The sequence below is a fragment of the Aethalodelphis obliquidens genome, unplaced genomic scaffold, assembly GCF_003676395.1.
Source record: "Aethalodelphis obliquidens isolate GAN/ISIS:26980383/991018 unplaced genomic scaffold, ASM367639v1 scaffold100, whole genome shotgun sequence".
Taxonomy (NCBI): Eukaryota; Metazoa; Chordata; class Mammalia; order Artiodactyla; family Delphinidae; genus Aethalodelphis; species Aethalodelphis obliquidens.
The window spans coordinates 2,302,156-2,369,362 of record NW_020838044.1 but is presented as its reverse complement, the minus strand read 5'-3'; the positions used below and the strand labels follow the sequence as shown (position 1 = coordinate 2,369,362).

At 42.4% G+C, this 67,207-nt stretch overlaps 1 protein-coding gene across 3 annotated transcripts; it reads right to left on the bottom strand.

The window, feature by feature from the left end:
* Nucleotides 1–14,781: 14,781 nt before the first annotated feature.
* AHCYL1 (adenosylhomocysteinase like 1) lies at nucleotides 14,782–56,236 on the bottom strand. 3 transcript variants are annotated; one of them, XM_027096321.1, is made up of 17 exons: nucleotides 55,750–56,236; nucleotides 29,960–30,071; nucleotides 27,301–27,444; nucleotides 26,040–26,140; nucleotides 25,502–25,604; nucleotides 24,244–24,338; nucleotides 23,558–23,664; nucleotides 22,601–22,717; nucleotides 22,282–22,345; nucleotides 21,388–21,476; nucleotides 20,954–21,024; nucleotides 20,483–20,577; nucleotides 20,299–20,397; nucleotides 19,836–19,904; nucleotides 19,301–19,379; nucleotides 18,040–18,160; nucleotides 14,782–17,518 (listed from the first exon to the last, which is right to left on the bottom strand). In XM_027096321.1, exons 1-17 carry the CDS (start codon nucleotides 55,867–55,869, stop codon nucleotides 17,512–17,514), a joined length of 1,593 nt encoding a protein of 530 aa, XP_026952122.1. In that variant the 5' UTR covers nucleotides 55,870–56,236; the 3' UTR covers nucleotides 14,782–17,511. The 3 variants fall into 3 exon arrangements, with proteins under 3 accessions (XP_026952122.1, XP_026952124.1, XP_026952123.1); XM_027096323.1 differs by lacking the exon at nucleotides 55,750–56,236 and adding an exon at nucleotides 55,368–55,513; XM_027096322.1 differs by lacking the exon at nucleotides 14,782–17,518 and having other exon boundaries at nucleotides 18,036–18,160; nucleotides 55,750–56,143.
* Between the last annotated feature and the right edge of the window lie 10,971 nt (nucleotides 56,237–67,207).

Here is a 67,207-nt window from a genome sequence, read left to right as displayed (position 1 = left end):
ATGGACACGATCCCAGTCTTCACGAAGATTACATTCACGTGGGGGCGATGTGGGAAACAAATGAGTAAATCAATGAAACAATTACAGTTTTAACATTAATTAATCATTCATTCAACAAACATTTAATGAATGCCTCCTAGGCTCCAGGCAGTGCGATAGAATGGGTGACAAAATCAAGTTCCTGCACTAATGGTACATAACATAGAGCCTAGGGGGAGAGACAGACAATGCGGTCACAATTAGACAAATAAGTGCTGAGAAGAAATGAAAAGAAGTGTAAGGGACTGGAAGGTTACAGTGATGGGGGTGGGGGAGGTGCGGCAGGGCCATATTAGATAGGCTGCTCAGGGAAGGCAGGCCTGAGAGTGCGATTTTGAATGAGTTCTCAAAGAAGTCAGGGAGGGCCACACCAAGATCCATGGAAGCAACACAGGCAGAAGGACCAGCTAACTGCAGGAGCTCTGAGGTGCCGTGGCAGGAACTGAGTGAGCCAGGGGAAGAATAGTAGGAGATGAGGGCCATGTAAATGCAGGGGCCAGTTAAATACAGAGGCTTGAAAGGCATGGATCGGAGTTTGGATTTTATTCCAAGTGAAATGGAAAACCAGCAGAAGTTGTTAACCAGGCAGATGTAATGGTCTGATGTTTAAAAGACCGATCTGGCTGCTTTGGGAGAAGGGATTGGGAGAGTAGGTGCAAGAATAAGTGAGGGTAGACAGGTTAAGAGACTGTATAGGTGGAAATGATGGTGGTTTACACCGGGGCAGATCACTGGGTTGATATGGTATTTCTATATTATGTAGGTAGTTTCAACAGGATTTGCTGAAAGACTGGAATCCTATCAGCAGGATAGAAAGGAATAAAGGATGAGTCCTAGATTTTTGGCTTGAGCACTGGGTGGGTGGTTGTATTGCTTATTAAAACAGAGACGTCTGGGAGAAAGAAAAATGGGTTTAGGGGGAAGATCAAGATGTCTGTTTTGGACATGTCATGTTTGAGATGCCCATTTGACATCTTAGAGGTGATGTGTAATAATTACCTGTCACTATGTTGTGAAATCCTTAAAGGCACTTTATTCATCTTTGTCTCTCCAGAACTACATTTTGGCTGCTCCACACCCCCTGCTCAATTCTTGTAAAGTCATTGTGATGCAACTTTTGCATGATTTCTGCCAAGGTTCCACCTAGTAGGTGCTTTAAAGTCTTTGCGGCAAAATAATGAATAAGCCCAAAGCTGTTTTGCCGGCACTTCCTCCTACCTATCTTCCTATCTTTTGCCCCTGTTCCTTCTCAAATCCAATAATACACTTTATAAATAAGCATTTCATCCAAGCTGGGCTGGGTCAAGCTGATAGGAAAAACTAAGGAATTTGCAGGAAAAGGACCAATGCTGAGAGGCTTTTTAGATAATACCAGCAAATCCCACGCAGCCCAACACCTGACATCTAGTTTCAGTGACCACAGTTTGGTCAAGTTCTAAGGCTGACCAAAAGCTTAGAAGCTTTGGTCAAGTTCTAAGACTGACTACCACAAGTTCTATCACCCAACATAGCCAAAAATAAAATAAATAAATTTATTTAAAAAATAGTACAGAAATAGTATTCCATTGTTTATCCAGTTACCTGTTGATAGACACGTGGGTTGTTTCCAGTTGTTCTCACTTGTTCAAACTTATCAAGAAGTAAATGCCAGAGCTTCCCTGGTGGCGCAGTGGTTGAGAGTCCGCCTGTCGATGCAAGGGACACGGGTTCGTGCCCCGGTCCGGGAAGATCCCACATGCCGCGGAGCGGCTGGGCCCGTGGGCCATGGCCACTGAGACTGCGCGTCCGAATCCTGTGCTCCGCAACGGGAGAGGACGCAACGGTGAGAGGCTCGCGTACCGCCAAAGGAGCACAGCCCTGCCGACACCTTGATTTTGAACTTCTAGTCTCCAGAACTGAGAAGAAATAAATATCTGTTGTTTTAAGCCACCCAGCTGGTGGTACTTTGTTACAGCAGCCCTAGGAGACTAATACAAATGGCTTCAAATGTTTTAAATGTATTCGTTCGCTACTGCAATCAGCAGATGTTAAAGGAGCACTCTTTATGTGCCAGGCACTTGGCTAGGTATATCAAAGATAAATAAGACATGCTTCCTGCCTCCATTCCTAGAATGTGTCCATCAGGAAGGACAGCTATGTAAATACACGATTGCAGTACTTGGTTAGGATTGTGTATGAAGCTCAGTGGTGGCACAGTGGAGCTGGGAGAACCACGGACGGTTTTACAAGAGACCTTTATGCTTGGTTTGAAAGAAAGAGCTGAAATCAACCTCTGTGGGAATTCTGCTTGATTCTGCCACCACTAGTGCTATCACTCCTAACTAGTTCAAGGTATGTAGCGACCTGTTACTAGAATTCTCTCACCACAGACCAGTCAAAGTAATTTTTATGTTTATTTTCTTATTTCGGCTGTGCCGCACAGCTTGCGGGATCTCAGTTCTCTGCCCAGGGATTGAACCTGGGCCTCTGCAGTGAAAGCACTGAATCCTCACCACTAGACGATCAGGGACCTCCCCAAAGTAATTTTTAAAACGCAACCAGATCATGCTACTCTGCTGAAAATATCGATGGGTCCTTATCACAATGAAAATAAAATCCAAACTCCTTTTCATCATACAGCCCCATAAAATCTGATCCCTCCTAACTTCAGTCTCATCTCCTTGTACAGTGGTCTCCTTGCTGTCTGTGAACACTGTCAGGTTTGTTCCCATCTTTGACTTTGCACTTGCTCTGCCCTCAGACCCAAGACCTTCCGTGGCTCCTCTTCCTTCAAGTCTCAGCTCACCTTTTGCAGGGAGCCTTCCCTGACCACCCTATTTAAAAAGCACCCCTCCCCCATCTATCTTATTACCTTTTTTTATTTATGGCACATACCACTAATTGGATTTGTCTATTTCTGCCTGGCTTCCACCCCCACCTTACCCTCCATCCCTGACACCATAGAATGTGTGGTCAGGAATCAGGGATCTTGTTTATACTGTTTGCTGCTTATACTGTTCACTGCTGTGTCCCTGGTGTACAGCACATAGGAAGTGTTCAGTACAGAAGAATGAAGAAAAACTTACTCTTTTAGTCTCATGCTTATCATGTCAGATCATATGTCCCTATGACTCTCTTTGGGATGATTCCCAAACTGTATTCTTATAATTTCATTTTATAGTCCCAGCCTATTCCCTCCCTGCAAAATTACACCTTCATCTTTATACCCTTTCTGAGCTGCCCTCTGTAGTACTGGAGCTATCTTAATCTCTAAAATTGTGTAGTCTTATTTAAGAATGCACTGAGATTTAGAAAAGTTGCCCAAAGTAACACAGCCATAAATGGTGTTTCTAGGATTTGAACTTAGATCTCTCTCTGACTAGAGGGCCTTTCTGGCTGTGCTCCTATGGGGGCTTTAATCCAGAATTAAAATAGGAGCCCTGTCCATTTGGACTAGAACTAGCAAACACTTATTATTTGTTTCTATAAAAAGAGCTGGGTGATATTTGTTTAAAGGAATTCTAAAAAGTAACTTTAGTTTTTTTTGGACTAAAGTTAATTTGCTTGTTATAAAGAAGAAAGTAAACATCTACCACCCAGAGACAACTGCTGTTAACATAAAGAACATTTTTATCCAGTATTTTTCTGTGCAGAAAGAAAATAATGTCATGTTGTTTTCCTACACAAATCTTTCTCTGAATTTTGAAATGACTTCCTAATGTAATTATTAGATCAAAGCATATTTCCAAATTTTTTTCCAGAAAGGTGACCCCAATTTACATTTCCATGAGCAGCACGTGAGTGCCTTTTCATACCATGCCAATATTTTTGGTTTCCACTTCTTGGATTTTTCTTGATATTAAACTTGGAATATACGTTTATTAGTCACCTACTATCTTCTATGACTTGTCTATATCCATTGCCTATTTTTCTATTGGCAACTTAGTATATTTTAAATCAGTTTTTGAATTTTTATATTGATAATGAAAATTTTGTCATATTTGTGGCAAACTTCCCCTTTTTTGACTTATTTTTATTTTTAAATTTATTTATTTATTTTTGGCTGCGTTGGGTCTTCCTTACTGTGCGCAGGCTTTTACTAGTTGTGGTGAGCAGGGGCTACTCTTCGTTGCAGTGCGCGGGCTTCTCACTGCAGTGGCTTCTCTTGTTGCGGAGCACGGGTTCTACGCGCGTGGGCTTCACTAGTTGTGGCACGTAGGCTCAGTATTTGTGGCTCACGGACTCGAGAGCACAGGCTCAGTAGTTGTGGTGCATGGGCTTAGCTGCTTCGCAGCTGTGGGATTTTCCTGGACCAGGGCTCGAACCTGTGTCCCCTGCATTGGCAAGCAGATTCCTAACCACTGCGCCACCAGGGAGGTCTGTTGACTTATTTTTAATAAAATGATGTTCTACCTGTACTGCTAAGCCGTTATCCTAGTAAGTCTTATCTCTTTAAGGATGTAGTCATCAGAGTGAATTTTTGTTAATAAAAGTTTTCAGCATTTTTAATTCTTCCACACAAACTTTTTGTCTTCAGCATACTAATTTGATAAAAAAATCTTTCTCATTTTAATAAGTTGTATGGACTAATTGTCAATAACAAATTATAGCTAATTATCTCTGTGTATTTTAAATATATTGTAAGAGGAAGGTGACATAAGTACTTTTCCAGAATAGAACCAAAAATGTGAAATTGGAGGAAAAATTTTATGCTTGGAAAATATATTGAAAATGAATGACTTGAGAACTTCTGAGTGTACTTTCTAAGCATTCTCACCATTAAAGCATTTGGCATGCAACCTATCCCCCTCCTGCAAACATCTTTAATTTTGTGATAATAACTCAAATTTTGTAGTAAGAAAAATGGAAAATAGGACCCATTTTACATGGCTTTTCTAAAATCTCTAAAATTTTAGAGAGAATTTATGTCTTACAAACATTTAAGAGGATTTTTAATGGCTTATAATATTAACATAAAAGAGGACAATTTGAAGATAAAAGCAAAAACATAGGTTACCTGAAATGTGTAGAACCAACATTTTCATTTTTCTTTCATCACAGTGAAAATACTCGAAATTCATTTTCAGAGAAAAACCTTCCAGAAGTGACTTCAAGAATTATTTGTGGTTGGCCTCAGTTCATTTCCATTTGAGGTGTAGTTTTAATAACTTTTTCAAGGCTTTCCACTTTTATTGCCCCATCAGTGGTGTTTTTAAATTTCCTTTTCGTCATTTTTTTGCTTGTTTTATTAGGCTCCCTTAGAGCAGGATTCAAGTGGGCTGTGCAAGAAAAGCCAGTGAAGATGTAAAAATAAAATTTTAGAATGTTTATTTTTAATCTTATTGTTTCAGATCCTAATTTTATTTATGTTATATGGAGTACATAAAATTATATGTATCTAATTCATAAATAAATGCATTACAAGTTTGGAGGAAAAAACAAGACAAAAACATGGTAGTTTTTCCAGCTGGGCTCTGTAGAAGGAAACTGGCATATACTGTGTGTCTATACGGGGTCAGGTACTGGGCAAGATGCTTCACATCCATCCACTCCTAAATGCATGATGGGAGGCAAAGTGAGCCTATTTCTGGCAATCTCCATCTTAGCTCTGGCCAAGATATTGCTAGTCACTGAAGTGCTCAATGTTAAAGTCATGACTCCTGGAGCATCTACGGGCCAGGTCTTAACCTCCAGTTGCAGTGCCACGTGGAGTTCTCTTCATTAATGGCTATGAGAAGAGGACAAGATTAATAATATTTTAGTTAGTTAGTAAATTAATAAATAAGGCAAATAATATTAATCCTGTCTTCCAAAGGAATCAGTTAGCCTAACTCTGTCTCAGGTCAGATTAATTTATAATCTCCTAGCCTCTTACATACAGTATGGTTTGGTCAGAAGAGGATCCAAACATACATCAAAGGGCTGATTTGACATCTCACTTGGATGTCCATTAGCATTTCAAACTTAACATGTTACAAACAGAACTCTGGATTCTCCCTTTCTTGCTCCAAGCCTGCTGTTCTCCTGCTTTTCTTTATCTAAATCAATGGTATCACCAACCACTCATTTTTTCCTCAAGCCAAAACCAAGGAGACATCTTTTTTTTTAAATTAATTAATTAATTTTTGGCTACGTTGGGCCTCCGTTGTTGCACGCAGGCTTTCTCTAGCTGCGGCCAGCGGGGGCTACTCTTCGTCGCAGTGTGTGGGCTTCTCACAACGTTGTTGTTGTGGACGGTGACTTCTTTTATTGCCGAGCATGGGCTCTAGGCAAGTGGGCTTCAGTAGTTGTGGCACACAGGCTCAGTAGTTGTGGCACACGGGCTTAGTTGCTCAGCTGCATGTGGCATCTTCCCGAACCAGGGATCAAACCCGTGTCCCCTGCATTGGCAGGCAGATTCTTATCCACTGCACCACCAGGGAAGTCCCCAAGGAGACATCCTTAATTCCTCTCTTCTTCACCTCTCACATCTAGTCCACTCATGACTCTCCTACCAAAACATATCCTGGAGCTCCCTATTCATGATTATTGTCATGCTAGCCTTCCTCACTTACCCTCCTGCTGCCCTATAACTGATTATCCCTGAAGCCAGAGTTTTTAGAGCCACGGACCAACTCGTGTCACTCACTTGCTCTCAATCTGCCATGGTTTCCCACCTCACTTAGATTTAAATCCTAACTCTTTATCCTAACATGCAAGGCCCACATGGGGCCAACAGGGATCTGCCTTCTTCTCTGACCTCATCTCCTACCATTCTTCTCCCTTAGCCTCATGCCCTCCATCCTATCTCCCTAACATGCCAAGCTTGCTACTACCTCACAACCTTTGCACCTGCTGGTTTTCTGAGGGTGACAGCAGGGGCGAGGAAAGGAGAAGCCTGGAATATCTTTGTACAGATAGTAATAATGATAGCATGCACACATATTTATGTGTGCTTACTGTATGGCAGGAACCATGCCAAGGACTTAAACTCACTGAATCCTTACAACAACCCTATAGGATGGACACTGGTATTTCTCCCACTTGGAGATGAAGAAACCAAGGCACATAGAGTTAAAGTATTTGCTCCAGGTCACATAGTGTCTTGGGTCAGGGTCCCCAGAAAGCAGGCTCTCAGTCAGAGATATGCAGTTCGGAGATGTTTTGGAGACCGTCCCTGTGCTCCTGGTAATAACACCTACCAGGAGGTGAAAGAAACAGGATTGGGCGGAGGGAGAAGTTGAACTGTGACACAGCTGCAACAGAGGTCTCAGTGTGTCCTTCAGGGCACTCTAGAACTGAGATGATCCCTCAGAGTTGTCCCGCACTGGAGGCTAAGGGGCCAGGCCTTTATATACCTGCACGGACAGAACCATGGATGGTAGACTGTCCCTAGGGAAGGGGCATGCATATCTTTATACATGGTAGCTTTCTTTACCAAGGGCAATAACTGGAGAAGGACTTAGCTGCGAGCTACCAGCATCCAGCTTTCCTGGCAGTAGAAGAATGAGAGCCCCAGCCCTGGACGGGGAATTTGAGCAGTGCATCATAGTATCCAGGATACATCATGCATTTGTTTCTAGTTTGTGGAGCAAATTACCCTAATACTTAGAGGATTAAAAAAACAAACATTTATTAGGACTTCCCTGGTGGCGCAGTGGTTAAGAACCTGCCTGCCAATGCAGGGGACACAGGTTTGGGCCCTGGTCCCGGAGGATCCCACATGTCGTGGAGCAACAAAGCCCACGCACCACAACTACTGAGACTGAGCTCTGAGAAGCCCACGCACCACAATGAAGAATAGCCCCTGCTCTCTACAACTAGAGAAAGCCCACACGCAGCAATGAAGACCCAACGCAGCCAATAAATAAATCAATAAATAATAAAAAGATAAAAACACTTGGAACTTTTTTTTTAAAAAAAAAAACCCAAACATTTATTATCTCATAGTTTCTATGGGTCAAGAATCTGGGGATGGCTTAGCTGGGTGCCTCTAGCTCAAGGCTGTTAAAGAAAAAATTATTCTGACACTTGTTAAAATGGTAAGGAAGACTTTATCCAGGACAATTGTGATAGGTGTCAATGCTATCGCAATAGGTGAGAGAGATTGGGCTCAACTCCAAATACGACAAAGACAGCTGGAAATTTGTAGCCAACAAGCGGAATGACGGGGTCAGTGGATGAAAAATTTCTTAAGAGGAAACATCAAGGGTAGGGGGATTCTTGCTAAGCTGACTTAATAGGATTCTTGCTGAAGGCAGGCCAGGATGATCAGATATCATGGGTAGGGGATGAGGAATATGTTGAGATATCAAGGGTAAGGGGATTCTTGCTAAAGTGACTTAGCAGGATTCTTGCTACAACTGGGCTATGCAGGCCCAGCAAGGATGGGGGCCAAGGCCAAGGCCTAGACAAGAAGAAGGGTCAGAGAGCCTGACTAGAGTTTGGTTAAGTGGAGAGTATTTGTCAAGGCCTCTCCTGAAGTTACAGTCAAGCTATTGGTCAAGGCTGTGGTCTTCTCTGGAGGCTTGAGTTGGGAAGTGGGGGGATGGTGGAACATATTCAAATGATATTTAAGTGGTAAAATGGTAGGAATTGTGGGAGAGGATTCTGGGAAGATACAGTGGAGTAGGAAGCCCCAGGAATCTGGCTCCCCACCTAGACAACATTTGCACTGGCAGAATAGTCTGATGTAATTCTTTTGGAACTCTGGAGTCTGTTGAACGCTTACAACTTCCAGGGGAAAACTTGGAAGGTAAATTGTGGTGTATGCATGAGCGAAATATGGTACATACATACAATGGGATAGTATTCAGTCTTAAAAAGGAAGGAAATTCTGGGCTTCTCTGGTGGCGCAGTGGTTAAGAATCCGCCTGCCAATGCAGGGGACACGGGTTTGAGCCCTGGTCCGGGAAGATCCCACATGCCGTGGAGCAACTAAGCCCGTGAGCCACAACTACTGAGCCTGTGTGCCACAACTACGGAAGCCCGCGCGCCAGAGCCTGTGTTCTGCAACAAGAGAAGCCACCGCAATGAGAAGCCTGCGCACCGCAACGAAGAGTAGCCCCCGCTAGCCGCAACTAGAGAAAGCCCGCGCGCAACAGCGAAGACCCAATACAGCCAAAAATAAATAAATAAGATAAATAATTTTTTTTAAAAAGGAAGGAAATTCTGATACATGTTACTACATGGATGAACCTTGAAGACATTATAAGTGAAATAAGCCAATCACAAAAAGGCAAATATGTATTATTACACTTATATGAGGTACTTAGAGAAGTCGAATTCTTAGAGACAGAAGTATAATGGTGGTTTCCAGGGGCTGGGGAGAGGCGGGAATGGGGAGTTATTGTCTAATAGGTACAGAGTTTCAGTTTCACAAGATGAAGAGTTATGGGTATGAATGGTGGTGATGGTTCCACAACAATGTGAATATATATACCACTGAACTGTGCACTTAAAAATGGTTAAGATGGTAAACTTTGTCATGTGTATTTTTCCACAATGAAAAAGGAAGACTTCAATTAAAAAATCAGTTGAATATAAATATTATAAATATTTCTGGGAAGAAATGGTAGGGGTTGCAGCATCTTCATTTTCATATTATTTAGTGATATTTTCATCTGATTTTTAAAGGTGCTTTTATTATTTTTAATTTTTAAAATTTATTTATTTGGCTGTGCCAGGTCTTAGTTGCAGCATGTGGGATCTTTTAGTTGTGGCATGTGGAAGCTTTAGTTGCAGCATGTGAACTCTTACTTGCAGCATGTGGGATCTAGCTCCCTGACCAGGGATCAAACCCAGACGTCCTGCATTGGGAGCGCGGAGTCTTAGCTACTGGACCAGCAGGGAAGTCCCTGTTTCATCTGATTTTGAGAGGAAAATTAGAAAAGAGCAAAGAGCTTGTTTGCTGGACATTAGGAAACCCATAGCACAGATAGGAAAAAGCTGCAAGTGCTGGTTTGCTCCCCATTGTATGTGTGAGAGTTTCTCCTTCTCATATCTTACCATTAGACTTGGGATAAATTAGTCTTTCCTTGAAAACAAGTTTACACAAACCAATCACCTCTGTTGACAAATTTGCGTAAAAGCAAGCAGTGAGAGCTAGTGCACCTCAGAGAAGGCTTCGCTCAGTTGACCTTCAGCTCCGAATTACACTTCTACTGACTAAAAAACACTTCTAAATGGCCCTTGGGAAGTAATTTGCCCAGATAGAAATACAAAGGCAAGAGAATCATTGAAGAGAAGGGCATTTTGTTTGGCGTTTAAGCGCTGAAATAGAGGAATCAGTAATGAAATGTGTGGTAACTTTCGTGATTTAAAAACAACCAGAGCACAAGGGCCCAACTGCTCATCAGTGAATCTTTGGGGCCCCAAGAGTAGGTAACTCTGCCCCAATTTGGCTCTAGCTTCGAGAAGCAGAGGCTGGTGCACTACGATGCAGCAAGTTCCTTAGGTGTTCGGGGCTTGCATTCAGGAAGTATTAGGGAAGTCATGGCACCTGCAGTTTGGGTCTTCATGCCCATGTTAAGTTTCTTCTGCTGAGATATGATTACCAGGGGATTACTGCCTGAAAGTACCCTTGGGGAGTCCCACGGTGACTCCAGAGAAGGTCCACAGGAAGCCAGAAAGACTAGCGCTACCTCTCAATTGCTCTGTGACTCTGGAGAGATATTTGACTTCCTTATAGCCCTGAGAGTTTGTTTCAGTAGGTCTGAGACAGGATCTAGGAATCTCTATTTTTAACCAGCCCAGCATATGACTCTGATACTAGAATTCTGGTTTGGGGCTGTTTCCTAGAATTGGTAGTACCTAGAGTCAAGCATGAACCCTGGAGCCAGACTGCCTGCGTTAATTTCAGCTCCACCAATTTAGGAGTTGTATACTCTTGGGCAAGTTACTTCACTTCACTGTCTCAATTTCCCTGTCCATAAAATGGTGATAAAGGTCGTACCTATCCCATGGGGTTATTGTGAGGTGATCTCAAGTATGCTAATTGCATAAAGCATTTAAAATGAAGCCACTTACACAGCAAACACTGTATTATTCTAGAGCTACAAACCTTTATCTACAACTCCAAAATTAAAAGAATACTAAAAATCAAAAATCTTCCCCTGACGTTTGGCACGTTTTGACGTTTGGCCCCTTATTCTGTATTAATAAACTTAAGAAATATCAACATGTTTGATTATGGAATGCTGCTCCACAGCCCCAGAATAGGTGTAACATCATACATTGTATATTTGTGTATTTCCTAAAAATCTGAAATATTCTCAATTTCAAAACACAGGAGTTTCAGAGAAGGGAGTGTGAACCTATATTTTATTATCCTTTGTTGGCCAGAGACCCTGTGTGACAACCATTGTGAGAAAACTCGCCATCTGGTGGTTGCAGTGGAGAACAAACAAAAACAGAATAAAACAAATAAAATAAACAAAATGCCATTATTAAAAGTTCCAATAGTGTAGAGCTTCCAATACAGTATATATACAAAAAATTGATTGTAACTTAAAGTTGATTACTAAGTCTAAATTGATTAGACTCTAAACTGGAATCATAAATTTTAAAATATTTTAAAATTGCTTTATCAGTTTGCTGAGGTTTCCTAATCCCAGAGTGACTCCTACTCCTAGCCAGGATGCAGGTGGATTTAGCATGTGCTACTTAGACTAGAATACTCTTTGATATTTTTTACTTTCCAATGCTTTCATTCTCTTTCTTCTCTGAGACTTTCTTTTCTTACCTAATAGAATGCAAATCAAATGCCTTTGGACACCTTTCCCTTTATACCTAACACAACCTTTATGCCTGGGATCAGCAAACTTTTTCTGTTAAGGGCCAGTTTGGACTTTGTGGGCCATGTGGTTGCACCTACTCAACTCTGCCATTATGGAATGCAAGCAGTCATAGACATTACATAAATGAATCAGGGTGGCTGGTGTACAAAACTTCATTTATGGACCTGAAATTTAAATTTCATGTAATTTTCACAAGTCACAAATATTAGTCATGATTTTTAAAAACCATTTTAAAATGTAAAAACTATTCTTAGCTTGTGAGATGTGCAAACACAGGCAGTGGGCCAGATTTGGCTCATGGTGTAACAGGGAAGAGCCAATTCTGACTCCATGTTGGATCTGTTTCTTTTACTTTAAGCTTTGCTTTTTGTTGCTTTTGATATTGTAATCAAATTACAGTCTATAGCTGTAAGCATACATAATGGCCTGCCACAGGGAACCCTGCCCCTCTGGCTGTTAAACTAAAAGGCTTTTGTTCAGCTCACAGAGAGACATTGACCCTGCCCACCTGTGAATGGCTGCAGAAAAGAAATTAACACATTCCCTCCTATTTTTTGTTTTTTTAAAAAAGATTTATTTATTTATTTTTGGCTGTGTCAGGTCTTAGTTGCGGCATGCAGACTCTGTTGCGGCACGTGGGCTTCTCTCTAGTTGTGGCACACAGGCTCCAGAGGGTGTGGGCTCTATAGTTTGTGGCACACAGGCTCTCTAGTTGAGGCACGTGAGCTCAGTAGTTGTGGCGCACAGGCTTAGTTGCCCTGCAGCATGTGGGATCTTAGGTCCCTGAGCAGGGATCGAACCTGAGTCCCTTGCATTGTAAGGCGGATTCTTTACCACTGGATCACCAGGAAGTCCCCATCCCCTCCTATTCTGCAAGATAAATGGTCTTTTTACTTTACTTCCTCACCTCCTCCCCCTCTGTTCTACAGAAGAAACTGGCATTGAGACCCTGATAAGATGGTTTTTTGGGGACCCTAGTCCGCCATCTTCTCGGTCTGCTGGATTTCCAAATGAAGTCTCTATTCCTTGCCTTAACACCTTGTCTCTCGATTTACTGGCCTGTCATGTGGCGAGTAGAGCTTGGACTTGGTAACAATGGGAGGGCTATAGTTTGCTGATGCCTGCCCTAACTCAGGGTTTCACAACCAGTTAAGCAGTGATGTCAATTCTTATTGTACATTCTTTTAAAATTCAGACTTCTCTGGAATTTCCCACATTCAGAAGTTATTTGGCAGGTAAGATTCTGTTCAGGGAGCACTTTGGAGTGAGGCCGCACCCCTTATCCCCACCTTCCTGTTGAACCATCCAGGTCTACGTATTACTTTCACTGAGCTTGTCAAATGAAATACTTTGTTTTGTGCAGGCGTGTAAAATACTGTTTTTCTGTTGCTTTCTTTTCCTTTGCTAATCCAGAAGGATTCAGACCTTTACTATTACTATCTGGTCTAAGATGTTCCTAAATGGAGCAGATTTTTAAAATTTTCTAAATCGATAAAGCCAAAGTCTGATTTTTTTGTTTGTTTTGGAACTATCATTAAAAAAATTTTTTTTAAATCTTTGCAATAATCAAACTTACAAAAACGTTAGTACATTACAGATAATCTTCTCCTGACCCATCTGAGAGTCGTTGACCTGATGACCCATCACCCCCTAATACTTCATCAGGAAATTAACACTGATGTTACTACCACATAGTCCTCAGACTCGTTTCAGCAACTGTTCTAATAACGTTCTTGATAGCAAAATGATCCACTTGTTCGTTCAGTTAATGTATGTGTCTTCAGTTCTTTGGTTATTCTTTGACCTTGGTAGCCTTGGCACTTTTGAAGATCATAGGCCTGTTATTTTGTAAAATAACAATTTTCAATTTGGATTTACCTTATACTTCCTCATGATTACATTCAGGTTTTGCATCTTTGGCAGAAATATCACAGAAGGGATGCTGTGTTCTTCTCAATGCATCCTATCAAGTGGTGGAAGACTTAGATTTCTCCCATTCTGTTCACTTAAGGTGAACTCTGCCAGGCTTCTCCATTTCAAAACTCCTCTTTTTCCCATTGTACTTAAAAACTATTTTATGGAGAGGTACTTTGAAATTACTTACATATCCCATGCTTCATTAAACTATTCATTCATTCATATCAGTATAGACTCATAGTTTTCTCTTTTATTCAGTGATTTATAAGCCATTATTTGGATGCTCAGATTGTTCCAGATTTGCCCGGTAAGTCCCTTAAGGCTGGGTCTGTGTCCTTTTGACATGTGATTACTTTTTTGAGTACTTCCTTGCTTTCTTGCTCATCTTGTACTTTTCCTGCCCGGCCATGGAATCCGCCATTTGTCCAAAGACTCCTGGCTCCTTTAAGTGGAGAATGTAGTGCCTGAATCTGGATGCTAGGTGTATATGCACTGCACTGGAGGAAGAGGGGAACTGCTGCTCCACGGCTCACTTAGTGGACAGTGCTCCCCTATATTTCTTTATGTTGAAATTCATGAGTTCACACCAAAACCCAATACCCCCTATATTCAAACCCAATACCAGAGTTTATTCTAGTCTTTTCCCTTTCTGATGTGTAACATCTCCTCTAAAAATGAGAAAGCTGGCTTCCGTTATCCTTAATATTTCTGCTTATTTAATCAAGTTCCCTGTTCCTATCCAATCCACCATTGCCATCCCTCCCCTGCGTGGATGCCCTCCCCATCCCAAGTGTAGGATGACTTCCAGTACTAGGCCACACCCCCAGCTCCTACCCACACACACCAGGCTGGGAACCCATGTGGATGCCTGCCCCCATCTAATGGTGGAATTGTGGGTAAAGGAAAAAGGGGAAGGGGAAGGCTGAGTCTTGTTGAGGTTTTATGTAAATTCCACAAAGGAAGAGATCTTGGTTTTTGCTGATGTATCCCAAATACCTAAAACAGATCTTAGCACGTGGTAGGCAATAAAAAACACCTTGAAAAATTTATAAAACTATAGGGTAAACAGTTCATTTAAATTCTTTATATTCAAATATTTAACTTCAAGATACTTCCCCATCATAATAGATTAACTTTTTATAACTATAAAGTTATCAGATTCAGGAAACAGTTAAAAAAAAAAGGTTAAATCTCTGATTAGGCAATGTGAAGTTTGTCTTAAATTTGGATTTATGTGCATGGATAAAACCTCACAGAATTGCACTGAAAACATCAACATTGTTTGGGACCAACTTAACAAAATAGAAAAGGTATTACTTCTGAACAATATTAACAGATACATTGTTAAATCAGAACACATGGAGACAACTTCAGAGATGGATACAGGTATGGGGGGGGTTGAAGCTTACATAACTTTGGAGGCATTTTTTAAGGGAAAGAATTAGGTACAGGGTCTTATAAGGGGACTGTGTAAGTGAGGAGCCCTGAATTTTAGGTAGCAAGTCTGTTCCTGGAAGGAAGTCAGAGTGAAAGTGTCCAGGCCCAATGCTCAGCACAGAGCAGGCATACAAAATTTTAAGATATTACTGAAGAACTCTGCATCCAGCCTGTTCTTCTACATATTAGGTCCTAAACAAATCTCTCTTAGATACTGCTAACTGACCCCTGACTTGTCCCTTCTTAGAAAACAGGTTTTAACGGAAGTTTTGCTGTTCAACCAGGAATGACACAGGATTCCAATAAGGTCTTATCATTTTAATTGACTTTAATGATTATTGCTCATCTGCAAGGATTAATATTGCATTCATTAAAAATCATACAAAATAAACTTGTTCCTCCCAAGTTGCTCTCTACACGCTCCCTCTGATGCCAGACATTTTCCCACAGTGTCCTTTGTTACATGGCTTGACAGAGACGGAGCCCTTATCTAGTATTCCTATGGACACAGTAATAGATATGGGAGCAGGGGGCAGGCCAGAGGGCAGCAGGACCTGGGCCCCTTCCCTCCAGCAGAACTCACACGATGGATACCACTGTTGGCCAGGTTACCTCCCGTAAAGGATGTGCTGTTCTGATTGGCTGGTTAAACGCCTTGGGAAAAAGGGCTTGAACCATTAGCATCTACAGAGAAGAAAGCATGGTCACACTGGCAAGGAGTGGGAATGGGCTGGTTACGGAGAAACAGGAGAGGGAAAAATGTTTTGGCAAGATCACTGACCCCTGCTAGGAAGTCACAGAGTGAAAGCTTCCCTTCTTAAATTTCTATTTTTAATGTCTGTCTTCTCTGATCAATGGCAATAGGGAAATGAAAATTTCTAGTACCTAGCACTACTGCCTGACCCAACTTTGAAGGATCACCAGCTAGAACAAGTTGAGAATTTAGAATCCTGGATAGTTATACACTTAAAGCTCATGAGCACAAAGCTCACCTGACCATGCAGAAATGCCGGTAAGCAGGGTGCATGGCATGGGAGTACATCTCTCTTATCTCTGAGGATTCTTTCAGAGTGTGAGCCAGGACACACCGATTATTTTCTCTAGGCGCAAACTGCCCTTTAAGGTCTCAGTTCATAAACTTTCTGTGACATGCGTCAATCAAAAGTGGTACTGCTTCTGTAAAACTAAAGCCCCAGACAAGTTATACAGAGCTAATTTCCCTCAGCCTGACCCAATTTATCATTCCTCCTCCCATCCACATCTACCTCCCTTTAAGTATTTTAAATTGCAGAAGCACAGCTGATTAGAAACTTGCTCTTAAAGGATAAATCCTAAAGACAGAGCTCAGTGCTGTATACTGAGTAATGGCTCAAGAAATCTGCTTTCAGCACAAGCTGATGGGGCAGAGCTGATAAAATTTACTGTTATGGCCCCAGTTCACTGATGCTATAAACTATGGGCTAGAAACAGAGGGATTATCAGAGTTTGAGATCTGCATTTCTCTAGACTCAACTCTGCACTTTTAGCTCCAAAGGTTCAAAAGATAAACTGATAACAACCACTCAAGCAGCTCCTCAGTATTAAGACTAAACATTTTTCTTACTTAAAAAAACAAAATAAAAAAACAAAAACCAAAAAAACAAACAAAACAAAAACAAACAGAAAAACCCAGAAATAAATGCTAGGGGACAAAATTCAACTTAATAGAGTACAGTCTGGATAAAAACCTGGAAAATGAGAGGGTCTGGTGGGAGTGGAGGAAGGGCTGTACTAAATCCAAGTGGGCCTACCAGATCTTAACAAGCGACACTCACTAGTACACATCTCTGAACCAAACATACCACCTTTACACAGGAAACAGGGCTTGGAACATCTAGGGGAAATTAACATGCACCACCTATATATAACCTACCTGCCTGGTAGGTACCATCCCTGCTCCTCTGAAGAAGTGAAAGAGCACTGATTTCAGCAGCTAAGAAATGGGCTCTTTTAAGGCAATTTAGACATTGCAGATTGTTCCACATAGAAGGTACCTTAGCATTTCCTGTTAATAAGGTACCCAATTAAGACTATAAAGTCCCCAGAAATGGTAAAGAAAGAATCACCTTTCTGGGCTGGGAGAGTAAAATCCTTCTTTAGTGACTAGGGTGAGAAACCTTGAATCTCAGTTTCATCTAAAGAGCCATGAAGCAAGTTCCTGTGTGGTCTGCAGAACTTGGATAATGAGATGAAAAAACAAGAAAGAAATTATAGGAAAAAAAATCAAGAGGAAAGGATTAAGAAGAAAATAAAAGTTCTCTTAAAAAATATTTCTTTTAGAGTTGTGTGGTTCATGTGGACTGGTCCTTGGTAATACGGTCCATTAGTATCTGTAAAGAAAGAGATTGACTGTTTAGTATTTGTGTCTTCCACATGAGCGTTCCAAGAAAAGAATCCAAAACAGAGAACACTCTCCAGGGTCCTTCCCCTGCCCAGGCCAGGGATGCCTGCAGTAATTCCCCAGGGATTCTTCCTCCCTGCGCTTCCAAAGGATTTCCAGCAATGCCACCTCTAGCTGTATCTCCTGCTCTCTAACACTATACATCAGTGGTCTTCAACCCTGACAATACATTAGAATAATCTGAAGAAGTTTTACAAAATAAGCCGGGGCCCCATTCTAGACTAACTCTATTAGAATCTCTGGGGGTGAGGCTCAAGCTCCAAAATCTTAGGACATGCTGACTTCTTTACATCTACTACTAGATACACAATTTCTCTGTTTACCTTGTTAGTGTGGGGCAGAGTTCTTGTACTCTTCAAAATTAGCTATAACACTATTTAAAAAAGCTGGCTAGCCTGCATGGCTTAATATTGGGGAGAAGAGCTTTTCATTTACTTTCTCCCAAGTTACCTGTAATAATTGGGTTTGAATGGCCCGTTTTTGTTGAGTCCCAGATATTTTGCTTGGTCATCTGTCAGCTCTGTCAGGTGGGCATCAAATGATGGCAGGTGCAAGCTGGCAACGTACTCATCTAGGAAGAACAAAGCGGCAGGGGGGCAGACTCCATTTCAAATATGCCTCTCAGGGCATAGCTTCCCCCTATTTTCATCTGAAGCTTCTTTGAGAGAGAGGACAAGGCTTGGAATAACTTCGAAAGAATCTAACTCGGAATATTTGCTTAATTTTAAAAAACCCCTCAAAGTTGCCTTTAAGGTATTTCTCTCAGTACATCCAGAGTGCACTTAGAAAGCCATTTGCCAGCGGGACAAAATGGGCCGACTTGTTCCTCCCCATTCTTCTCTGGCAAAGCTTTTGGGTTCACCTCAATGGCCAACATACCATGTACTATTCTCACTTTCCTGCAGCAACTTCCTTAGCTGGATCATAGTCAAATTATGAATCAAAGTGGACACCAGTAAGGTCAAAAGAGTTAAGTCATCAACATTTACTTACGATAAGATCCAAAAAGGCCTCAAATCTTAGGATCATGGATTTCTAAGGCAGCCGGCACAAATGTATTAGTTTTCCATAGATAAGCTTCCTGGGCTTTTGCCTTTATGAATATGAATTAAAAACCAAAAGCCAACACCCAAAGGTAAGCTGAGGTAAGCTGTTGAAGGGGACAACAGCAAGAAGTTTTTTAGCTTTAAGACGACAGGGGTTTGGGCTGACCAATGAGAGGGGAGGTTGGCACCATATTCAGAAAGGTAAAGAACTAAAGATGATGCATTATGTCACGTGAACACAACACAGTTGACCCCTGGAATGACAGATTTTTTGTATATCTCATAGAAGATGGACAATAAAAACTATATTTGTTTGTTTCTCTCATTTTGGTCCCAGGCTGTAATCAGTGGTAGTAAGTTTACTAAACTTCATAAAGCTACTCAGGATAGGAGCATCTACCCTAAACCATTGTACTAAAGCACCTTTACTCATTAGCTGTAATTCTTACTAAAATTCTGCAATATATTTAGTATTATTCTCACTTTACTGATAAAGAAACTGAGGCTCATGGAGATTAGAACTTGTCCCGAGGTCCAAAAACCACTAAGTGCTAGAATAGGGATTAGAATCCTGACTCTAAATCTAATGCTTTTCATGATATTCATTTTACCAAACCATGCAACAGTCTGGGGAATCAATATAGGTTTCTACTGTTTTCACTCACCCATTTTCTTAGGAAGCAAGTATACATCTTGTTTGTATCGCCCCTCAGGTGCATTATAGAGTTCTATCAGTGCCAAAGCCTAAGAAGGGAAAAGAGGGTCAAAAAACACAAAAACACTTCTTAGGGACATTAAAAAACAAAAACAAAAGAACTAGATTTAACAGGGTCTTGGGGTAAATATTTAAGTGATCTACCACAGTGACAGCACACAGGACTTGGACTGTAATAAACACCAGCACACAACATGGGAGGATTTACTGGTGCTTTTGTTTAGTTCCTAATAAAAGAAGACACTAAATACAATTGAGCTGAAACACTATATTCTAAATTAAAACAGCCAACCAAAGGGACACAAACACTGACTCTGCCTGCTAATGATTATTTTCTGCACTTGAGAAAGCCGAAATCTTGACAACTTGTAACCTGAAGAAAACAGGTTGATAAGAACACAGGAGGGCACACTCTCATTGGAACTCTGATCTACGCCCAGTTCCACTCATCTTAGTGCAGGCTAAGCCGGCCTTTTGTCACATACCTGTGTTGTAGCTGTGATGGACAGAACAAAGGTGGGAACCGTGGAGCAGCTCAGATTGAGCAGACGACCCTAAAAAGTTGAAACAGTTGTGTTATCCCTCTGTCATGTCATGCAAGTCACACAAATGCTGGAAAGGACTTTATACTCCTTCTAGACTCAGTTAGTAGAGGAAGAATTACAGCTCCAAATCAGGACTCTAGGTTTTATCTTATTTTCTGCAAGTCCATCTGAGTCTGACAAACTGAAGAATCAGCTGTGGTCAGGAAGTAGTATGTTACTTAGTAAAAAGTAGGCATTTTTTGAGTGATTCTATTCGGAGACCAGACTATTTGAGAAATATACCTCTACCCAAAGACAGAATTCAGGGAAACATAGGCCGAATATGTTTACCCTGCCACCCCTCCCCGGATGGCTCTAACCATATCGTTTGTGCTGTACTGCCCGAACCCTTCTGTGTGTGCACCTCTGCCAGAAGGACGACGCGTTTGCCATCTGGCCAGATGACATGATCCACCTGAGAACGTACTCGCTCCCATGTCAGCTCCGGAGTGCGGAGACTGGTCTGAAAGGAAGAGAGCGCAGTTGACTGGCTATAATGGGAGGAAGCAAAAAAAGGCCTAGCAACAAATCAATGAGAGAAGGCTTACCACATCAATTTCCGTGTTTGAGTGGCCCATATTGCATACGATACAACTGTTTTTCATGCGATCCAGATGCTCCCGTGTCACTACGTTCTTATTTCCTAAAAGTAAAGGAGAGTGGCTGAGGAAACAGATCCTGGCGGGGAAAGGTACTGACTAGCTTTCAGTTAGAACGTGGGACAGAGGTTTGCTGGCACTAAAGAGCATGTATACATTGTGAGGAAAGAAGTGTGTGTTGCCTAACAGCTCTTTAGGCTCAGTTATTTGGTTTTAAGATCAAGCAGGATAAAAAGCCACCAAGGAAAAAGACTCTTTGTTCAGGAAAATATGTTAAGGTTCTGATACCTTACTCTAGTTCTCAGACTTTTAAACACAACACAGGTCTTACCTACTTTATATAAAAGTTAATTAGATCATTTTCAAGATTTAACCTCAGAGTTAATACTCCTCCATGTACACCAAAGCACTGACACTTACCTGTGCAAGTTATTACGACATCAACTTGCCGGATGACTTCATTCAGCTTTACCACCCTGAACCCATCCATGCTGGAAGAAAAGGAAGGAACACTATGAGCAAAAGCAAGGAGGCAGTGGGACAGAAGCTGGTCACAAAATGAGACAATTAAATGTCTTTCTAAAGTTAAATCCAGGGCTACCTCGCTGGAATGGTAGTAATAAGCTGTGCTAAACTATACACACTGGGCTCTTCAGACTCCCCAAGATTCCATCCAGGAAGGGAAAACACCAAGAAGCTCTATGAGTGCCCTATGATTACAATGCAGGGAATAAAGCAATCTTAGCCTTCTCCTTCTTTGAGAAATTTCTCCAAGGAACGGTTAATACAATAATCAAACTCTTAGAAACATAAAGTCCCTGGAGTGAACCTAATGGTATTACCGCGGTTCTTACCAGGCCTGCAGAGCACAGATGGGGTCAATTTCTGTGATATAGACAATTGCTCCGAGGGCCTTGAGAGCAGCACAGCAGCCCTTTCCCACCTGCAGAGCATAAGGAAGAAATCAGGTCCATTCAGGCACAGATATTTAGGCAGGTAGGCTCTCTGGGAGATGGGAATTAGCCTCCCTGAAACCACCAATCATCTAGCAAGTCCTTGCAAAGATGCTCCAATCCAAGCAGAGGAGAAACAGATCCTGATTATGTTGTGACCCTTAGAGGAGAGATTTAGCAGACATTTCAAGGGCTTTAGCAAGGGCTGGAGCTTGGGATAGTAAAAGAGATAAAGGAAATAAAAGTATCACCATCAAGGAAACAAGACCAAGGAAGATCAACTGTAACCTCTAGTTTCTTGTTCCAGGAAAGCCTGATAACTATCACTTGAGAAGCATCTCACTCCAGGACAGCCTAGCAGCTCAGAAACTTCTGTGGGTCACTGTTTATGACAATAAATAAAGTCTCCTGTCATCTATTCTAGTTTAGAGATAATCAACTATATGCCACTTCAGGTTTTACCCTTCACTCCACTAAGTCACCTGTGGAACCAAAATGCTACATATTTCCTTGAATTAAGTCTCATAATGAAAAGGTTACTGTTATAACTGGGGGGAAATGATGGCAACATTCCATACCATAAGACAAAGTGGTGAAATCTGAAAACTCAATTTGTTCTATATATCTCTATTCATAAATCTGAATAAAGGACTTTTGCTACTATTTTGAGACACTTTATCTAAAAGCATATTTTAAACCCTGCATCAGTAACTCTACACTGACAGCACAAGTCTCCTTCACTCAAAATTTCTAACAAGTCTGTGAAAAGGCAGACACTGAGGCCCAGCTACTTACCTCACCATAGCCACACACCACCACTTGTTTCCCACCAAACATTACATCTGTGGTCCTCTTCAGGCTGTGGAAACAGACAAGCCTCAACTCAAACATTATTAGATCAAATACAGTCCCTCTGAAAATTTAAGTGTGGGCAATGCCCCATAAGAACTTCAACTGGAAGTTGGCTGGGCTCAGTATGAGATAGAATGCCTCTAACAAACTTTTAAAGCCATAGGAAGACCAGGGGGCAAAACTGGAGGGATATCAGACTAACATTATAACCCAACCCAAATTTACCCCCTATAAATTTGAATAATTATACGTTTCAACCTACCCATCTAAAATGGATTCTCGGCAGCAGTATAAGTTATCAAATTTCTGTTTGGTAACAGAATCGTTGACGTTCATGGCTGGAACACAGAGCTTCCCAGCTTTGGAGAGCTGATACAGCCTAAAGGGAGAAGAAAGCCACAAAAACAAAAACAAAGTTAGCTGGTAAAACACAGTAGCTGGCAAAGTCTGCCTAATTCTCTTCAAGCTCTGTGCTGCCCTCCCCAGTCTTATTTATTGCCCAAGAATATTAGTAAACAAGGTAATTCCTTGTTATCCCTCCTAACTTCTTTTCATTTTCTCTTTCCCAACTCCCCCCCGCCTTTTTTTGGAAGGAAAAAAACCTTTCAATTGAAGAAATTTACTTCTCTTTCATAAAAGGGGATACATTTCCTTAGACCAGCATTTTCTTAATCTTTAAAAAAATCCATGCCTACTTCTGATAAAGATTATCAATGATTCTGATATGGTTCCGTGTGTGTGTGTGTGTGTGTGTGTGTGTGTGTGTGTGTTTAAGCATGTGCAAGGTGCCCCCAAAGGAGAAACACTCTCTCAGATATTTTATAGGTACTCCAACAAGCAAATAATATTTTGCCCAGTTTTATTTTTTGTAATGTGTATAACATATAGTTTTACAATAGATTTTTTTCGTATTTCAGATATAAAATTATAATCCAAAATTGAATACAGTTTTTCAAGATATATTCATTCCCTACCTCCCAGCAATGACTGAGAATCACAGTGGAATAAATGGGAGAGAAAATCTCTGAACTAGAATCTGAAATAACTTCCTTTTAGGGTCTCCTTGATTTTTTCCAAAGGTATATATACTCAAAAGTTTTATCTAATGAAGATACTCCCATTTAGTTACAAGGCTGAAACATAGCCCTAAAGCCTAAAAGAGACCAGAAGAATCTGCTGAGGCAAGGACACAAGGGGCAGCTACTCCAGAATCTGTTACCTGTGAACACCAGTCACGCTCTCTTCCACAATGCCTCGGATCTTCTTAAACACGTTTGGATACTTCTTATAAACCCAGTGGGTTAAGTCTCCCCCATCATCCAGGATCTATAGAACAGCCAGAAGACTTCTATGGGCATTCAGGCTGCTAGAGCTGGGGGGAACTTTGAACCCACTTTCTGCACTAGTAAGAGAGCCCTGTATGTTTTGGAGAGCACTCCTCAGAGCTCCTTAGAGCAGGTTTAGACAGTGGAAACACAGTCAAATTTGTTGGTGTAAAATGGTTAAAAGGATTCCTAAGTTTGTTCTAGGCTATGGTGAAGAGTAGTAGGCTAATCACAGACTCATTTTTTAGTCTAGAGCCCTGATATAAAGCCCCTTGGAACGTAAAAGGAGAGCTGGGGCAGGAAGGAAAGAAACCAGAATTTTACTCCAAAGAGGTACCATATCATTTTCTTCTATTGCATTCTGCTGTGTATGAGCCACATGTGTTCAGTTGGTCTTACCCTTCCCCCGCCTTTCCATTCAGTACTCAGACCCATCCTGAATAGGTATCAAGCTAACCATTTTGGCAACAAAGTAAGTGCATAAGACCAAACATCCGAAAAATATTTAGGGAACCATGCTTTGAGGGAAAAAAGGAAAGAAATCCATTGTCAAAAGTGTAGGATGAATATGCGTTATTACCATGTTGGCTTGCCACCCATCCATGTTCACACAGCGGTCAATACACCACCAGAAGTCATCTTCTGACTCGCCCTTCCAAGCAAACACTGCAACTCCTGTAGAGATGGAAACAAATCAGCTCATTCCTCTTTGGGGGAGTGTCCTATACCAACATCACTCTCTGAGATCCAGGTGAAGAGAAAAAGGCTAAAGAAATTACGCTGGAAAGGAAACAACTTACGGAGGGCAAGAAGTCAAAAGAGCATCTTTAGTTCAGAAATTAGTTAAGAATTTAAGGGATTTTTGTTTTTGAAAGTATTTTAGAACCTTAAAATGTTATTCTCTTCAGTCAATTTTATACGTGGAACTTTATTCTAAGGAGATAAAATGAAGTGGGAATCAAAACAAAGCTGTTCACTACAGCATTATTTATATTAACAAATATCTTGAAACAAACTAAACGTTCAACATTAGGAAAACAGTGAAGTAAAACCCCATGGCCATATGACTATTATAAATGATGCTGTCGAAGTTTTCAGTGACATGGAAACTACTTCTGAAAATGTTATATTTACGTTATAAAATTGTATATATACCGAGACTTATTTCTGTAAAAAGTGAACAGAAAAATGGAAAAATATGTCAAATATTATCTCTGTGTAGCAGGATTTTAGTTTTTTTGGGGAACCTCTTAAATTTTCTGCAATAAACATCAGAAAAGAATAAACAAGAAAAGCAAAAGTACTATACAGTTGTTTTCTGAGGATCATAGGAAGATGGGAGAACCTTAAAGAAACTTCAGAGTGATTTTCCTTTGAACATTTTAACAATAAAAATTACTTATGTTTAACTGAACTCGTAAGTAGTTCATATATTTTCAATGAAATATTGAACACCAAATTATCTAATGAACTATCAAATAGATGGTACCTCTTACTTGTGTTCTCTCAAAAGTGAGGAGACTTTTGTGAAAGGAGACCAGCTGAGCTCATACTCACACAGCTCACATAGTTTAAAGTTCTTTCTCGTTCATTTAACATTAGAATTGGGCATTTCCCCATATATTATATTCTTTACAAAGATCATTTTAAATGACTATACAATATTCCATTATGCATATGGACCTTTATTATCCATTTCCTTCCTGTTGACACTTTTATTACCCTCCACATTTTACAGCACCTAGACATACATGACATTGTAAAGATAATTCTGATATGTAAAAATTATGTTTAGATAATTATTTTGCAGCAAAGTCGGTGAAAAAAGCCGAACTTACCAGCCTCAGCCAGTGCTGCAGCCACTTCATTTTGAGTGGAGTAGATGTTGCAGGCAGACCAGCGGCACTGAGCCCCCAGGGCACAGAGTGTTTCAATCAACACCTATACAGATGTATAGGAAGACAGTGAGAAGGAGGAGGGCCATACTTGAGTGGTAACTAAGAGAACAATGCCCAGCAACTCAGCAGCAACAGGTGCTACACTGGGAAGTTACAAAAGGGTGTGTAATCCACTAGTCAGTACACTGGAATCTAACTTTACCCCCCCAAAATGGTCCCAAACATCTTAATAACATATTTATAACAATCACATTTTTTCAAATCGAGATCTCCCTAAGTCAGGTTGGTTAAAAGTAGGTTATATCTACACAATCAAAGTAGAAAACCCCATTATTGTGTAACTGGGAGGTTCCACTTAATAGTTAGCACTTGGAAGTTAGATAGGGAAGGAAAAGCAAGTTAAAAAAAAAAAGAAAAAGTGTCCCTCCCCACCCCCACTCCCATCAGAAGACCATCACTTTTCTCCCAACAAACTCACCGCTGTCTGGGCTGTGATATGTGTACAGCCCACTATTTTAGCACCAGCCAAGGGCTTCTCTCCCTGAGCACGTTTCCTGAGTGAAATCAGAGCAGACATGTCTGTGAAAGAACAGAGTATTTGAGCTAGGTCTGCACTAGCAATATCATTAATTCCTGCCCCAGCGACATCTAGGGCTGGTCTGGATCTGTTGAGATACGGTGAGGTAAGGAAGAAAAAACTCTAAGCACATTTTTATTTTTATTTTATTTTTGGCCGTGCCACGCGGCTTGTGGGATTTTAGTTCCCCGACCAGGGATTGAACCCGGGCCCTTGGCAGGGAGAGCATGGAGTCCTAACCACTGGACGGCCAGGGAATTCCCTCTAAGCATATTTATTTGATGTCTGGCAGCTTCAACTGCAGAACAACAGCAGTGAGTTGTCATCTAATCACTTGGAATTTCTCTCTTCCTCTACAGTTTCAGCCTTATATACAGAGGGCTTATATGTAGTCAAATTCTCAAAAGTGATAGAAATGGAAGGTGAGTATCACCATTCATCTGGGAGAAGAGGGAGGTAGTTATGGCATTGGCTAATGGATTCCTATATACTACAATCATCAGACCAGGAAGAAAGACTTTACATCAGCAGAAGCCACTTGCTTTTGTTTTTCTACGCTGTCTAATCCTATTCTATCAGTTTGTTTGAGTTCTGTACTCCTGCCCAGTATAGAACATGCCTCCAATGTGAAAACAACAAGAGTAAAGAGACATTATTGCGAGTGGGGCTGGGTAGAGAAACCAAGATTTAACTGATTGTCATTTTTACTCTTGCTCCAGCAGAGGGTGCTCAGGATCAAAGATCAAAAGAGACCCTAGGCCACCACATCCTTAGCTGAAAACCCTCCCACATTTGCTGCTTCTGGGAAATCTGGGTCTCTGAGATTGGCAGCTATGGTAGGATCCCGCAGAACTAACCACCATGTACTGATCCAGGACTTGCTGACTCTGCAAGCAGATCTTTGAATATGGTATCATGCGGGAGGAAAAGGGCAAGTACTCTGTGTAATTACCACACGCTGAGAACAGGAAGCAGCAGGGAGAACAAGAGCAAGAATCCTGAGGCTCAAGCTCCATACAGATAGACTTGGTTATACAAAAGCCCAGGATACTGGAGTTTCCCAGGAGACTTTCAAGTTAGCTTTCCAGCCTTAAGTTGTTTGTGCATTCTGATGGCTAGCAGGTGGGCTGCTTCTGGTCCCCTACCCACTCCCTTTCTTTACCTTGCTCTGCAATCTCAATCTCCCGGCGTCCAAATTCTGCCTGCTTGATGTTCTTCACACAGAAATTGCTGCTGCCCTTGGAGTTGGTTTGCTGCTTTTCTCGGGGGGAAACCTCATCATCAGAGCTATCTGTATAGGACGCAGCTAGAACCAGGAAAGAAAGAAATGAGGAAAGAAAAACCTCAATGGCCCCAACTCCACAGAGTGCAGTCACCAAGGGACTCTCATTTAAGTTAAGCGAACACTCTTAATTGGAGCCACCTTTTACAGTCTCTCTCCGTTCTACTCCTCCAGGGTCTAAGAAATGGTATGAATGAAACTGTTGTAGATCTTTCGGTATTGTGGCCCTTTCCCCGCCCCGCCCCACCATGACTTTGCCATTAGTGCCTGTGATAAGGAGCTATTGATCCCAAACCTGCACCAGCTCAAGAGAATCCCTCAAAACAGGGGCACTTGGTCCCAACCGGGACTGGAACCAGACATGGCAAAAATGGAAGAATAATTTAGGCCATATAAGGAATGTTATTTCTATAGATCACTATTCTCAAACTTAAGTATCTAAAGCATCTGTCAGAATCACATGGAAGGCTTGTTGAAACACAGATGGCTAGGGCCCCACTGCCAGAAACTCCCATTCAGTAGGTCTCAGATGGGACCCAAGAATTAGCATTTCTAACAAATCCCCAAGTGCTGCTGATATTGCTGTTTAGAGGATCATACTTTGAGAACCATTAATGTAAAAGAATAAAAACAGTAAGATAACCTTATCTTATAAAATCTTATAAAGAGATTTTACACTAGGTTGCACTAAGGAACACAGAAATGCCACAAAAGATGAGCAGCACTGATTCTGTTGCCAGCCCTGAGATCACTCAAGATGTTCAACTTTAAAAAGCAGCTTCACAAAAAGCCAAAAATGTCCTTGCAGATAGATACGCAGGAGAATATAAAGCAAGGAGAATATAAAACAATCACTCCTTACCTCTCAAATCACTTTTTTTCTCTCATTGAATATTTTCCTGATCACCGTCTCTGCCAGTGTACCAGGTCTCTCGCTGACTTCTACATACACATCCTCCTCTGTCCAGCTAACACAAATACTACTAAAGGTTATCTATCCACTAGGACAATTTAACTCTACCACTAAGCTTTTAAAAATGCTCTACTAGGTCCCCATAAAACATGGCCATCAAGATCTTTAAAGACTTCTTAAAGCTTCCATCACTCATCCCAACTTTTTCTCTCATAACTCAATCTTTCAAATTTTTTTCTCTTAGCTATAATTAGCCTGCTTGCCACCTATCACTTTTTGTATCTGTCTCACTCCAAGAAACCTTTTCACTTATGACAGCCATTATATTTTGGAACCTTTTCTTGCACACATGCTCACAGTGAGACTGCATATTCATTTATTTCCGTACTTAACCCTGTATACCACCATTTGTACTTGTCTGCCTATCTTGTCCATAATGGGTTAACAGTGTCACAGGGCAGAGAATAAGTTTTTAAAAATTGTCTATCCGTTTCTTTTTTTTTAAACAGTCCTTATACCTCAAGCCCAGTCCTAATGTTAGTAATGCAATGCAAACAAGATTATGGCAAAAGAAAATAAATGGCTTTTGGTACAAATTCCTTTGCTGACATTCATAGCAATCTATGACCTTGAGCAAGCCTTTTAATCTTTTAACAATGTTTCCTCAGTTGAACAATGAGGGGGTTGGATTAGATGCCCCGTTTCTTCCAGTACTCAAACTAAGATTCTATATCCTTTTCCATGTTAATTTTCTAATACCCGCCTCTAAAGTTGAAAAGGGCACAGTTCAAAGCAGAAAAAAAGACTGCTTATATAGGGATAAGATAGGAGAGGAGAACTAAAAAGAAACAGCTGGAGCCACATTAGTTGGACTCTTTCCCACTCCAGAGGTTAACAGGGGAAGATATTTCAACATAAAGGGTAACCTAGTAAATAAAAAGAGCTAAATACTAATTTTTTTTTGCGGTACGCGGGCCTCTCACCGCCGTGGCCTCTCCCATTGCGGAGCACAGGCTCCGGACGCGCAGGCTCAGCAGCCGTGTCTCACGGGCCCAGCGGCTCCGTGGCATGTGGAATCCTCCCGGACCGGGGCATGAACCCGTGTCCCCTGCATCAGCAGGCGGACTCTCAACCACTGCGCCACCAGGGAAGCCCACTAATTTTTATTGTTGACAATTCAAGCAGTCTTAAAGGCAAGAAAGAAAAATAGGTGGCAGGGTATATCTTTAACAAAGAAATCAGAAATTATGCTTCCAAAGTACACCTCTTCTTCAAGGCCAGTTCTGGCAGCCAAAATACCATTGATTTTCTCCCTTCTCAATGTGGGTGAATAATCGTGGGAATGGGAACCGGCCCAGTACTACCAACCAGGAACTGGCCACAGACCACACACAGAGACCATCGGGGAGGAAAGTCTCACGATGACAAAAGCTTCTCCAGCTACAACCCTGGCTGGGAACATTCCCATTGCTCAACCACTAGTTATCAGCTTTCAGCACAAAGACAGGCAGTCCTGACATGAGGTATTTTCAGATCCTAGATAAGTGAAAAGAACTGGGTAGAGTACTAGCTCAAGACTCTGGAATAGGGAGGAGGGATCAGAAAGAACAGGAAGTTCACACCTACCTGAACTGTAGCTGTCAGTGGAGGACTGAGAAATAGAGCGAGACAAAGATCGTCGACCAGTCTTGGTGGGGAATTTGGTGAACTCCTGCATGTCATCAGCAAACTGGATTTGCTATAAGAGGAAGACAAAAAGTTGAAACTTACAACAAGGATTCTATGAAATGTTTCATTTTTAAAGGCTATACATTGCCTCCCCTAAAAGCTAGTATTATCAGGTGGCTCCTACTAAGCCAGTAATTCTTCCACCAGAAATGAGGGTAGAGGAGGCTATTCTTTGACTCCTCCCAAAATGCCAATTACCATCTCTTCCCGATGGCTTCAGCAGAATTTTGTGGGTACAGGGGGAGGAGAGAGAGCTTAAGACCCAACTTCGTTTAGCATTTGTCTAATTTCACAGGTCTTCCTTCCCACGTTCCATAAAGTTTTCTTTTCTCTTCTCTTATAACCCTGAGACATTAAACTCTTTACCCTTGCTCTCAACTCTATCAAAAAGCAGGCATAATCTCTTAGGGCTTCTGCTTGATTTTTATTTCAGAATATTCTCTTGTAGCATATTCTTATCCTGAAGTTAGCAATGGTCTTGTTTTTTTGAAAGAATTATGAAGAGATGCCTTAAATGGTGATGGGCATTGGGGTGCTAATAGTCAGAGTCCAATCATGTACCTATCCTTCACAAAGCCAATGGAATATTGCCAGAACCTTCTATACACAGTAAAATACCAGAATATTCTAATAAAAATTTAAAAACACACATACCATAGTAAATTCCAACTAATTAGGACTAATATATATATATATATATATATATTTTTTTTTTTTGCGGTACGCGGGCCTCTCACTGCTGTGGCCTCTCCCGTTGCGGAGCACAGGTGCCGGACGCACAGGCCCAGTGGCCATGGCTCACGGGTCCAGCCGCTCCGCGGCATGTGGGATCTTCCCGGACTGGGGCACAAACCCGTGTCCCCTGCATCGGCAGGTGGACCCTCAACCACTGCGTCACCAGGGAAGCCCAAATTAGGACTAATTTGAAGGAAGGAGAGAATAATGACTTGGTAAACTCTGTATTAAAAACTTACTTAACCATAATTCAAAAAGAGTCATGTACCACGATGTTCACTGCGGCACTATTTACAATAGCCAGGACATGGAAGCAACCTAAGCGTCCATTGACAGATGAATGGATAAAGAAATATGGCACATATATACAGTGGAATATTACTCAGCCCTAAAAAGAAACGAAATTGAGTTATTTGTAGTGAGGTGAATGGACCTAGAGTCTGTCATACAGAGTGAAGAAAGTCAGAAAAACAAATACCATATGCTAACACATATATACGGAATCTAAAAAAAAATGGTTCTGATGAACCTAGGGGCAGTACAGGAATAAAGACACAGACGTAGAGAATGGACTTGAGGACACGGGGAAGGGGAAGGGTAAGCTGGGATGAAGTAAGAGTAGCACTGACATATATACACTACCAAATGTAAAATAGCTAGTGGGAAGCAGCTGCATGGCACAGGGAGATCAGCTCGGTGCTTTGCGACCACCTAGAGGGGTGGGATAAGGAGGGTGGGAGGGAGATGCAAGAGGGAGGGGATATGGAGGTATATGTATGCATATAGCTGATTCACTTTGTTATACAGCAGAAACTAACACAACACTGTAAAGCAATTATACTCCAATAAAAATGTTAAAAAAAACTTTCTTAAATGAAATAAGGCAGAAACAGATAACTTTTGAAGGATACTTGGAAGACCGGCTTTAATAAATAGCAAATAGCTTACAATTAACATTATTTATAGTTAAATTAATTAGTGTTTCTAAAGTGTAGGAAAACACTTCTATTAACTGGTTTAAACCTTCCTCCTAAATGCCTGTTTAAACTCTGACAAACCCTTTCTTTGAAATATAAAATAAACCTCGACCTCCTCTGAAAAACAGAATGGTTTGAGAATCTGAATCAAGCTTCTCCTCACAAGCTGATTAAATCTGAAAAGGTTCCCATGGAGAATTCATTAAGCTAAGTTTTCAGCAAATAATATCTGGAAATGTAACCTATTACAGATTAAAATCTTCTCTCCATAATGCTAGCAACCTGGTTATAGGCATTTTGAAGCCAGGAATAGTAAAACGCCCATTAGTTACAGCTGCTAAACATTCCCCTCCTCTGTCATATGTACCCTCCAGCTAGGGTAGCATCTGGTGGCAGTGTAAGAATCAGGCATAACTGTGCAGCCTAGGCACAGGCAGCTAATATGAGCAAGGCGATTACTGAATTAGTAGGATTCTACAGGTAATGAAGCAGTAATCAAGGGAACACAGACTTGTGTTTTTACACCAAGAATCAAAGCGGAGAATACTGATGTCACAGATAATACTACTGGGCAGCAGGCCTGAAAGAAAAACTTCAGTGTACTTTCATTTTAAACCTACCTTGGCTTACCACCCAACTGGGCAGTTTTTCTTTAGGTTACTTTGTGAAATAGAGAGGAGGCAGAGTCCACAGACTGTATTTTTAAGTTTAAGGACAGATCCTAAAGGCATGGAAGGGAAGGAGAGCTACATATTCTGGCATCTAGACCAGGATCTTGCACATAGGAAGCGTTCAATAATTATTTGTAGAATGAGTGAACCTTTCAAATTTCTTTCTTCTATAAGATCAAGTCAATTGCATTTCAAAAATAAATAAGTAAATAATAAAGATTCAAGCTAAACCACAAACACTACACCTGAACTTGATTAACAAGTATCTTCGTACACCTGAAGAAGCAGCTTTTTTAGTTTAGGTGCTAAAACTTTAATTAGCTTAAATGTGAAAAACACAACTGCCTTTCAAACCCAAACCAAACCAAACCAAAACCATTTATTGAAGTGACCACAAGTCAGCATCTGCCCTTCTAGATAGGATTTCCCACTGTATGTTCACATGACTTCTGCAGTCAGCAAAGCTAGATTTACTGAAGGGATTAATCCAGGGCCAAGGTAATGACTTTCAACCCAATATGCAGTTATTTTGGTGGCAGAAAAAACAGTCAAGAGACCATCAACACCGTTTAACACTCTCCAGAGGCAGCTCTTCCTCCATCAGCTTCCTTGCTCCTGGCCTAGGCAGCCTATTTGGAAGTTGCTCTCCTCTAATGACTGTTACGACTCCCTCCCTGTTCATCTTTTTTTTCCCCCAAAGGTTCTGGGTATATTCCCAGACACCACCTACCTGGGGGTAGGAAGGGTGAGGGAGGGAAATGCAATAACATTTGCAGTTTTTTTAAATAAAAAATATAGACAGCCTGCTGTGTCAAGACAGATATGTATTTCTTTAGTAACCTAAGAACTAATAGTCATAATCCCTCCTTGTAGAATGGGATTAGGCTTTAGTAGCCTAAAGCTTAGCAAAATCTTTCCCATCTAAAAATATGAGACTGTTGCAAGCAGCTTACTAATCACTGCAGCGCCTCATCTCTCAGATAATGAATATGGTCCATATTTGAAGTGGGCAGAGAGTTAACTCAGGCCATGACATAAATGGGTCACTGTCTATTCTTGCAGCCTATTGATAATCTCAATGCTTATAAATAAAATGATTCAGCTACACAAAGATACATGATAACCTTGTCTTCTCTCCCACCCCAAACTACGTGCAGAAGAGAACCTATATCAATAACTGCTGCTGTGAAATGCAGCTTCTCTGCTAGTTTCCATCAGGCCTGCTAGCTCCACTGGCTGTCTTCATAGCTAGTAGCTCTGTCTCCTCCTTGGTGAAATACCTCCTGGAGTGTTGTTCACCTTCACATTGTAAATAAACAGTGCTGCCAAAAGCAATTTACAGATATCACAAGTTTTCTCTCTAGTGAAGCCAGATCTCAATAATAGCCTTCTAAATGGGTTGGACTCACTGCATTTAAGCAAAACATGGTTATTTAGTTGAAAACAAAATACAAAAAATGACTACAAAGTCGTCTGTTTACATTACTTCCGATTTATCATGATTTCTTCCAATCATTATTAAGTCTTAATTGGTATGCTTTCATGTTTCTTCAATCTAGACCTGTAAGGAATGCCAGGTCTAATATGATGTAGGATGGGGATGAGGAGGAGGGAAAAGAAGATAGTTGAAGTCCAAAAAGGTCTGAAAATCAAAAAGTCCTATGTTAAAGAACTATTCTGTTTCAATACTCACTACCCCATATAAACAGCCTTACCCACAACAAACACACCAGTGTTCTATTTTTTTGGCCGGGCCACGTGGTTTGCAGGATCTTACTTCCTCGACCAGGGATTGAACCCAGGCCCACGGCAGTGAAAGCACGGAGTCCTAACCACTGAACCGCCAGGGAATTCCCACCAGTGTTCTATTCCTGAACTAATATCAATCATATATGAGAAAGGTTAGAATATCAGATTGACCCATTCTGCAAATAGCACATCCAAATACAGAAGTGTACTTGCTGTGCCTTAGCGACTCAATTAAATGTCAGGCCAATTTTATGTGCTATTTTAGAGCACCTTTTAAAATAGCTTGGTGGGTACAATGGTTGACTCTTCTATGTGATACTGAGAATGGTAAGAAAAGCTCTACTGAAGAAACAATTTGGCGTATGGTACATCTACCACCTAGTGGTAAGTCTAGTGACAGACTGAGCTAAAAGAATTGCTCTACAGAACCTAGCAAGAAGGAGGAATCATAGGCAATCGATAACAGCTATAAGACTCCAGAGAAGAAAAACAGTCGTATACTACTTGTTTAGTTGATCTTAATTGATATTTTTTACCATCAGAAGCTGAGAAGTTTACTTCCACAAACACATGGTCTATCTACTCAGATTAAGTAGCTTAATTACACTTCCTTCCCAGGTCCCACCCAATTTTGCCTTCTAGGTCCTAAATCAGAGAATTAATAGCCACCAGAATTCCGCTATGACACTATGGCCAGTGGAGGGTGATCAGGATAATATTCAGGGTATTACATTCCTTTAGTCAATACATTTAGTAGGCACCAACTAAGTACTCAGTGCTATTTCAGGAAAGATCTATGGAAGATCTATGGACTCCTTCCAGGACTCCTACCACATCTTTTCTAATCCCCTTTTCACACATCTTCTGGCTAATTTATTCTTTCTTCCACAGATTCTACTCTCACCTGCTTTTTTTTCAGAGGAAATGAAGAGAGTATGGCTGTCAGCATAAAAAAAGTCCAAGACCTTTTCTTGATACTTACCACTGATCAGTCTGATTCCCATTTCAGATGAATCCAAAGAAACAGTTATCAATAAACACCAACTTCTTGGTACAAGAACTATTTCAGACTTTCAATCAGGCAAAAGAAATTTCCCAAATGAAAGGCATCCCTTTCTCAACTTGTGGCCCGCAGGTACACCAACAGAAAACAGCTTATCTCAAGGGAATCAATCTCAGGCCACAGAGTCGAACCCAGAGCCACCTCCAGTCACTTCTTCCATTCCCTGGTGCAGAAACCAGTCTTCTGAGACTCGGCAGGTTTTGGCTGCTCACTGTCCTCCTTCCCTGTCTCAAGTTTCTTAAGTTCTCAGTTTCCCCAGATGGGGCCTGAGTTTCTAGAGGGAGGGGGTAGGCAAGCTAATCACAGCACACATCTCCCTCCCCCACTCCACTGGGCTGTGTCTCAATAGTAACAGGATATAACACACACACACACTGCTAGAAACCAATTCCACTGTCACAAGAAACACTCCTTTCAAAATGGGACTCAACTTGATCTTTCTTCAATGTTGGTGGGAGCAAGGGGTGTGGCAAAACCAGGGCCCACACTGCTGAGTCACTTAAATGGTGAGGAAGGAACATAAAGCTTGAAAAACTCTGCCAAAGAGTGGTTTTACCCTTATCAGCTACTTGCCCTCTCTTCGTATTAGAGAGCACACTTCATTGGCCTTCTATTATCTCCTAAAGTGCTCTAGTGAAAGTGAGTGATCTAGGCCTCCAACTGCCAACTAGAGGTAAAATTAAGAGGTTTAAAAAATGGCAACAAGTGGGCTTCCCTGGTGACGCAGTGGTTGAGAGTCCACCTGCCGACACAGGAGACACGGGTTCGTGCCCCGGTCCGGGAAGATCCCACATGCCGCGGAGCGGCTGGGCCCGTGAGCCATGGCTGCTGAGCCTGCGCGTCCGGAGCCTGTGCTCCGCAACGGGAGAGGCCACAGCAGTGAGAGGCCCAGGTACCGCAAAAAAAAAAAAAAAAAGCAACAAGTAAGAGGAAAGGCTTCCTAATCTTTTGAAAACCACAAATTACAACATAACATGACATGCAACCGGACTGTGTTTCAACTGCCTATTTAGCTATCTACCTGTCCAACTGCCTGGCCAGTTCCAACTTTCCTCATCCTCAATCCGTCTACCAATATTATATGAAAACATTCCAGTCATTCTTCTTTTTCTCCTGACACTGAATTATCATTAACTCTAGGGTTGTTTTTTTTTTCGTTGCTGTTTTTTGTACAGGTGACTGAAGAAATCTAGGTTCTTGGAACATACCCATGGCTTTATTGATACGCCAAAGTTCCCCCCACCGCATCCCCCAGCACCAGTTGGCACGTTCTATTTATTTTTCCAACTTTATTACGATCATTTTCAACATAAAAAAATTAACACAATACAATGAACATTTGTATACCCTCCACCTAGATTGAAGCTTTCCATTTTCCATATTAGGTTTCTTTCTCTATCTCTATACATATACACACATGCATACTTTCAAACAGTCCTGCAAAAAAATTTTTCCAAATATAAAAATTCATAATAAATTCTTCAGAATGCATCTTCTAACAAAGATATTCGTCTACAGAGCCCCTATAACATTATAATACTTAAGAACATTAACAACAATTCTATATCATCAAATATCCAGTCTGTATTCAAATTTACTTAATTTTTCTCAAGTATATCCTTCATAGTCGTAAACCCAGCTCTTCCAACCCAGGATGGAATCAAGGTTCACTAAATGCATTTGGTTGTTAGGTTCTTTTAGTTTCTGCTAATTTAGAAGAGTTCTCCTGCTTCCCACCTGCCCCCCTCCCTGCCCCACCGTGCTCTGTGATACTGACTTTTCCTCCCAGAGTCCAAGCCAGTTGCCTTATAGAATCTCCTTTTTTTTTTTTTTTTTTTTGCAGTACGCGGGCCTCTCACTGCCGGCCTCTCCCGCTGCGGAGCACAGGATCCGGACGCGCAGGCTCAGCGGCCATGGCTCACGGGCCCAGCCGCTCCACGGCATGTGGGATCCTCCTGGAGCGGGGCATGAACCCGTGTCCCCTGCATCGGCAGGTGGACTCTCAACCACTGCGCCACCAGGGAAGCCCTCTCCCACATTTTGAATTTTTCAGACTGTTTCCTTCCTGTGAACTGGATGTTCAGTTTTGGGGTTTGATTAGAAAGAGGTTAAAATTTGGCAAGAATATTTCATAGTTGGTGTTGTATACTTTACTTCGCAGCGTATCAGGAGGCACATAAATTCAGGTTGTTCCACTACTGGGGACACTAACCTGAAACCCTTGGTTAAACTGACGAACATCAGTCTTTGAAAGGAATATTTTCTCCTTTCCAAGTAAAGGTTAATTTGTGGGGTGATCCTTGTCAGCCTGTGAATGTCCTGTTCCCTAGTGACTTTACCATCTGTTCATAATCCTTGCCTGAGCCAATTATACTGGGGAGGAGGGAGGTTTATAGAATCATGATTCCTATCATTCTTTCCACATATATTAGGCTGGCATGTAAAGAAAAGCTTTTCTTCTTTCTCTTTCACTTTTTTTTTTTTACGTGTCATTCATATTTTATTTATCCAATATGTTACACTCAATTATATGAGTGCACTGAATGCTCCAATTGTCCCAAACTGGGCCAGTGGGAGCCTCCTTTAAGCTGACTCTTCTGTTCTTTTGACATGATCCCATTTAAATGATTCCTTTCTTTCCGACATAAGAAGATATACCAGGCTCATCTTGTTCTTTCTCTGCTTCAGACCTAGAATCAGTCATTTCTCCAGGGAGCCCTGATTTCTTTCAGCGGGGAAAGGTATTTAGAAACTAAAATCTGGATATAATGTCTGCCTATTGCTATGAGAGGTGTCAGTGCTTCTAAGTTCTTTCAGTAGAGAGAGAAATTAATCTTTTTTGTTTTACTCATGAGTACATATTGATACTTTTTTTCAAATTTAACATTAACATTTTAAAAATTTTTAATTTTCCTATTTGTATCTTTTTTTTTATGGTGACAATCTTGGTCTCTAACAGCAATACAATATTTACTTATTTGCTTTAGTCTATACTACACATAAAATAATTTCAAAATTACAAGGCTAATATTATTAACAATAATCTATGCAGTGAAGTGTCAATATTTCATTGAAGTTCTTTTTTTCCTTAGAATATATTTCACAAAGAGTATGCATAGTCAAAGTACTTTTTTCTGGGTGATTGTGTAATCTTCCTGATATGTAGTTAGGTTCATTTGTTTCTGTTTATATGCAATTTTAAGATTTCCGTTTTCTTCTCTTAATTTTATTTTTTGACATATAAAACACATCTCAAAAATTTTAAAGGTATACTCAGAGAAGTCTCATTTCCATTCCTATCCCCCCAACTCTGTTCCACTCTCCCCAATTTTCATTAATTTCTGGTTTAGCCTTCTTATGTTCATTTTTTGAGGTAGGAAAAGCAAATATGTATTTATATTCTTATTTTCCCTCTCTTTCTTATTCAAAAGGTAGCAGCTAAAATATTCTGCACCTTGTTTTTTTTTTCACTTGGAAATCACTTTGTATTGGTTCAGAGAGTACAAGAATCAACAATTCTTGAATGTCAGGAAAGACCAAGCCTGGTTACACATATATACAAACCTTACATGTTTGTAATAAAAAGTCATTAGCCTTAATTCGCAGTCCTCTTTAAAGCCAATACTGATTTTAAGTGAAGCTCGCAAGATGTGAAACTTGCAAACCTTACTGCAAAGTACGCTGGGATATTCTTTAAGATGAAAACACAACTGCTTACAAATTAGGCAAATCTGTATTCTTCAAACAAATTGCTATGAGAAGAAAAGTTATCACTGAAAGCAAGTAATCAGTGGATATCTCTAGAAGGAAGATGGAGTCTGGCATTTTGGAAGGTGGCCACATAGACTGAGTAAGTGCCATCTGTGTAATTTCTTAGCCTATCAAATTGGAACAAGATTGGAGATGTTATAAGAACAATTCTTCCTTCCTTGATCTGGAAGTCTAGCTTAAATAAACTTGAAAGCCAATTACATCTTAGAAATTTAAACCCTCTTTACATATTCACTTGAGTGAGTGAATCCCACCTGTGATATGGCAGAAGAAATACAAGTAGCTCCCAATAAGTAGCACCTGAGTCCACGAGGGTCAGCATTCAGAACCCTAGACTAATACTCAACAAAGGTTAATGAGACCTTTTTTTTAGTCACCATCCACTGCTTCCTATCAAGTACAGGCTCAAGGGAGGAAAAAACCACCAAAACTCAATATTAAATAACATTATCTGACTTTAAAGACCTAATGTTAAATACTATGTAGTAACAGGTATTGCTTCCAGAGATGAGTGGGTCAATGGGACTCTTCAGAATCCATTCTGTAGTTAGACTGGATATTTTCGAGTTCAAAGGACAAGGTGAAACCACTTTAAAGATCAGCTGCAGCAAGCTTTAGTTTCCACAGCTCTTAAAAACAAAACACAAAATATTAAGCTTCTAATACATGGACAAGAATCTATCAAAGATCATCAGTCACATCAAAAACATGATTGTAGGGCTTCCCTGGTGGCGCAGTGGTTGAGAGTCCGCCTGCCAATGCAGGCGACACGGGTTCGTGCCCTGGTACGGGAAGATCCCACATGCCGCGGAGCGGATGGACCCGTGGGCCATGGCTGCTGAGCCTGCGCGTCCGGAGCCTGTGCTCCACAACGGGAGAGGCCGCAACAGTGAGAGGCCCGCGTACCATAAAAAACAACAACAACATGATTGTAGGGACTTCCCTGGTGGTGCAGTGGTTAAGAATCCGCTTGCCAGTGCAGGGGACATGGGTTCGAGCCCTGCTCTGGGAAGATCCCACATGCCATGGAGCAACTAAGCCTGTGCGCCACAACTACTAAAGCCCGTGTACCTAGAGCCCGTGCTCAGCAACAAGAGAAGCCACCACAATGAGAAGCACGCGCACCACAACAAAGAGTAGCTCCCATTTGCCACAACTAGAGAAAGCCCGCGCGCAGCAACGAAGACCCAACACAGCCAAAAATAAATAAATAAATAAATAAAACATAATTGTATTTTTCATTGTAGAGAGGCAGTATTTGCCATCCTTCTTGATGTTCTAACTTGAGGTGTTTATGTTCAATTTTAGATAAGTCTCAGTATAAAATAATGACCTTAGATAGCCTACAAGAAACAAGCTGGTTGAAAGAAATTGTAGGCCGAAACATCTTTGGAGCTATTGAAAAATAAGAGCTCCCTGTTGTTCCAGAATGAATACAGTACAATCCCCCTATTCTCGCTGCCTCCCAGACCTGAAGACAGAAGTTTGGGTTTTCCTGACCTATGACTTTCTGATTAGCCATATTCTAATGAGTAAAGTGGACAGATAAGCAAGGATAAAGGTCTCTTGCTTTTGGCTGTATGGTAAACCAAAAGCCAAAACCAACTCTTGTATAGGAAAAGTTATTCAGCAAATTTTACCAGTAACACTGCTAGAATATCACTGATCTAAATGTTTTTCAAACCATTTTTGTTTAAATCTTGGCATACAAAGAACAAGCAAAACCACCCGAGGGCACTCAATTAGGACTTTTTACTTAAAGCTGATTAGCAGTTTGAAATCCACACTTGCTAGCATGGTGAAAACCAAGGTCCTGAATGCCTAGATTTCTATGACTTTCTAGTTTAAGCAGCTGCTTCAACATTAGTGGCTGTGGCTAAGATTTTCTTATAGAGGATTTGTATTTTCAAAACATTCTGGAATCCTTTGACTGCTGGATCTACCCTTCACAGATGACAAAACAGAACAGGGGTGGGAGTTAAGTGACTTGCTCAAGGCAATTTGCTACCAACATTAACAACAACAACAACAACAAACCCAGTTAAGTAAAAAGCAAAACAAAAACAACCCCCCCCCAAAACAGTACTATTATCCTTCGTTTGTAACAGGCTGGGGGAAACAGCAGCGTTCCCCTTTATTTTCAAGGAGTTAGTTTACAGAACAGTCTACAATTGCACTAAAGCTTTCTGAACTTACAGTATCAGTTGAACATGGTGAGCTTTGGGGAGGGAAAAGAACTCTCAGTTCCAAAATCCACACTGGTTTTGGGAGAAGTGAAATGATGCAAAGAAAAGTCATATTAAGTTGCCAATGAATTGCCATTGAGAGATATTGCTCCTTAGACGTGGAAAGGGTGAAGAGAGAACAGGAGAGCCCAAACATTGTGGAAGCAAAAAGCTCCACTCTGGCATATGCTTCAACTGTCTTTTGGGGATGGATTGGGGAGGAGGAGAAAGTACAAGCAGTCTAATCCTGACACTTTCTGATGAAAGAAATGAGCCGTGACCTTCCCATTGGAATCAAAAGCAATTTAAAAACTCCACCTGATATATAAACCAATTCAAATGATTGTGCTAATTTATTTCTTCTAGTTGAACTACCTATAAAGTAGAATTACATATTTATAACTATATAAGCCTAGAATTTTAGACATGAAATTTATTATTATTTTTTTAGCTGTATCAAAGCAAGAAAATATCTTACAACGTAGATTTCTCCCAATAGTGAGTATTTACTTCCTTTTAGGAAAATGCCCCTTCTGTTGATATTTTATATTTGGGTTTTAATGTAATTTGGATTGGATACAGAGTTTATCCTTTACCCCTCTACGCTTTTTTTTTTTTTGGCCGCACCTCACGGCATACGGGATCTTAGTTCCCCAACCAGGGATCGAACCCGCACCCCCTGCAGTGGAACCTTGGAGTCTTAAATGCTGGACCACCAGAGAAATCCCTACTGCTCGTATTTTAAATAATTTCTGCTTTCTTTTAAATGAGAAATATCTGATCTTTTAAAAAATATATAAGTAGAACATTTAAATGTAATTTATTTAGTAGCTTTCATGTAAGGAGGAGAAGTTCGAGTGAAAGATTTAATATTTAAATTTTAGATACTCTTAAACCTTCCAATCCTTAGTGTCTCTAGTCTTTCAGAGCCTCTTAAAAAAATATAGTAAGTCCCCTACATACAAACCTTCAAGTCGCCAACTTTCAAAGATGTGAACGTGTTTGCTTGTCCAATCACGCAAGTTAGTTCACGTGTCTGGCATACGTTGTGCATCCCCTACCAGTGGTTGTGTTTTTGTGTACTTTACTGTATAGTACTGTATAAAGTACAGTAGTACAGTATCTTTATTTCAAGCCCTGGATGTCCAGAAGCAAGTGTAAAAGCAGCAGTGATGTAGCTCGTACTGCTAAGAAGAGCCAAGCAATAACGATGGAAACAAAAGTGAAAATAATTGAGAGAGTGGAGCGACAAGAGGAAGAAGTAACTGAAGAACCAAAGAGATTCACAACCCAGGAAATGGCAAGGGAACTTTCTTTATTTGACGAGGCACTGTTAGTTTTTGAGGCACAGGACCCGAACATAGAATGGTACACAAAGGTTGCAGCAGCCTTCAGAATGTTCAGAATGCAATCCAGTGCTACCGTGTTAACTATGATGAGAAAAAAAAGAGCTACTACCCAGACCTCACTGGATTGTTTTTTAAGAGGGTAGATAGAATTGAATCCAGCAAGGAACCAGAACCTGTGCCATCAACGTCAGGCATTTGAGTGAAATTGCAGTTTGCCCTCTGTCTCCTGTTGCTGAAAATCCTTCAGCTTTCCCACCTCCCACCTCCTCCAGTCAGTAACTCTTCTTGCCTGTTCACTCGATACCAGCCCCTGTATGCCAGCTGCTGTACTGTACTACTGTACTTTTCAAGGTACTGTACTGTAAGATTAAAAATGTTTTCTTAAAAAAAAAAAAACTCCACCTGTATTTACTTATACACAGAGGTTTTCAATTTGGTATGGTTAAAACTGACCAATGATTGTTTTTTCTGGTTATCTTGGAAACCCGCTGGCTATCTTCATAAGATATGACGATGCTTTAAAACATGCAGCAAAGAATATATTTTAAATGTGCTTTTTATCAGCGTTTATTTATCCTGTGCAGAATAGTGATGGGGGAACTTTTCTTTCACACACTAACACTTAGTATAATTAGAGAACATGCCCTTAAATTGAGAACATTCTACTAGGTTCCTTTCTCAACTGGGGTGTACCACTCAAACACTACCTACTTCAGGTCACCTGCACTTTATAACATGTCTGAAAGATCTAGTGAGGTTGGATTTTCCCAATTCAAAATGAGCTATAAGTCAATTTGGGAACCTCCCAGTAAAATTTTTAGATAAAGACACATTTTGTCACTGATGCTTTCCCACTTTCTGGTACCACTTCTCTAACTGACTCTGCTACAACTAAAAAAAAAAGTTCTTGTAAGGTTATTAATTTTATTGAAGTATTCTGGACTTAATTGACATAATATATGATTACTGAATCTTGGTTTCATATCCACGGTAGACATTATATAAAGTACTCATTTAATGAACAAGAAAAAAATCCTGGCTATATGGTTTTTAAGAACAGTAGAATTTTCCCAAAAACTCAATAGTAGGTTTTAACTATATAGCTTCATAAGCTGAACAGAACCTCAAAATAAATCTAAACAGACCCAGGAAGTGAGGTCTGAAATTCCTTTGATCATTTTAAAGGGCTTCTTTAAAAATAGAAAATAAAGATAGTTGGTGGTATGATTATATTCTACTAGATTAGGTAGCTTTGACTTTAATGCATCATTGAGCAAACAATGAGATGTCTTTTATATTAAATAGCAGGCTGTAAGGTTTCACACCAAAATAGTTTTTCCATATGCTGGAGAGCAGTTACAACTGGAACCATCTAGAGCCTCCCGGCTCCTCTGGGGAGGACTGTGAGTACTGTTCTCTAACGGGCTCTGAATTTATAGAAGTTTGGCCTGGAAGGCCTTGAATACAGTACTTATTCAGCAACCCCTCAATGTGGGTCTGGAAAGTTCTCCTTAGACTTAGGCAGAGAAACAAGAATATCCCTGTTAAGACCACCTTAAGAGGTCTTGGCCTGTGGTTATACTAAAGGCCAGATTTCAGGGAGGTAAAGGTAGAACTGGCATAGAACTCTGCAAGCTCGTTGTGCTCCAATCTCTAAATCTGGCTGTGTCTTTTCTACATAATTCTTTCTCCTGTTGCCCCAAATGAAATTTCATTCATATTTCTATAGTACATGTTACACACTGTACTAACTCTGAGGAATGGTTCTGCCATTCATTCAAGTCAAACACCAACTTTTCTAGGGATAGAGACATACTAATATTGGTATAAATAAAGCAAAGCCTTATCTACCCTCCCCTTTTTACCCTAACGTAAACAGACCCCTTCAGGACTAAAAAGGAATCTTTTGTCTGGGTCTCAAATCTATTCACTTCGGCTTAAGGAGGAAACTGCTCTCCTGGCTACCTGGCTTACCAGCTTAGTTAATTGTCTTTCTGAGCTCTGCCCGTTTTTTCCTATCATCTTTCTCTGATCTTTTACTCTTTGGCTATTTCCTCAGTCCCTCAATCAACTCCTTCTGTGATTTTCTATGTTTTGAAGCCAGAATTTCACTAAAAAGTCCTCTCATGATCTTTATAATTTTACTATCTTAATCCAGGAATTCACAATATAAATTAATCATGTTAAGGAAATTCTCATATTCTGACCTGATTTTTAATCTATTGAGTCCAAGAAGCTCAGCCAACCAGAAACTAGAGATGAGGACAGAGAGTCAAAGTCATTCCTGACATTTCAAAGAGAACACAGACTAAAGGAATGCTATTGGTTTAGTGGAGGTCTAGCCATTCCTTATACTTTTTCTAGAGACACCCTTGAGTTCTTGGCAAACTACCTTGGCTATACAGATGAAGAAACCACAATCCTGTCCTGCTAGGAGGTAAAATGCCCATACACCCAAACTCATGACCTTGCTTTATCCCAATCACGACATTAATCAATTCTAGGCAAGCAAGCTGTCTAGGTTTTTAGCCTGGGATCCATGGATGGGTTTCAGGCTGCCAACTCCCCCTTATATGCAAATTGTTACATGTATGTAATTTTTCTGGAAGATAAGCACAGCTCTGATAGGGCTCTAAACTCCAAACAGTTGGGACCACTACACCAGACTCACATGACCCAAATAATAACCTCATAAGAATGTAAATGCCACAGGATAGATATGGACCTTTGCCTTGTTCACCGATGTATCCTAAGCAGCCAGCACAGGTCCAGGGACACAGTAGATGCTCAACCTTGAGTTGACAGGGATGCATGACTTCTGGTTATGGCTTACTCTGTATACCTTGGGAAAGAAGAGTAAGTATAGGCTATTTTCCAGGACCTCTTTTATGGGGCACAAGATTTCCCTCATGGCCAAAGTCATCCGAGATAGGTGGTGGCTGCATTACCATCCAAATAGCAGATTTCACAACAATTTTGGCAAGCCTTGCTAGATAATCTGAAAGAGTGGTTCTAAATCTGGGATCTCTCAAGTTTAGCTGAGAAAGCTGTTCCAAAATGCACATACCATCCCATTTTCCACCTGCCCCTTACTCTCAACCCCTCCCCATTCGGATTAAGTAGGTCTAGGTTAGGGCCCCGGTTACCAATATTTTGAAAAAGCTCCCTAGGTGACTCCCTAGCTAGCTCCCTAGCTTTTACTCCTTCCCACTCCATGAGGAGGACTGATCTGAGACAATCTAAGCAGGATCTGAAAAAGCAAACACAAGCACATGGAGTTTACCAGGCTCTTGATAAAGTGACTCAAGGAACACAGGGAACAAATGAGTTGGTCTTGTACAGAAATAAAACAAATAAGGCCAAGAAGTAGAAAATCTGCTTTTAATACCAACTCCATCTGTCAGCTACAGACAATCATTCAGATGGATCCACAAGGGTTTAGGAGAACATGACAAAGCCTGTCTGAGGAAGAGAGACTGTATTTTTACAATGCGTTGGTCCAAATTCAGTAAAAACTGGCAAGGTGCTCTCATTCCAAACATGCCCAGTGCTCAGCTAATCCCCTCCCTGTGAAGTCAGAAAAGAATGTGCAGAATTCTGAACCCTCTACTCCCCAGATAGGAGAGGTTCCTTCTCCTGAATGCAAGGGTTGAAACTAATCCCATCAACTCTCCACTCCTAATTACAAACTAGAGAAATGAGGTGCCTTCTCAACATAGGTGCTCTTTTTAAATTTATTTTTATTTTTGAATTTTATTTTTTATACAGCAGGGTTCTTATTATCTATTTTATACATATTAGTGTATATATGTCAATCCTAATCTCCCAATTCCTCCCCCCCCCCCCCCCCCCCCCCGCCCCGTGCTCTCCTTCTTAACCTTTCTGATTTGTAAACATTCTTTACTCCACCAAATTAAAAACCAAGCCTTTTCCAACCTCAATTAATTCTCAACTGGCAAATAAGAACAGAAACCACCACCAGAGTAATGTTTCCCTCTGGGAAGTCCCGGGGAAGGGGTGCCACAGGGTCAGTCTATCCAGTATGCATTTTCCTTGGACTTACACTTAGAACACAATGTTCCCAACCAGCTTGGTCTCTTCTCTGTTACAAACCTGAAGTAAACAGATTCTACAGCAGCTACAAGCCTGTTACCAAGGCCACTGTATTGATCAGTATAATTAACATTCACAATTCATCTAGTCCAGCATGACAAGCCAGCTGGGCTATTCTCTATAAGAGCTGAACACTGGGAATCTTCATGTCTTGCTTGCAAAGAAGTCTGGTGCTCTGGACACTAAAAACTCAAGTACTGAATTAGAGGCTGGATGCCACCTGGCCACCCACAGGAAACTGAATTAGTTACTAGAACAACTGAACACACTTGTCATTTCTACAAAGTACAGACTTCTACTTCCAAAACAGCAAAATTCTGGAGGTCCCCCATTCCGCTGAATCCTGCCTAGGTTACATACTGTGGGGAAACAACCTACACAGAATTCTCAGTGCCAACCAGAGCCCAAGCTCCTGATTAGGGCAAGCACTGGGCCAGTTCCCTGAAGACTGTGACTCTGAAGGTGTGTTTCAAAGACAAGGGCACATATAGCTTTTGAGCGCTGAGCTCAGCCTTTGGTGCAGAAGAGGCAGCCAGGGTTGCAGAACGAGAAGAATCAGAAGTTTGCTCAGCACTGCCGGGCAGAGCTGCTGTTTATTACTTTTATGATTCCAACACAGATTCCAAAATGAAACTGTTCAACTCATCAGTGGCCCCCAAATCTCAAACACCCTAAGAGTAAGAGTAAGCTTAAATCAAGTGTAAACCAGAATACCACTTTCAACTGTGGGCAGTGTCCTTAATGCTAAGGGTTTCAAACTTGGTGGGAAATTCAAATTACCTTTCCCATTATGTCATAAGGACACCTCTAAGCTTCTGGCCTACTGCCTTGTGGTTCTCATGCTACTGGACTAAGATTCTCAAATCTTAGCCCGAAGAGTCTCTTACCTATTTCTGGCATTATAAAGGGATCTACTAAGCTGTTAGAAATTCTCATCAATTTCTCACCTGCAGTTCTTGGTACTCCGTTATCACTCACGTGGGAGGGGGTCTAAGTTAGAAAAACACCACTGGCCAGCTGAAGGGGAAAGTGAGGCAAAGCCACCATGTGAGTCCAACTCACTTCCTCCTAGGGACAAGCATCTCAAAATACTTTACTCAGTAAACAATTATTGTACCAGGCCCTACATACTATACATACGTATGGGGTATGGTCCTTGTCCTTAATACCGTTGGTCTAGAGAAATCAAATGAAAAGTAAGATTCAGATATCACCGTCAGTCTTGAAAACAGTCTGAGAAGTACTACATTGAAATCAAACCTATTTTTGAGAGACACAGAGGAGCAAATTATTTTGTTTAGTTTTGATACGCAGTCTAGTGAGTCCCCTATTCTAAACACTGCTATGGAATCAACTCTGGAGATTTAGGGGTACCAACAGTTCCTATGAGAGCAATGGGGCTGAGATAGTACAAAAACTCCCAAAAGTTGCTGAAACGCTGGTTTCAGTGTGCATAAGTTCCTCAGTTGAACCCTCAAGGCATTGATAATGAGTCTCTTGGGAAGCTGAGGAGCATCCCAAAGAGGGGGGTGAAAAGAACACCAACAACCTCAGCTTTGTTCCAAGGACAAGCTGCAAGCTAGAAAGTTAATCTCAGCTGTTTCTTGATCTGTAAGGGAGAGAGATACTATGGCTTAGAGGCCTGGCCTTCTAAATCAGGGCTTTTAAAGCCAGGATCCAGAGATGAGTTTCAGGGAGTCCCATAAATCCTCTGAAAGTATAAGTTTCTGTGCTCCTGAATTTTGCCGAGGAAAGAACAGTGATTTTTATAAGACTTTTAAAAAGGGATCTGTGACTCAAAAGATTAGGAACCACTGTTCTGGAGTCTCTAATCCAGTGACTATCTCAGGAGCATTCCCTCAAACTGGCAAAAGAGAAACCTATTTATCTACCTTTCACACGTATTTGTCTACTTATTGACCTCCCTTCTGAAGTTAACAACGGGGGTGGGGTGGGGGTGGGGGGTGCAGTTTGAGAATTCAAAGCGAGTAGCTCTTTTCTACATCTCCAAAATAAAGCTAACTGTCATGAGAGCCCAAAAAGGTTTTCCTTAAAGCCTTTGAGTAAGGATACAATGTGGGGGTGGTCAAAGAGGGCAGAGCAGAATCTATCCTATTGACTTTCCTGACAGGTCTCCTTTTTGATTTCAGGATTCTAAAAACCATAACTGGAATAGGTCATAGCCCAGAAACTTTGACTTGCAGTCAAGCCAGTCCTGGGGTAAAGGGAAAAAGTAATTCCCATTATAATACCCATGGAAATCTGTCCTTCAAAGGTTCACCTTAATACAATTAATAAGTACTAGAAGAGTAGGAACCATTTATTAAAAACAGAACTTCCAAACTCCTGACACTGCTCAAAACACAGTGGTATGAACAGCTTCATTCAGGAGGCCAAAATGAATGGAACATGGCTATACTCATCTGCTCCAGGCCTTCAGCCCCTTCATTCTGCTGCTCACCAGTTCACCATCCAGCTCAGAGAGCTGCGCACACTGCAGATCAGCACATTAGCATTTTCCTTGGCACCTTGAGCACATAGGCGCAGTGGGATTCCACTGATGCCATTGTACACACACAGGCTCAGGAAAGGAGAGAAAAATACATAAACAACAGGGCTTGCTCTAGCTGAGCAGTTCTTCGACTGTAAAGAACTAAACCTGAGGCAGGTCCAAGATGAACAGCATGGAACAGTGAGCAGTCCCAAACCCCTCCCGTTAAAGCCTCACTGCTAGCACACAACTAAGTACAGAGTGTCCATTTTAAAAGAACTGAACTGGTTTGGGCTGGTAAAGGAAAACACTTTAAGCCCATTAAGCCCTAGAAGTTAAGTACAGAGGCACATTAGCTGAGGCATTGGAGCTTTCAAGACAAGAAAGCAGGAACATGCTTTGCCGTCCTAGACTGGCGGTTCTGTCAAAGTACTTTCCCAATCTCTCCCCAGCATTCCAAATAATACCTTTCATCAGTAGTTCATTCCACTGTTTTATTCTGTGTCCTGTTTGGGTAGTAAATGATTAAGCCCCACTGTATATTGCTAAGCAGTACCAATCATTATATACATTCTGAGATTAAGGCACCTGACTGAATCCTTTAGAAAAACTGAACAGAGATAGGAACAAAAATGAAACCAGTATGAGTGTTAACAAAGGCAAAGGGTGCTCCACCCTAGATCTGTAACTGCTATGGAGCAAAGGCCACACATTTCTGCAAGAGAAAATCAGTTACACGTAATTAAGAGCAGGCTGTTTAGAGCAGAGAGAAAACAGTACCTGAGTGGGTGTGAGGGAGTTGGAGTACACAGGCCTGGGATCTGAAGGTGACCATATACAAACATAAGGTCACAGCTCAGATGAGCCTTTGGAATTGTTTCATGTGATTCAAAGATTCTAGTTTGGAAAGACTCCCAAACTACTACAGGTTGAGGAAATAAACTCCTGGACTCAGGCCAATGTCTGACAAACGCCCTCATTCTATGGGTACACTGTCATTATGGGGAATGAGGTGGGGGAGTGGTCAGGTAGAACATATCTCATTTCCATCACAAGCTCTAAACTCTCCCACTGTCTATATACTTCCTGGAAATCAACAAATAGTCTAGTGTTCAACCGGAGTAAGCTCTACATAAAATAACATTTTTGTCAGGGAAATTTCCTGTTGAAAAGATATTCCAATAGAAACATCTTTGTTTTGGCTCTTTGAGAATATTTTGAAATTCCATATAAAGCAGGGTACTTCTCAGAGTGTAAGAAGGCACTCACTGACTAGCATGCTGGGATAACAGGCATAAACCTGAATTGTACCAGGTAAACCAGGACATATGGTCACTCTAGTTATAAAGGAATAAGTACACTAATTAGTATTTACTAAATGCTAGTCTCTTCAACAATCTTGTAGGACTATCATTATTCCTCATTCCACAGGTAAAAAAATGGAGGCTCAAACAGGTTCAGTCACCCAGCTTGTCCAAAGGTCACACAACTTTGAGATGGTAGAGGCTGAAGGTAAACCTCACTCCAAAAATCAAGTGCTTAACTTACATCATACTCCTCCTCCTCCTCACAGTTTTAAGAATAAAAAGGCGGAAGTTAAAGAGGTCTCAGGTAACAGCCAAACAACAGTGGGATAGCAAGAGAACTACCTGAATGAGTCAAAGGGAAATGCGGAATCAGAATGGAATTCACAATTCAATGTGAATTTTCCTTGGATTCTCGGACTTCAGGAAAAAACTCTGGTCTATGCAAATGTACTGTTCTTCATACATGAGGGGGGTGCCTCTGCGCCACCTCAATGTGATGTATTCTGAATTATTATACCCAGTATAAGGTTGGCCCTTCTTTATAAAATTTAATATTCAAATTTCCAAACTTGGGAAACAGATAGGTATAAATGATTCTCCTTTATTGGCCAGTTCCTTTAAATAACAGCCCCAAGAGAGCATTAAGGTGCTTATTTACAGATTGCAACTACTTGAGGTGACAGAGTAAACTTTTAGGAGTCACAGGCAACTAAAGATCTACATGATTCTATGTATCAAAATATCTTTTATAAACAACTTTACAAGAATATTATATTGGGTAACACACACTGGATCCAAATATACCTTCCTGATGAAACAAAAAGTACACATTTATAATCTTGCCAGCAAAGTATCTAGACAATGAACAGATTTCTGTTACAAGTTAAAAATCTAAAGGAATTTACAACAAAGTAATATGGAAACTGTGCCTAACAAACTAAACAGAATCAAATAAGAAAAAGAGAGGTAATCAATATCTGGGGGAGAAATCTAAAAGAGATAGGATCTTCTTACACCTCTGATAGGATCTTCTTACACCTCTGACTCCTGTTCAAAGACTGGCACTAAAACAGTAGTCATTCTAAAGAGAAGTAAGAGATACTAATGATGTGGAGAAGATAGGAAATGTCAACCTATCAAATCACTTCTCAGTGAATCTAAGAAGTACAGGTGTAAATTCTATAAAACTGCACCAAGGGCTTCCCTGGTGGCGCAGTGGTTGAGAGTCCGCCTGCTGATGCGGGGGACACGGGTTCGTGTCCCGGTCTGGGAAGATCCCACATGCCGCGGAGCGGCTGGGCCCGTGAGCCATGGCCACTGAACTTGCACGTCTGGAGCCTGTGCTCCGCAACGGGAGAGGCCACAGCAGTGAGAGGGAGAGGCCACAACAGTGAGAGGCCCACGTACCGCAAAAAAAACCAACAAAAAACAACAAAACCGCACCAAGAATTAGCCATAACATAATCCTGATAAGAAGTGGATCATCCTAAACATCTAAGCATTCCACTGGGTCTCTACCTGGTATGCTTCCTAAGTCTCAGCTGACCCTTCTGATGAATTAGTGCTATATATGCTTTATTCAAATATATCCTACAAAGAATATCCTACAAGCAAAATTGTTCTGTTGTGTTCTTTTTCTCCTTTCCCCTATTGTGCTGGTGGTAAAGGTCTGACTGGATAGATCCTAGGTCAAATGCCTAAGGTATCACTCTAGAAAGTCACCCCAAATGTTCGTACAGATGCTCTGATAGACCTTCCAGAGAAACATGTCTATCTTACAAGGTTTTCATCAACAAGCTTGGGTTTATTCTATGGAAAAAAAAAAAAAAAACCCTTGACACAATGTCAATTTCCAAAGGCCCAAGGACAAATATCACAGCTGTAACAAGAAGTAGCAGAAAAAGAGGGATAAATACCCAGTTATGATGGGGAACTAGCTGACTTGTTTGGTTTGACTGATAACTGCCAACATTAAACAAGGATTCTCTCCAGCTATGGTACAATGTACACCGCCCTTACAACTCAAGGACTCCTTTTCTCTCCCAAATTTTCCTGGCAATTCCATCTGAAAGCACCAGTGACAGTCATGAACAAGCCTTAACACGGGAATCAATACTATAGCTATTAATACTGTCCTGTGAAAATTTCCTTTAGAACTTACTACCAGCAGAAGTTGTCTCCCTGAGGAAGTGGTGTGTATCATTTCCCATGTCTGCTAATGAGACTATAATTCTGATTCCTTTTATCCTCTCGCTCCTAGGAAGCTTAGAGTTGCATGTGATGATCAGCCTCGTCCACTGTCTTAGCCCTCAGGGTTAACAATGTTTTTTTCATTTTTTCTATAGTTTGGACTTCCCATCTGTATTGTGTGTGTCCTGTGTTATAAGCCACCTCAAATGCTCATTAAAGACAGGGAGTGTAAGTATGCTAATGGACTTCTTTTTAAAAACCACTTTTGCTATCTTAGCTCCCAACACACACCTATCTGCACTTGTTCCAAACAAAAAGCACTTATTTGGCAGATGAGGAAACTGAGGCACAGAAGCTCACTTGCTCAAGGTGGTACCCATTTAGTTGGCTTTTTGACACTCAGATCAAGCTCTGAATCAAACCAAAACAAGTCCCATTATCTACACACTACTGTGGTAGATCCCGGGGCATACAAAAATGAGTAAGTTGTGATTATAGCTGAAGAATCTTGCTATCTATGCTTTTAGTTAAACGACATCCAGTCTATCCTAAAGTGAATAAAACTTCACTAGTTACAATGGAATCTGTTCTGACTGAAGACCATCAAGGTCACCCTACAGTAACCTATAGCCTCCGACTGGCACCAGAAATGTCCTCATTTCCTGAGGGGCCTCAGGGCTTGGAATGATCCAAGGATTACTTGGTCTAGAGCCACGCTGGAATCCTCACAGGCAAAGGACAGCACTATTTGAAGAGGCCTTTTCTCACACCATTCAATACATGCCAAGATAAAATTTTTTCCTCTTACTTTGCTCATGCTTTCTCACATTATCAACACATGGCAGAGGTACAAAAGTGACTTAAGTCATTATGTCTGATTCAGCTGAAGTTATGAAAAAACAGATTACTTAGGACTTGCAATGTGACCTTGACTAGTCCTCGATCAACTCATTAACTAGATAAATGCCTTTCATCATCACTAGGGGAAGGGTAATTAGTCATCATAAAGCACTTTAATACAAAGTGCTGTGTAAACACTAAACAACAAAGCTCAGAAACAGCAAGATTAATAAGAAACACAGGGGTACATTTACCAGCAAATGGAACTTACAACAGGGTCTTCCCACATTCCTGGCAGAGACCCCTCCTTTCAGCTAATGGAATATGAGTCTCTAAAATCATTAGCACTTGGCCTGACAATAGTTCACATTAGCAACATTTCTCCTTGAAAGAAAAGAAGAAAATTTATTCCTGGTAGGCAGCCATAAAGACATCTCAATTACTAGTTAGCCAGATGGACAATTACTATTTGAGTACCTACTATATGCTAGGTACAGAGCTAGGCACGACAGATACAACGGTGAACACAAGTCTCTGCCTTTATGGAGTCTACAATCTACAATACAAACTTTGTCTTATTAATAGTGGCACCTGCAGAAACAAAGCCTTACTAAAATAAAGGCAAGTAAAAAAAAGGTGCCTAATCCCTGAAGAACTAGACAAACAATAGGCTAATGGGGAGAGGAAGAGTTCCGGGAATTAGGTTACCAGGGATTTCCCATTCTTTCCCCTAACTCATCACAGGTACTATCCATATTCCATTAGCTTATAAAGACTGTGACTTTGTCTCCACACAGTGCAGATTACAAAGGTTTACTGCTCCAACAAAGCAGTCAGCTGAACTGAGAGCACTAAAAATAAGGTCAGTCAGACTTCTTAGAATCAAGGGATCTTCTACAAAGTGTTTTTAGGCATTCTATTGGTAAGATCTAAATTTTGTGGGAAGACAGAGCTAAAGCACACAATGGTGACCTGTCTTTTCAACCCTGCATTTAATTTCTGGACTGGTAGGTTAATTTCCTTAAAAGAAAAAAAAAATCATCTCTCCCACCTATGACAGCTTACCTAGTTCAGCCTGAACGACTGTAACTATTCCTGCAAACCTTGCTTTGTGCAGCTTATACAAGCAGTGCATCCCATCAAACACTGCAGGAAGAGATAGCCTTGAAACTCTCTGTCTTTATATAGGAGGGAAATATTTATCCAGGTTCTTAACTGGTTTCAGAAAGGTCACCTCTCTGCAAAGGTTCTCTGGTCTACTGTTAACTGGGTACCAGTTATGTGGAAAATCAAGATGTGTTTGGCAGAAAATGCTCAGAAAGCACTAGGGATCCTAATTCCACCACTCAGAGAGCTGGTTAGATTAAAACCTCCAAAGGCTGTCATTTAATCTTCCACAATAAGAGAATTAGAAGGATGTCCTTTGAGTTCAACCCACAGCACAACAGACTAAACTTGTTCTGCCTCATTAAGTGCAGTAAAGAATGAGCAATCGTTCCTTCCCACCCACCCCTCCAACCCACCCAAGCTCCTTTCTCAAGGGATGCCTAAGTGATCTATTCACATGACTCTACGATCAACCTGTATCCATGACAGTATCTGCTGTCACCAACCTCCAAAGGTTAATTTCTTAAATATGTCTAAACTAGACGACCACAGAAGGTGAAAATCAGTTTTCTTTTCAATTTCATGCTGCCCTCATCGTTTTCACCTGCATAAAAGAGCTAGCTCCACGCATTTTTTTCATCTTGCCTCCAAGATCGCACGCAGTTGTTGGATAAGCCGGCCACTGCTCCCAAAGAAGCACTATCAGATTTTCACTCACCTGAGAGGAGACTTCCCGTACACCCTCATCCCGAGACTGGTCACTGGGGTCACTTCGTCACCCCCTCCCACTCCCGTCTTCCAGGCCCTTCATCCAGGAAAAGTCAGTCGCAAATTTAAGGCCCGGCCCTGTCGGGTTTCGAAAAGATCCCGGAGGACTTGGGCCGAGGGACAAAGGAAAGTGAGGTCAGGGTCTGCCTTTCCAGCTCGGGATAGGCCTGGGGCCGCTCACCCTCCACCCCTCACACCACCTCCGTCGTCCCGGGTCCCTCAAACCTTGCCCCTTAAGTCCCGAACTAGCTGGACCCGGGCCCGGAGCTCGCTCGCGCCCCTTCCGCGAGGCCCCAGCCCGGACCCCTGCCGCCACCCAGAGCCCCCCGCACCTTCTTGGGCGCCTTGGTGACGGTGGCCATGAAGGAGTACTTCTCGGCGTCCTCAATCTCCTTGGCCTGCTTCAGCTCCTCCCCGACACCGGGCAGCGGCATCGCGTCAGGCATCGACATCCCCCGGCCGGCCCGGGCCGCGGCTGACCCGCCGCCCCCGCCTCTTTCCCTTACGGGCGCCCGCCCGCCTACCCGCGCGGCACCCTCCGACACGCGCTCGCCCACCCTCCAGGCGGGGCCCCGCGCCGAGCCGCGTCCGGTGCTGAGGTGCTGGGGCCGGCGCCTCGTCCGCTCGGCCGTCCAAGACAGCCGGACAGCAACGGCAGCGACAGGAGCACCAGAAGCAAGCAACACGGAGCTCCGACCGGCCCGCGCCACCACCTCCGCCGCACGCAAACACGCACGCAAAGTAAGGGTAGAGGGCGGTGACGCCACGTCGAGTACTGGCAGCTCCCGGCGGGCAGGGGAGAGGCGGGGAGAAACGGCGCTCTGTCATGACGTCACCACCCTGGACTGGGCCGCCGAAGCCACCCCTTTTCCTAGCTCGCTCGGGAAGAAGCTCCAGGGGTGAGCCGGGCCCTTTGTACCGCCAGGTGGCGCCATTAGCCTTGTGAGCGGCGCGTGGTTCCTGCAAGGTTGCCGCGGAACTGGAGGGCCTTTGGACTATGGGCTTCCAGGAATGGTCTCAGAAGGGCGTAGGGATGCTTGTGAGCAGACCAGAGCCCCACACGACACAGCCTTCACCCAGTCCTAGGAAGCTTCCGGGGCCCAAGATAGCCCACTCACTCACTGCCCCCTCCCCAGACCGTTTGAAACAGAAGCCCCTTCCTAAGAGGCAGCGTTTGCCTCTTTGACACCATAAGGGTGGGTAGAACAGACCCAGAGCAGTGTGGTTTCTGCACAACTCTTTGTGACCTCCTCCACCACCGTCTCCGCTGGGCCTTGCTTGTTTACAGGACCTTCGTGCCGCAGAGCTGGTGGGATGGGGCTAATGATGGGTCAGAGGATGGAGAAGGAGGGGTGGGGGAGGGGAAGAGAAGTCGTTGTGTTCCCCCCCACCCGCTCCGGATCAAGCATTATACTCTGACAGCTTCCAGGGCCGCACCAGGGCATTCATGGACTATTCACGTGCTATTACTGGGCTCTACTATGTGCTACCCCTGTGCTAAGGCCCTGGATAGTACAGATGTGTGTAATACATTTTATGTTTCGTTAAACCTTAGTCCAGCTGGCAAGGCAATGTCAGCTAAGGTTGCTTGTCCTTTGACATTCAAATGACACTGGCTGAAATTCCCACATCCTGTGGAAAGTCCAATGCTCCCCCTCTCCCCTGATTTCTGTGAATTACTGGGGAGACTTAGATCTTTCAAGGTTACCTCTGGCTCTAGTTTTCTGCCTCATCTGAAGTTTTAGTCACTCTCCTGGTCTTGTGGCTGTTTCTTTAGTTCCTGCTGTCAATTCAAATATGGAAAACAGTCCCTTCTCCTTTCAACCCGCACCCCTATTCCAAAACAACCACAAAAATAATGCCATAACATGTAGCAGAACTTCTAATGAAGGTTTTTGGGCCACAGGGGAGAGGTTACATCGCACCACAAACAACTTGAAGTCACATTTCTGAAATGTTCTGAAAAGTTATTTTGACTATCTCGTCACCCGGGACTTCTCATTAGCCACACCGCCCCACAAAGCTCCCTGGCCCATGGTCGTTTCATCTCCCTTCCTCCTATTCCTCCCTTCCCATCCCTCCACCTCACCTTCCCCTCCTTGATTGACTTTGGGAACCCATATTCCTCTCTACTCTGCTGAGTGTTCCAGTCTTCCCAGGGCCCTTTTCTTAAATTCCTCCCATCCCACCTTCTTATATCCAGAAACCCAGCAGGTCTCTGGCAGGGTCAGCTCTTTCAAGAAAGAAGTTGTGATCTGAAGAAACGTTTTCCCCACTGGTTTACATTCAAGGTTAGGAAGAGTGTGAAATACTTGCTTCTGGGGTCCCAGAACTCTTAGAGAATCCCATGTTCCAACCACCCAGCCCCATGAGGCTGTCTGTTTGAAGTAGGCTGTGGAAGTGCCTGGAAGGATGCACTTCTGCAGATCTTCATCTTTCACTGTTAGGATTCTCTCTTCCGCCCATTCTTTCAAGCCCCTTGACTTCCCTCTCAGAAGTATTCCTGTAGCAGAAGGGACAAAGAGATGGGGGAGCAGAATACGAGATTGATCCATAAGGGTGCCAGACTGGCACTTTTCTTCTTATTCCCCAGCTGGGGCCAGGAGCTATGCCTGCTCGCCCAGGACTCTTTGGATATATGGTCAGAAATAGCTTTCATCCTGTGGGTTTGCCCAAACTGTTGTCAGAGTCCAGGGATCAGAGCTGCCTGCTTAGAGAACAGAGGCAGGGCCAGCTGGAACAGAGGTGAAAACTCCACATCCCTTGAATAGGAAAACATGTGACTTAGGTTAGCTTATTTGAAAAAAAAAAAATAGGTGTTTTTGTCTTTTGGGTTTGATTTTTAAAACTCCGGTTGTCTGAGAGCTTTGTGTGTCAGTCCCCCAGCTCTGCCGTGCCTGTTAGCATTCAGACTGCAAGACGGCTGGGGACTGGAGTTCAGCCTCTCTTTTATGCCCCCTGAACCAAAGTAACAGGTTTTCCCTTACACTAGGCTCACAGAATTGCCTGCTGCTGCTGCTGATGGTGACAACAGGGCCAGGTCTACAGGAAGCAGTACCTTTGCAGTCTGAGGCAAAAGGAGATCAGCAGGTGTGACTCCACTTACATGAGTGCCTGGCCCAAGTAGAGGATGGGGAGGCTGACCTAGAGGAGTCAAGGTGCTTACATTGAAAGCGGGAGGGCCAGCACTCCCTGTCCTGGTGGAAAGGCAAAAGGCCTAGGTGGTTCATGTCAGGCTAGAGCCAAGGGCATTCCTGGAAACAAGCACGCTGTGGAGGACACGGATGGTTGCCATTCCCACTGCTATGTGTGGGCTGGAGATCAAAGAGCTCACCCAGTCGGAGGGTGTGACGACATAACATCGGTGAGAACCACCGCATGCTCCCCGCCCCCCACCAGATGACCCCACATGGCCCAGCTACGGGCATGACTGCTCATGGATGGAAGAAGTGACCTTCCCACCCAACTTGGCCCCAAGTCTAGCTACCAGTCTACTCACCCACCTGTCTGAGCTGAGCCTCCGCGCTAGGTCAGGTGGGTGAGTCAGGGCTCACTCCCCTGAACGGCACCATCCCGATGACAGTTGCGGCTACCAGGAGCCAAGGTTTGAGAAGAGCAAGGACCCAAGGACAGGTACACCTGTTGTGTGTGGTGGGGGGAAGTCTCCAAAGGGTCTAGAGCCCAGAGGGACCCTGCTCTATAAGGGAGTAGCCTGAGGAGAGAGGTGAACTGGGAGATGCTGTTACCAGAAATATGGTAGCAGGAGGTACAGTATGTGGGCGGGGGCTGGTTAATCAAATTCACTCTTCTGTCTACCCCCAACATTACCCTCCACGTGCATTCATTTCTATTTAATTCATAAGATATACCCTGAATGCTGAAGATGTGCTGCGAGCAGCACTAGATGTTGGGACGACAGAGACAAGTGAAGTGCCGAGCCCTACCTGGGAGTGCTGGTGGAGTGGGGGATGGGAGGGTGAGCAGGAAAAGCTTTGCAGAGAAGATGCTGCCCCAGCTGATTCTTGACATATAAGCAGCTGGACAAGGCAGGAGAGGGATTCCAGGCTGAGGGAATAGCCTGAGAAAAGGCAGGGCAGTGACACCGCCTGGCATGTTACAGGAACTATAAAGATTTCAGTGTGGGTGGGGCATAGGGTGCAAAGCAGGGTGGAGCGAGAGCTGCAGCCGGAGCCAGATCCCACGGAGCCTGGTGAGCTGTGGGTGGCTGGTGGTGACGTCCCCCGGGGTTGGTGAACACAAGGAGGAAGAGAAGCAGGCCAGATGGAGGGGCTGCTAAGATCAGGAGTGAGCTTGAGACATGATGAGTTTGATATGTGTGTGCAGTGCACTGTCCCAGAGGCCCAGGGGAGCCGATGGTGGCTGCTCCCTGCTGGCCTGGCACCCTTCTAGAGCAAGGCCATGCTCTCCCTAGAGCCCATTCACCTCCTGGGGTCTGAGCCCCACTCTAGTCATTTTCTTTCTGTCCGGGAGCCCCCTTGTTGCACAACCCTGGGAGGCACCGTAGACACAGTAATTGATGTGAAGGGTGCCCTGAGATGTGACTCCAGATTGCTAATCTGCCCTGCTGGCCCTGAGGGGATGCCCAGGGGCAAGATTCCCAGCTGCACCTCTGTGGCTCTGGGCGCTGGCTCCCCAGGCGTGCCAGGCTCCTACTTCCCACAGCTCCCGGTTCCCTACTTCCAGCCTCCTTCCCTCCCCTCTCTGCAATCCCAGCCCTGTTGGGAAGAGGCTCCCGAGGGCCAAGGGCTGAGAAAGACTCCTCCTTCTCTGTCTCCTCCTCTGCTTGTTATGATCATATGTATTATTTATTTTACTATTTATTATTACTTTGAACATAATCTTTAGAGGAAAGAAAAACCTGTGAAGATAAAAATCTCTTTAGGTCTCCTTAAGTTCACTTCTGGTTCTTCTCAGTTTGCAGAAGCTCACTTTTGCGTACCTGTGATCTGTAGGTACATGTCATTTTGCGTTCTGCTTTGGTCAAATTACAGTATTTCAAAAACATGTTACCACATACAGGGATTGTTTACATACTTATCATTGTCAGTGCTTCCCAAGGGTGCTATCAGATTGCCAGAGGAGCTTTGCCTAATTGTTTTCCTATTGTTGTTTGAGTCGTTTCCAACTCAGTGAAATATAAGCAGAGTGTGCGTCGGGGTAGGAGTCAGCGTGGGAATGGCTTTCAAGCAAAACGGACAAGCTAGGGTTGCAGCATCAGATCCTTCCAGAGAGAAGGAACAAAAATGTTCAGCACTGGGGTCAATTGTCCCAGCTGTAAACAGGGCCTGGGGGAAGGCACATTTTTGCCATAAGGGCGTGTGAGGTCCATTGCCTGGACCTCACGATGGCTGACTCATGGGGAGGCTGCATGGTATGGAGGGAAGCTGGGCAGATGGAAGTGTGGCCTCAAGTCTTGACTCTACTACTAACTTGGCCGCTGGAATCCTGAGATTTTCTGGGCCTCTGTTTCCTCATGCAAAACAGGGTGATAGCTCTCCGTCTGAGGCTTGTGATGACCCAGTCCAACAAAATAATAAATATAAAGGAGCTTTGAACAGCTTGCAAGTATTGTGCATATGTAAGTTATTAACATGTGGATCCAAGCTAAAAATCTGGAGGGGAAAGGAGTTATTGTCGAGAATTTGAAACTCTCCCTGTGCCTTGCTTCCCAGAATGACAAGAATAAGCAGAAACCTGACTGCTGCAGAAAAGGATTGTCATTGCCGGTCCTGAGTACTTGTTTACACTGGGATTGTACTTCCTTGAAAAGGAAGCCTGGACCTGCCCCAACCATGAGCAGATGTTACTGCACTGGCCCAACCTGGCCCCTGGGTATGGCTACTGTGTGTCTAGCAGCCCCTCAAGACTTCCTCAGATGCTTTCTTTGGGGGGTTGGACCAGAGAGCCTGATGTATCTTTCTTTAGTTTCCAAAGCTGCAGCCCATAAAAGTCAAGGCTGAGAAGGCATCCAGTAATTGTAAACAATGTTCAAGGAATCTGTTCTGATGATTCTTTGTGCTACTTTGTGTACTTTTGACAGTGTGTGTGTGTGTGTGTGTGTGTGTGTGTGTGTGTGTGCATGTGTATGTGTTTGTGGTGAGGAGCTTACCAAAAAAGGACTCCAGAAATTGTGAAACTGGCCTTGGCTTTCAGCCTCTGCCCATGTCTCTGCCAGTCAGTTATTTACTGAACGCCGGCTCTGCTAGGTGCCAGGGAGCCCAAAGTCAACAAGACAGGCACAGTTCCTGTCTTCATTGGGCTTAGAGTCAATAGTAGGCCTTTGTCACAAAATCTGGGTCCCCCAATACCTTCTCAGAGAGGAGCCCTCCTCCTTACTCTCTCCATGTGCCCTACCCTGCAGAGTCCTTCCTAGAAGTAAAAGTCATCCTCTCCCTGCCTCTGAGACGGTGCCAGGCCCCAGGGTGGGGAGAAGGACAGCAGTCCATCCCCAGAGTTCAGATAGACTTACCAACCCTTGGAGTCGCCCTGAGTCTTTAAGAAGCTTCTGAAATACTGTCTCCCTGGCAGATATCCTTTCCCAAGACAATGGAGAGTGGGCTGGCAAGGTGGAGCTGCCGGTTTGCCGAGATCAGGCGCTGCAGTGCCTATCTGTGCCTCTCACAGGTACCGCCTTTCCACCCCCTGCCTGCCACTTGCTCCTTGCCAGGCGATTAGATACCCTGTTGGGGGCTAGTAGAGGCGTTTGCCTTGATTGGAAAGGCACTGGGACTGGATGGAGTGGGACAGGCGGAAGCGGCAACTTCCCAAATCCCAGGTGGCCAGGGTCTTGCCCCCTTCACCCCAAAGGCCCTGCCCTGTGGCTGGTTTGTTGGAGCTGGAGGAGAGAGAGTGGTCAGCCGTTGGCTGTGTGGAGACCTGCTGCTGGGTGGGAACCCGCCTTCCTCACCCTTTCTGGTGTGCAGGGCGGGCCCTATTGCGTCACCCTTGGAGCCTCTGCTCCGGCTTTGCAGCCAGCTGGGCCCCTGGAGGAGGGACTCTCCCTGTTTTTCAGAAAACCGTTAACCATTTCATCCTCCTAGGCCTTCCTATAGCAGATCTGGATTCCCCAGGCTGCCCCTCATGCCTCTGTCCGGGCCTTAAAAACCCCTGTTCTGCTTCACGATGCACAGATGTTCTGCCTGGGCAGCCTTTTGAGGGTTGAAGTTTCCACCTTACCCAGTGCACGCCTGGCCTCTTCCCCAGGAAAGGAGTTAACCTCCCTCATCCCCACCCTAAGCATTTGTCCCATTCTGCAGCAGTGAGGAATGATTCGTCAGCCTCTGTCATGAGCTCGTGCCACCTCCACACTCCAAACAGCGTCGGACAAAGGGTCAACACAGTGTTTTAGACCAAGAGGAAGAGTGGCGCCCGAGACAGCATCTAGGAGCTCGGGCATTGGCCTTGCTCCACAGCAACTCTAGCCATTTCCTACAGACCTGCTCGGGCCTTTGCCCGAGTAAAGGGAATGTGTGGGTGGAGCGACGGTCCTAAGGGGCCCAAGGGTCTGATGGAGGAGAGTCCCAAGTACACAGTGTTTCCCTGCTCCTGTAGGGGCTGGGAGAGGAGGCATGGGGGGCAGAGTGGGGACGGGAGGAGTGCAGAGAGGCCCTTCCAGTCAGTAAGGCCCAGACTACATTCCTGCTCAGGACTTTCATCTCCCAGCCTCAGCACTCCCCTCACTACCCCACCCGTTCCAGGGCCTGAAATAGCCTGAAACTTCATCCAAGCCTAGGCCTAGGTCCCAATTTTAGTTCCACAAACATTTGGCTGCGCCATAACTTGCAGAATCCTGGGCTGGGTCCTGTAGGGGATGTAGAGATGAATGAGGCCCAGCCTCTGCCTTCAGGGAGCTTGTAAAACATACCCTGTGACTGCAGTCAAAGGCATAAGACGTCTGTGGGAGAAGAAAGAAAGATGGCTTTCTGTGGAAGGAATGGGAGCAGACTTGTGGAGGAGAGTTGTTCTTGTGGAATCTCAAAGAATGAGTACGATTTCAACAGGCAGAAATGAGGGGCACTGATTCTGGATGGAAGGAACAGCAAGAGCAAACCTATGGAGGTGTGAAACTTACAGTATGTTCTGGAACATGGCCCGAAGTCTGGTTTGACTGGAGCGCAAGGGGGACTATTGAGCGGTTTACAGTTTCCATGCATGTGTCATTTAATTTACCAGTGAGTTTGTCTAGCCTTCTTGCAGGCCGAAGGCTCCCAAGGGGCAAAGACCTATTGGTTCCTAGAACTGTGCAGGCCAGAAAATGGGGGCACAGAGAGGTTGATGAAACTTGCTTGGAGCTATACAGCACATCAGTGATAGAGCGAGGACCAGGTTCCCCTACCCTTCTCTGTCTTGGCTCAGTTCAGGTCCCCTAGTCCAAGGAGCTTAATCCATGAGCTGACTGACCCCTTAGGAGGTCAGGAAGACGTTTGAAATGAACAGCCACGCATCAACGATGAACACAAAGATTTAGCCACATGTGTGTTCCTCATGGTGTTGCATATAAGCGTGGAATGAATAGCCCCATGACACTTGATGGGAAAGAAAGGCCAATATTCTTTATTTTTCCTAGTTTATTTAATCTGGTCCCAAGCCCCATCACAGTTGGTGAGAATTTTAGGATCACTATTAGGGCTTCATCCCTCGGCTCATCGGGTTTTACAAAAAACAAAAAACAAAATTCCCCAGACAAGCAAACAAAGAGCCTGGTCTTGTAGAGTTGGGGCAGCTGGTCCTTGTTCAGTGGAGATGGCCACAGTGTCGTTGCTCCTTGTGCCCTGTGTTGAATGCCGGTCCTTTCTGTCTGTGGACACTGCTTCTCCAGGCAAGCTGCTAAGCCACCCACTCACAGCGGCCTCTCCCAACAGCTGGCCACTTAGTGGTCTTTCTTCCTGCCTCCTCTTTACGGCCATCTTCATACCAGTTTTTGCCATCCTGAGAGGTGGGAGACTGTGTGTGTTCCAGGTGGCTCTCAACTTCTCCCACTTGTGGACGTTCATGCTCCCCCACCCTCTGCTCAGGTACTGGAAATCACTGCCCCACAGGTAAGCCTCCTCCCATTCCTCAGTTGGAAAACCAGCCCCAATCTTCTGTGACCTCCAGGACTGGAAGTCCCAGCTGCCCTCCTCGGAGGATGTGGGAAAAATACTTCACATTCTTTTTGGAAGAGTCCGCAGCCAAGAAAATCAGATACGACTGATTTCTCAATCAGGTTACGCCGCCACATTAAATGTTCAATTAATCACCCTGTCCCACCACTAATAGCAAAGAAGAGTTCAGCAGTAGGTGACCAAAAATACGGTAAAGGTCATTCTGTACAACATGGAGACTGTTTAATAACATGGAAAGGTATTCACAATAGAACTGACAGCTGAAAAAAGCAGCTTTTAAGATAGCATTACAGTTTGAACTAATTTTTTGATAAACATAAAATTATGTGTTTATACAAAGGAAAAAGAACTGAAAAGGTAAACACCAAAATGCTTATTTCCTCTGTGTTGTGAGATTACAGGTCATTTTTATTTTCTCATTTTAGCTTGTTTTTATTTTCTAAAAATTCTACAATGAGTGTGTATTGCCTTTTTTGGGTGAGTAATTTGAAGAAAACATTAATTTTAAATGATAAAAGTAATGCATACTCATAAAAAAATCTAAAGAAACAGATGTATGTGCAACACAAGTGCAAGTCCTCTTCCCTGTTCACTTCCACACTCCAGGCTTAGAGTGAGGAACCTCACTCCATGTGCTGTTTTTTGTATTTTCATACATACATTAAGAAAATTGCACAAATAGGACTATCCATATTACTCTACAACAGTTTCCTAGTAAAACTGAGATAACAATGTTACCTATCTTACTGGGGGTTTTATCACAATTGAGTTAATATATGTAAAGCACTTAGAGCAGAACCTGGCATATAAAAAGCACTACATGAATTTTAAGAATTTTAGTGTATTTATTATTTAATTTCCCATTCTACTTCATAGACGTCACTTTATATTAGGACTATATCAATTTAATACTTAGGAAAAATTAAAAATTATTTTTTTGAAAGTTGAAACAAATAAATAGCTGACTTCTCATCTGTTCCTCCCATCACTTGGAGATGGGCTGCCTGGTGGAAAGTTCCCCCTTTGTTGCTTTCACATTGATGACCTGGGCTGGCATTTACCTGAATGACCATGGGCCTCAGATGGGCAATCTATTCAGCCAAATGCCATGTTTACCTAGAGGCCTAGGCTTATCTGAACTATTTACACCCTTCTGGAGGAGAAGGAAGCTGAAATTCCCTAAGCCCCCTGGAAATCTACATAGTTGTGAACTGCACAGCGACCTTGGCTCACCTGGTTGTAGATTTTGTCCAGGTGTGGCTGCAAAACAGAGGAAGAAAAACAGAGATCAGGTTGACAGTGCAGCTGTAGGAAAATGTAAACATGTGTTGCACATTAAACATTTGTAAACATTTGTTTTCGTCAATCACTGAAAACACCTCAGCAGGGAAGACCAGTTTTAATAATTGGCAATAAGATAGTGAGATTACAAAAGTCAGTTATCACTGCAGCCAGCATGACTACCATCTGTATTTTGGATTCAGGAGCAAAACATAGGAGAAATTATATCCAGTTCACAGGCCAGCAAATACGACTGTCTCAGAACCCAGGAAGTATCTTTTATGGGATGTTTACCAAATCTTTGTCATTTCTTAGGTTCTATCCTTTTTAAAATAAAGAAATGGCTCATTAATAGGATGTCATTATACTCAAGCCAGAAAAAGACATCACAAGGAAAAAAATTACAAATATCTCTTATGAACATAGACACAAAAATCCTGCACAGAATATTAGAAACTAAAATCCAACAATATAATAAAAAAGAATAATATACCAGCCCATGTGAGGTTTATCCAGAGAATGAAGGGCTTGTTTAATATCTGAAAATCAATCAGTGTAATTTCCATATTTACCATTTAAAGAAAAAATCAATATGATTATAACAATTGATGCATACAAAGCATTTGACAGAATTCAACATCCGTTTATGATTTTAGAAAAGATATGAAAGGAATGTGGATTACAAAGGAAGAAATATTACTGTCCCTATTCACAGAGAAGACCAAAGAATTCTCATACACATACAAAAAAATCACCTAGAACTAATAAGTGAGTTTAGCAAGATTGTAGAATGTAAGATTGATACATAAAAATCAGTCATATTTCTATACACTAGCAATAAAAATTGGAAATAAAAAATGTTAAAAGTAACACCATTTATAATAGTTAAAAAATGAAATATTTATATATAAATCTCCTAAAACATATACAGGATCTATGTGCTGAAAACAATAAAACGCTGATGAAAGAAATCAAAGAAGACCTAAATAGTGGAGAGACATACCATATTCAGGGATTAGAAAACTCAATATAAAGTATAGATTTAATTCTCTCCAAACTGATATGTAGATTTAACTCAATTCTAATCAAAACTTCAGTGGATTTTTGGTAGATAGACACACAAGCTGATTCTAAAATTTATACAGAAAGATAAAGGAACCAGAATAGCTAAAACAATTTTGAAAAAACAACAAATTTGGAGGAATCACACTGCCTGATTTTAAGACTTACTTCACAGCTACAGTAATCAGAAGAGTGTGATATTGGCAACAGGAGAGACACATAGATCAGTGAAACAGCATAGAGACTCTAGGAAGTAAACACAGAAATATGGTCAATTGATATTTTACAAAGGTGTGGAGGCAATTCATTGCAGAAAGGATAG

Excerpts from the sequence above, each read along its gene's own strand:
- AHCYL1 (XM_027096321.1), bottom strand. The coding sequence starts at position 55,869 with ATGTCGATGCCTGACGCGATGCCGCTGCCCGGTGTCGGGGAGGAGCTG. Across the intron at positions 30,072-55,749 it reads TCACCAAGGCGCCCAAGAAG|CAAATCCAGTTTGCTGATGA; the intron begins GTGCGGGGGGCT and ends TTCCTCTTATAG. Across the intron at positions 22,718-23,557 it reads AGCGTGACTGGTGTTCACAG|GCTGTATCAGCTCTCCAAAG; the intron begins GTAACAGATTCT and ends TTCTCCCTTTAG.